Raw genomic sequence first — 72,089 nt, 5'->3', positions numbered from 1 at the left:
ATGATCTCTAAAAATGAAGCCATTACATGAGCACAACAGATAACAATAGTCTCCAAAGTCAGGGGATGAAATATGCCCAGTTTGATGGCAATGAATATCTGGGAAATCCACTGCTGTGAAATAATCTACTTAGTCTGCAGGAAGCAGCCAATCAAAAGAGAAAAATGGAGACCTGCGTTTGCATTCAAAATGCAGTCCGTGGCCTCACGATGAACTTGCTGACCATGTGACACGTGATTTACACACAAAAGGCTGCATATTCAGAGACATATGTCTTAAAGTGAAATATGTCTGCTTTGGTCCGGTCTGAACGGGGGCCTGACATATAAGCCTTCTCTTTAAATGCTGATATAAAGAGGAATAATAAAATGTTACAGTGATTCCCTTGCCATTAAATCTCTCCTTTTGAATATAATGACTCCATAGCATGCATTACTTCAGAGAAAGGATGTTAGAGGGATGCATTTATAAGTTAATTTTGAAATTCATTTAATTAAAAATTGTACAAGAATATATACTTTTGACAATGATAAATTCTATATTATAATTATAATATTATATATATATATATATATATATATATATATATATATATATATATATATATATATATATATATATATATATATATATATATTTATATTACACTTGTTATTGTCATTATTTGTCTTCTTTTTACGAATATTCTCTTCATATTATTATTATTATTATTATCATCATCATCATCATCAAAAGAACTTCTGCAAATTTGTCTGTCAAACAAGTGTCAAGTATATTTTTCTGGAGGTTCATGTTTATTCATTTCAGCTGCTTTCATATTAATAAAGTTAATCTAATATCTAACATGTCCTCCTTAATTACAGCCTTTCTTCCTCGTAACCTTCATCTGTAGCAATCTGTGCACTGAGCATGAGACAAAACAGGAGCGTTTTTTTCATTCACTTGCACAGAATATTTTTAAAATTTAGAGGCTTGTAGGCAACAAAATCTGCTATACAAATACAAACATATACACTATATGAATATAACTATTGGGACACCTCCCACACTTGACATAATGCAAATCTCAATCTTCATAATCACACATTTTTAAATTCCAAAAATGCTTTTTGACTGATTGAAGCTGGTGTTTCTATCATTTGCTCATCTTTCTACTGCTACTCTTGGGCCCTTGAGCAAGGCCCTTAACACCTCTATGTTCCAGTGGTGCTGTAGCATTGCTTACCCAAGCTTCCTAACATTTAGGATATCCAAAAAAGAATTTTACTGTGCTGTAATGTACATGTGACAATAAATACATCTTTCTTTCTTTCTTTCTTTCTTTCTTTCTTTCTTTCTTTCTTTCTTTCTTTCTTTCTTTCTTTCTTTCTTTCTTTCAGACAGTGTATACAATTTCAAGAAGCAATCCTATTGTAAGATATTATGGTAACGATTAGAAAAAGGAAACAGGGATTATCGAGAGGAAAGTCTCCATGCATGTGAAATGCGTGCGCACAACATTGACCATGTTTTCTTTACAACAAAAAAAAAAGATGATGAAAAGAAGAAATAACTGAGTCTGTTTTTTTGGGGGGTCTGGATTTTTGTTCTAGTCTAGGTCTAGCTCTATTGTGCATGGTTTTATTTTTAAATGTTGTCCAGCTGGAGATTTTTCTCAAATTTAGCAACCCTGGATACCATTGATAAGTTCCTGTAAGAGCTCCTCAATAATAATGGAATACAAACCAACCGTAATGAACATAGCTGAACAAAGGAACAGTATAAAAACTCTCAATCTGAGTTCCTAGACTGTATCCTAGATGGTATATAATTAAAATGTCAATTAAAGCCTATTTGACTTAACCTGTTGACACTTGACTGCCTTAACATTATGCTTTTCATTCCATTGGCTTTGAAGTTTGGTAAACTTTGTTCCATCTGATTTGGTATCATATGAGGACCTGTGACTGCTAGAACTTTAATCCGAAATGGATTAAAGCTTTGATTGCTTTGGGGTGGAACCATCTATTTTTCATACAAAACTGCTTCTAAAGAATATAAAATCAACATAATTATTTGTATATATAACAACATTATTCGCCTTGCTTGCTTTGTTGCTCCATCGAGGGTCAGAGGACATATTTTTTAACATTGGGATGTGGCATCATATCTGCTTGCTGCTTATATTCACAGCAGGTCTCTAAAGAAAAAAATAGTGAAGCGTGATAGCCTCTCACCTCAAATTTGTTTAAGGCTATGTCAGTATTAACGTCTTCCTGGCTTATCAAAATCTATATTCATGTGCTGCTGCTGCAAATTATTGCACTTAGATTGCATAAACAGACAAAAAGGAACCCTCTAGGTTTTTCTTTATTTTTTATTTTTGGTAAATTACACATAATGGTATGTTGAGACTGTTAGAATTTCCTATAAACTTATTTGCTTGTAGCTGTGAAAGCAATCATGGTATTTTTTTTCTGGAAGTTTTTCCCCTCAATGTGCCCTTACTTTAAAAATAGCAAGTTTATTCAGTAATATTTTGATCATTAATGTGGAAAGAAACGCCATGATGCTTCAATTAATTATTTCAGTTTCCCCCATCACTAGAAAGCCAAGTAGACAACTTTCCCATTACCCCAAATGTTATCATTGGGCTGATGATCATTTGCTTTGTGTGGAACTCTGGCTAATGTTAAACAAGGAATAGTATCTTATAGCTTTCAGAATCTAATAGGCTGCTTGATTATGGTTTCCGACATGCTGTTATTTATAAAATTGACAAATTTTTTTAAATAAAAAAATAATAAACATCAATAAATAAACAAAATTTCAGCATTTTAAACCTATGATTATTTTCTTGCCTTCAGAAATTAATAACAACACAATGACTATTACTATGGTGACTTTGTGAGGGCAAATGACTGACTATAGCTATAGCCCAATGTACCGCTATGTACAATATCTCATCTCCCAATAAAATTGGTCTATAAATCCACAATATAAGCATTCAAATATTTAATTCACTTTTATTTATATAGCACTTTTAACAATTGTCATTGTCACACAGCAGCTTTACAGAAATAAATAGATGAAGAATATTAATTTCTTCTTCTTCTTTTGGCTGCTCCCATTAGGGGTCACCACAGCGGATCATCCGTCTCCACACCCCCCTGTCCTCTACATCTGCCTCGGTCACACCAACTACCTGCATGTCTTCCTTCACCACATCCATAAACCTCCTCCTTGGTCTTCCTCTTTTCCTCCTTCCTGGTGGCTCCATCTTTAGCATTCTCCTACCGATATACCCCATGTCCTTCCTCTGCACATGTCCAAACCATCTCAATCTCGCCTCCCTCACCTTGTCTCCAAAACATCCTACATGCTCTGTCCCTTTAATAAACTCATTTCTAAACCTGTCAATCGTCGTCACTCCCAACGAAAACCTCAACATCTTCAACTCTGCTACCTCCAGCTCCACCTCCTGTTTTTTACTCAATGCCACTGTCTCTAATCCATACAACATCGCAGGTCTCACCACAGTCCTATAAACTTTCCCTTTCACTCACACAGATACTCTTTTTATCACAAATCACTCCTGCTATCACTCTTCTCCACCCACTCCACCCTGCCTGCTCTTTTTTCTCCACTTCTCAAACACACTATCCATTACTTGAATATTCATTTAAATTCATAAATTAGTCGCTACCATTTATTTCCCTAATGAGCAAGCCAGTGGTGATGCTAAAAAGGAAAAGCTCCTTGAGCAGGAATGAGGGAGAATCTTTCAGAGGAACCAGGTTTATAAGGGTAACCCATTCTCATCTGTTGACACTGTATTTCCATTTCAGATTCATCATTGTTGAGGTTATCAACTGTTCACTGATAACTGAGACTTGAGTCTTCATATTCTTGGGTGGAACCATCCACAGTAATCTTATGTACACTTTATGGACAAGTAAGTACATTTTACAATTAGCAGACACTCTTATCCAGAATGACTTACATTTATCTTATCCATAGAACTAAGCAGATATGGGGTTGAGGCCTTGCACAGGGGCCCAGACGTTGCAGCTTGGTGTAGCTGGGATTTGAACTTGATCATGAACTTTGGATCCAAAATCCAATGGCTTAACCACTAAGCCACTAAGTATTAGGACACCTGACTTTTCCAGCCTTTTGTGTTTTTTCTCTTCAATTTGATACCACAATGTATAGGCACACAATTGGATAGGATGTCTTTGGATGTTGTATTTGAACTAGGAGACCCAGACTTGTTTCAGCATGCCAATGCCTCTGTGCACAAAACAATTTCCATAAAGATTTGGTTTACAAGTTTGAAGTGGAAGATCTTGCAAAGCCTGCTATAGAGCTCTGACCTCACCCTATTGAACACCTTTGAGATGAACTGGAACGCTGACTGCACCCCAGGTGGACACCTACATCACCTTACATCAGTACTTGACTTTACTAACACCTTTTTGGTTGAATGTGCACAAATCTCTACAAGTGCACTCCAAAATCTACAGACTTTTTTCAGAAGAGTAGAAGTTATTAAGTAAGGGACTAAATAGGAACTAAATGTGGAATGGGATCGTATGGTCAGTCCATGTAGTGTATCTATAGATTGTTCATGTGGAGCCATCTTCAGCTGCAGCAGCACAGAGTGGTTTCCAGTACTGTATTGAGGAACTTCATCCAATAGAAGGGCACCAGGAAGTAACAGGTAAGTCAGAAGAGCACAAGGGGGCAGTGAGTTCATTGTAAAAGGACATATATTGCAAAATACATTGATTTTTGTGTAGGTTTTGGCCAAAAAAAGTAGCCCAATGTTCCACACAACAAATTGAAGTGCATTGATGGAAAGGCGAAATTGTACAAAAAACACTGTATAAGGTTTTATATGTGACAACTCAGATTATGAATTGGACCCAATCATTTTTGGAAAATCAAAAACAAAATCCTCCACCTTTGTCGCATGGTTTTTGTTCAACAGCACAATCGTTATTTAAAATCATGTGAAGTCATGTTCAGTGCCATGATGCACAATGCCTTCCAAGCACTGGCATGACTTGAGCCCTAAAATGTATTTTTAAATCATACAAAGTCATATTGGTGAAAATCTAATTATAGACATGAGCGTGCTCACTTCACAGAGGACCCGAATTAGCACCGTTCATGCCAGATCCTATTTGCAAATTCTGTCAATCTTTTGTTAAAAACGTGTTACGAAATATGGACAAATCCGATGTCTCGCTTCTGTCTCTGATGCTGATGTGTTTTAATGGGACAAATAGGCATCAAATCTTTCCTGGTCGAATACACGTGAAACTTCCCGTCTGCCCCACTGTGGTGCTTTTTTACTGAGATGACAGTGTGCTTTCCTAAGTTATCATGGCTTATACAGTCCTCTCAGGATTTAGGTTTGAAAGTCAAGGGTTTAAAGAATATCAAACTGTACACACATCTTAGTGAAATCAAATACAATTTAAGCTGCACATTTTTGTTTGGTGCATTAGAAAAGAATTAAACCACATTAGATGATGACTATTTATATATACACACGTTATTTTTCTGTAACCTGCATGATCCCATCGTGTTTTATTTCTCAATCCATTTTTGTTAAAGTTCATTTCCTCTCTTAATCTGCGAAATCTTGCGCAAGGAGCACAACTGCCATCGTGCAGCTATCAATCTAAAACCCACCCGAAATCCCTTAATAAAATGTTTCAAATTCAGGAAGTCTCATAATGGCAGTGCTGAGCTTCAGGTTCTTCCTCACAGCTCTTCATCATTACTATTTTAAACTGTCAGGGTCATAATTTTCAGACCAGTTGCTATTTTCCTCTTTTGCAGCTTCCTCTTTTTATGTCTCCATTGCGGCGAGCTTGACATTGTAATGGCGAGCTTTAAATATTCATCGCGTTTCATTTCGACGCTCGTCACCGGGCAAAAAGACACGCTTGATATCGTCGACCTGCGAGAATGTGTTTGAAAGGCTTAGGCAGGGCATCACTCAATCCGAGTAATCTTTCAAACGTGAGACTCGGAAAGTATGTTGCACAGTCAGCAACAGAACGCAATGCCAAGGAGCAGAGACAGCAACACAAAGCAGACAGGAAATATGTGTGTGGACTTTAAAGATCTCAGCGTATGCTTAGCACTTAAGCACCCTGGTTGTTATGAGGAATTCTTATGAGAATTTAGTTTAACAATAGTTCTCGAGAGAACATGCTGTTTGGGGCATTCCCATGTAAGAATTTTTAGAAACACACACTCAACAGCACTGATGCAGTCCCTGATAGCAACCATTGTACAGTGTGATGTCACACAGTAATAACCCTTTGAAAGAAACAGTTATAACAGGAAATATAGTTGAATCAGCCAAGCCTAAAAAAAGACACAGAATCCCAAAAAAATATGAGCTTATTTTGTGTTTAGCCAAATCTCCTGGTTGCATTTCTTAGAATTCAACTCACTGTTTGTTTGCAGTTCATTATGCAAAGTCTTTCACTAACAGGAACTATACTAATTGAAATTATATCAAATAGAAAAATATATTTTTTCATATACATTTTGTGGATGAACATATATTTTTTTATTTTTGCTCAAAATGGCTGACATTCTAGTTAGAGCACTTCCTGTGTATAAAACTTCTTGTAATTTTTTTTCTGTTAAACAATACTATAAGCATATTTAACTGCCTTTATGTGCCTTGTGTTCTTTTCTATAATGTACTACAGTATACTCAGATATATACAGCTATAATAGAAACTTGAGATTCTACAGCATTCAGTGATCTAGCATACAGTCTAGCGGCAGTGTGGTACACATATTTCTGATGAATGGATATTATCCATTCCATAATCCCCCTTACCTTCTTCCAATTGCTGAAACATATCTTCCAATAGAAATGCTTCTGTGCATCATAGACACACTTTTTGCATTTTGCTTTTCTTTGCAGAAACATGTTAGATTAATGAATTCACATGATTGCTATAAGAGCAAGCTAATAACAAAGCATCACTTTGAGTGCAATTCTGGTAAGACCCTCGGTCACCCTGTCATTACTTGTCTGTTCTCTACTCCTGCTCAAATGGCCTGTATTAGCTTGTTGTAGTTACTATTATTGACCACTAGGACATGGCAATAATAACTTTAGGAAAGGTGATTTTATTCATCACATACTGGTGGTCTAGTGGTTAGGATGCGGCGCTCTCACCGCTGCCACCCGGGTTCGATCCACGGTCAGGGAACCAGCCCCAGCCGTTCTTAGTGCTGGTCCCAAGCCCGGATAAATGGGGAGGGTTGCGTTAGGAAGAGCATCAAGCGTAAAAACATGTGCCAAATCAAACATGCGGATAATCCGCTGTGGCGACCCCTAATGGGAGAAGCCGAAAGAAAGATACTGTATACACAACAGCACATTGAAATGCTTTCTTTACATTTCTGAGCTTGTTAGGATTTTGGGGTCAGTGCACAGCCATGATATAGTGCTCATGGAACAGAGAGCGTTAGGGGCCTTGCTCAAGAGCCCAACTGTGGCAACATGGCATGGTGGAGCTTGAAACCTGGACCTTCCAATCAGTAACCCAATGTATTAACCAAATTTGCCAATGGCTCGCTCATCAGAGACAAACTTACACTTATAAAGAACATCTTATTCCTTTTTATCACCACATTATCTGTGTAAAGCTGCTTTGAGACAATGTTAATTGTTAAAAGTGCTATACAAATAAAAATAAATTGAATTGAATTAAGCACTGCGCTAACAACCCCCTCAACTAAGTCCCTTAATAGTGCTGAATCTTAGCTGCCCCTATAGGTGCCCACCATTACTGTCTATCACAAGGAATTTCAAAAGAATGCTCAAAACATAGTATACATTCGATTATGTTCAGATCGTTCTGACCTGACCGGTAGAAAGGCCTCCATGCTTCTGTATGTAGAGATACATTTTTTTTTTTAAGAAAGGTTGTGTTGTCCTGGAGATTTTTTTTAATGATTAGTAATTACTTTAGTCACTGATTTATTAATGAACCAAAATTCTTGGTTAGTTATTAGCTATTACTAAAACTATACACTATATGGACAAAAATCTGTGAACACCTGACCATAAAATAGTATGTGCCTTTTGAAAATCTCATTGCACAAAGACAGGAGGTGGAGCTGGAGGTAGCAGAGCTGAAGATGTTGAGGTTTTCGTTGGGAGTGACGAGGATGGACAAGATTAGAAATGAGTTTATTAGAGGGACAGCGCATGTAGGATGTTTTGGTGACAAGGTAAAGGAGGCGAGATTGAGATGGTTGGACATGTGCAGAGGAGGAACATGAGTTATATTGGTAGAAGAATGCTGAGGATGGAGCCACCAGGAAGGAGGAAAAGAGGAAGACCAAGGAGGAGGTTTATGGATGTGGTGAGGGAAGACATGCAGGTAGTTGGTGTGAAAGATGCAGATGTATAGGAGAGGGTGGTATGGAGATGGATGATCCACTGTGGTGAACCCTAATGGGAGCAGCCGAAAGAAGAAGAAGAAGAAAAAGAAGAAGATTGCACATTTAGTTTCCAGTTTCTGTTATAATAACCTTTATTCCTCTCCATATACTCTATGCCTCATATACTCCATGAATGCAATATTCCAAATATTCAGACCTGTTGCGGATTTAAACAGAGGCACCCTAGGCCTCATCACCCTACATCAGTACCTGACTTTGCTAACACTCTTGTGTCTGAATGAGCCCAAATCTCCAAAAACACACTCCAAAATCTAGTGGAACATCTACCCAGACGAGTGGAGGTTAATATAATGGCAAATGAGTACTAAATTTGGAATGGGGTGTTCAAAAAACACATATGGTGGTTTCGGTGTTATTAATACGAACATTTCATTAAGCTCGTTTCTGATGTAGCTGATCTCATATGCAGAACATTAACATGGGGATAAAATCTAGAGCAACAGAATCAGTGTTGCATGCTCTATACAAGCTAAATATCTTTACAATTACATTTAATCTCATTGCCGCTGCAAAAAGATGTAGTCGGGAATTGCTGCACCCTGCAGACTAGTGTTGGTACTGCAACAACCAGTGGATTCCTTTAATCATTTCAACTCCGGGTTTTCTACTTTTACAGTGTTCTTTCCTTTTAATCTGAGGTGCTGAAACATTATTACATCAGTTTGTAGGACTTTTAATACTCCATCTGGAAAGCAGCAGAGGCATGCTGACTCTTCAGTCAGAGTTTGTAGTAGTAGTGAGAGAGAGAGAAAGAGAGAGAGAGAGAGAGAGAGAGAGAGAGAGAGTATGTGTGTGTGTGTGTGTGTGTGTGTGTGTGTGTGTGAGAGAGAGAGAGAGAGAGAGAGAGTGTGTGTGTGTGTGTGTTTGTGTGTGTGTTTGTGTGTGGTAGTGTACTCAGTCTGGATAGAGCAGAACTTACACTTGATTGCCGGCACTTCATCAGTGCGTCTCTCAGATGTGTCAGTGTGCCTAGCCCAGGGCACAGCACTGCCTCCGATTGAAGCTGACATCGCCCAAAATATGAAAGCAACAAATCATACTCCTTGGTCGGGCCCTAATCTCCCGGCCGGGCCCCTGTGCTGTCGTCAGCACAATCACGACTGCCACAATGAGCTCTGCTGCCAGCCTGCAGCTCTCCAGATGCTTCTATCTAGCAGAGCACAGCGCCAGAACGCGGCCTGTTGCCACACACAGCAGTGCTTCAAAACATTCCCAATACAATACTCACGATTTAGCACAAAATCTAGGACAAGTCAATTATTCACACTCACTTGGATTGATTTAGAAAATATGTAGGGTTTTTAAGTGCTCTGTCTAACCTAATGAGTTCAAATCATAAATTAGTGTACGTTTTGGTTAGATTAATGCAAACACAGATGCAGATAAAGCTTATGGCCTGAAACCTTACATGTAGGTTTTAAGTAAACTCGGTCACTTTATACCTTCCTTTATTAAAGTGCAACATTTAAATTCAATTCAATTCTATTCCATTTGTATACCAGTATTTACAATATACAATTCCTGAAGCTGCTTCACAGAAATATGTTGATTACAAATATAAATGTAACATTTATAAATGACTCCCTATAACATTATCTCTAAGAAAAACTCCCTAAGATGATATGAAGAAAGGAATCAGACTCAAATAGGGAACTCATCCTCATCTCGGTAAACCAATATGTCCATTCATTATAGTTTTATCATCATCTGTTCACTGACGGACGCTTTAATGCAAAATTGTTAATTGCGATTGCAGCTCCAAATCATTGAAGCAGATGTTTATATTAATTACAGTCCAACTCTATCATCATAGCTTTTGAGTTTCACCCTCCACAGTAACTTTAAGGATCAATACTCTATTGTATGACTGCACATGTCATGTATTTCTATCTTGTAACATTTGTTTATATCCTTCCACACAGTGGATTTTTATTTTATTTACCTTAATCTAGTATCTAAATTACTCAACCTAGCCCATCAAGAACATCAATGTCGGGTGAAAGATCTTGATATCAATGATGTGAACATTAACCAAAGCTCTTGACCTGTATCTGCATGATTTTATGCATTGTGTTGCTGCCAGATGATTGGCCAATTGGCTAGTTGCATGAATAAGCAGGCTCCTTGTGCGTGACCCCGTATAGTAAATGTGACGCCGGATCCTCCTGGCATATGCTGCTTCTGTTAGGGCACACCGGCCACTAGGCAGCCAGGCAGAAATGGAGGGAGGTGTCGGGGTGCACCAGAGGGATGTTGGTTTTCTGTAGGGCTGTAATAGCTTCGGCTATCAGGCTCCGGTCGCCTTCAGGTTATCTGCCACTCACTGTGACATGAATCAGCAGTGACTGTAACAGATTTCAGCCATTCCCATTCGTCCTGTAAACACAGCCAGAGTTCAGTGACCTAAAGCTCAAACATGGCCCGTGTGCCAAGATTGCAGCTGCAATCCCCGCATATCCCACCTTCAACCATTTCCTAAAGACTCATGGCGCCGTTCTGTACGTCTGAAGTGCTTTCAACAGACCAGATTTTTTTTTTCCTGGGAGTTTTGAGTTCAAGAAACTGAAAATGATTTATAACAGGAAGAGCTGTAATCTTAGCCATAATGTGGGAGAAAATCTTCAGCAGCTAGCGAGACTGTGATGGGTGCATACTCAGATGAGGGGGGAAAAAAATGATTCACAATAATTGACAGCCAAGGTTAAACAATATGACCAATTTTGCATCTGTCTTGGGGAATATGTAAAAACCAGCGAAATGTCCTAATAAAATCATTTGGTTCAACATCCCTCTTTGGGTTCTTCCTATTATTTTGCTGCTTATTTGACATGTGACACTTAACTGCTCCATGACATTTTCCCCAATAATAATAATAATAAAAAAAAATCGAGTGTATTTTCAGTCCAGTTAGTGCAGTTAAAATGTTTTATTTCTGTGTGGTTTTAAATCAGTGTCGGGATGCACACAGCCCTTTTCCAGCACGGTGACTTAATTAGGTGGAGGACTGACACTTTTCAAGTGGCAGCCTGACAAGCTGATACACACAGGTCTGGAGAGGGAAAAAAAAAGAAAAAAAGAAGTGGAGCCCATTTGCTGGATTAAGCATTCGAATATAATCTGTCTGTGTTGATCTATTTGCAAGAAAATGAGACAAATGCATGGGTGTATATGCTCAAACTGTTTACATATGCAACAATTAGTTTCTTGAACTGCACCATTAATAAAATTGCAGGATTTTTTTTTTAGGCATGATTGTGCTTTTAGTATCATAATCAGCACTTTTATTTATTTGTTTAGTCCATTTTTCCTCCTCTCTCTTCTTTTTGTGTAAAAAAAAATACAAGGCACAATTAATTGTTGGGTTGTTTTAGCTCATGATTGTGCATCCGATTCGAGCTCGCCTTTAATGTGGCAATAAATCTCCAATGACTTTGAATTATTGGCCTGAATTAATATTAGAAACAGCTAATTTCCTAGCCCTGAGTACATTGATGAAAGGATATTCTTTCTATGGCTTGATGCAAATCGCTGACATTGAGCTGCTACCTCAAAAAAGCCATTTCAAATGCCCTCATGCCACAAATGCCTATCCACTAGCACGGTCATTTAAAATTTCCCCATTAAGCAAAAAAAAAAAAAAAAAAAAAAAACGCTAAATGACTCGGCTGTGACTTACTGCAGTCACGGCACACTTTCATCTGACGAGCCACTTCAGAGACTCTCGGTTTTAATTAAGGAACACAAATGGCCAGAATATCGCATTTATTTTGTCATATTATTCAACCATATCTTAAATCATCCTCTGGCTTCCATTTGAAAAGTTGCTAAGCTGAAGGATAATGCCTCGACAGAGGGGAATTGTGGATCCGTTGGCGAAGCAAGGCGCTAAATAATTTATGGCTTTAATCTGTGCACTGAGGTGTGGGATCTATGCCTGCAATTATAAATGCAAGGTGGAATTATTGCTGAACACTAGAACTGCATTAGGAGTCGTCTGATGAACGGCGTGATTGCCTCCTCGTTTTCAGCAACCGAGGGCGAGTCGGTGTCAGAATGCTCAAATCACCAGCGCACAGATGCTTCCTCCCATTCGCCATCAAATGTCAGTTGCCAGTTATAAAACAGATATGATAGGGAGTAGTAATTGAGGACTTGACTGCTGGGAGGGGGTTGGTAGGGAGGCAGAGAAAGAAAGGAAAAAGCATAAAGTGTTTATGTACTTAGACGGTAATTATTCTTTAATAGCTCTGGAATGAGAAAGGCTGAAGGAGATCTTTTTAATTGTTATGATATAGGCACGGTTCACAGCATATGCAGTAATGAAATGAAGGTTCATTAGCATTTCTAAGATATTAGTTCGGTGAAAAAGAAATAACTACCGTGGTCTTCTAGCCTGCTTTTTCCTCAAATTCCAAGCATGTATTTAACCTTGTATGAGTACATTTTTATATGGCGAAAGATTTTTTTTCATAGCTGTAACAGGCTGTGACCAATGCATTAATAAATAGCCACATGGCAAGCCAATATTACCATACCACATTACTTAAAATGTGCAAAACCAAATGCCGGAGCAAAGAAATGTCCCTTTGCAATTGCCTAACTTATTTTCCTCACTTTTTAAAAAAAAAACATCTCATATGATGGTTGCCAGACGTAAAATAAATGCAGGAAGGCAGGTAGAAAAATGTTAATGATTTATTTGTACTGGTATAAAAAGGTGCAGTATGTTCTGTCTTCCTATCCTCCTTTTGATGAGACACGTTTCTCTGCAGTGCTATATATACATGGATGTGAGACATCTTTATGTCAAAGTTGTCTAAATCTGTTAACTCACATACCGAATCTGAGCCTAAACTGGTGATTAAACATTTATTAAAGTGCTTTTCTGTTCTATCATTGCAACACAAATATTTTACAGAATAAAGTACTGTACATATTGTTTTTCTTTCTTTTTACTTTTTTTCATTTATTATTATTCTTTTTTATTTAGGTTTTTTATTTTATTTTTTTTGGGAAACGTAAGGGTTTGGCTACCCGACTGAACGTGCGTCCATTCAGGTGCATTATCAGAGCTTACAGTTAAAGTATCAATCAATTTGCTGTTAAAAGTATTACAATTAAAACTTGCCATATCATACAAATAAATAGTCATAGCCAGAGCGACCGCATGCAAACATCTGCAATTATGTTTCAAGCAATAATACAGTTCATTACTGGTGATGCAGTTGAGCAGAGTGCAAAGACTTATGTCAATGGATTCATTTCCGAATCTTTTTGCAATGCATTCACTTACACTTCCTTCAAATTCAGCCAGTGTCCATCTTTTCTTCCTCATGATGAAATGTTTCATTTTAAATTTATGAGCATACTACTTAATGCTACATGTAACATGAAAAAAATAATTTCACCCGTTATTATATATATATATATATATATATATATATATATATATATATATATATATATATATATATATATATATATATATATAAATAAAAGCAGAGCAATTACAGTTATTAACATCAAAACTTCATATAGAAAAGACCATCCAAGCTACTCTTTGTCCATTTCAACAAATTGTGAATGATTTTCTGGAGATTTGCTGTGAGTTTTACTCAAGTGAAGTTTGACTGCATGGTTGCTGGCAAATGTCCGACTACAAAGCTTGCATTTGAATTTTGAGTCAATGTCTTCCTCCGTCACCAGTGCTTCTGTCACTCGAACACTGAAGGCTTTCGCCAGTTCAGGCTCTGCTACCTTTGTCTGATGCTCGACTGGCAGTTTGCTCATGTCTTTAATCTGAAAACCAAGATGGGATTCAAGATGAGAAATGAAAGCCGACGGCATTCTAAACTGGGACGCGCAGTCGTTGCAGTAGAAGACTGGATGACCCGTGTCCATGTTCTTTAAAAATTTGGTCCCACCTGTTTTTCTAAGTTGGTATTTCACGTTGGCTAGCCAGTGGCTGATGGTTGTCATGGAAAGTCCAGTAAACTTGGAGATGTGCATGCGTTCCTGAGGACCAAGGTCAGAGAGAAGATACTTGCCCTCGGAGGTTAGAAAAAGACTGGAAGCAAACTGGGCTTGAAGAATCAACAAGTGCTGAGGGTTCCAGTTTGATTGCCTGCCTTTACGTTTGTGGACGGAATACACCTCACTGGATACATCTTCAAACCGCCGTACGTCTGACTCCAGTTTCATCGCAGGCACTCTAGATGGTATTGAGGGCTTTGGTGTCGTGGCTTTGGGAAGAACCTTTACCATGTCAGCAATATCAGACAGTGCATGTTTCTGAGGCATAGGAGTGGAGGACTGCGAAGAAAACGAGGAAGTCAGTTTGTTATGTTTGTTTTTTGTTAAGTCCATTGGCTGGTCATTATTTGTAAAGATGAAGTTGCTGTTGGCCCTGATGACTGCAGAGGATGTGAGGTTTGAGGCTGGTTTCTCAAGACCACGGCTTAGTTCTGAGAATATGGGTTGGATGCGTTGTGACAGAACCCCCTCTTGCCTTGGCTTATTTGCCTTCCCCAAATGATTGTTCAGAACAGACTGTAGTGCACTTAAAGGGTTTATAGTAGGGACTTCCTGAGAGTCGCTGACAAGGTCTGAGGAACTGCTGTGCCCATTGCTGGCAGGAGGGCTTGGTGAAGGGTTGGCTGTGTCAGAGAAAGCTGGGCTCAACTTCCCTTTGATCGTGTCATTCCCTTCACTTACACAGTCTGCATCCAGCTTTGAAGAGGAAGAGGAATCATCTTGACAATCACTGTCATCATTCTCTGCCAGATCAAACTTGCTATTCTGGCTCTCTTTGTCATCAGATACACTGCTCCTCTCCTTTTTGATGTCCAGATTGTTATGTCCCAGGAAACTCTCGTGTCCTCGAAGTCCCTGGTAAAACTTTCCTTTGGGGGCAATGAGCCTTAATCTGTGGCTATGACTCTGTTTAACCTGTATGGGGGGCGAGGCAGAAAGAGGGGCGTTCTTTATTATGCCTGATAGCTGGTAAGCCGCATGTATGCTGGGGTAAGCACTCCAGCTTGGTGTCCCCGTCTGAGCCTTATTAATTGCTGTGGCCACTGTGTTGGCTAAAGATTTCAGTATATCACCCCCTTCACTGGCTCCTTGCTCAAGGTCCTCTTCTCGCAGGTATGGATATTTGAAACTAGCATCAATTCCCTTTTGATCTGCCCCATCTTGCTGGTCATTTTTATTTCGCTCTTCTTCTTGGTCAGGTTTCTTTTCCTTTGGAGAAGATTTCTGCGAATCCCCAGAGGGAGTACTTTTTGGAGAGGCCTTCTGCCCCTCAGATTCATTAACAGTGGGTTCTGCTAGTGTCTGCATCTTCTCTAGCGCTAATGGATCAAGAGTTAATTGTTTACCCTTCTTGGATGCTGAATTTGTCACTTTGATGAAATGACCAGTTACCATCATATGAGTGGTCAGCTGCTGAAGAGTATCATGTGAGCTTCCACATTCCATGCACTTCAGGATCTGGGATTTGCATGTTTCAAACTGCCACGTGTAGCTAGCACCATTCTGATAGCCATATCGGTTGTTTGGGGCGTTTGTAAGAGCAGATAACTTTTGGGCTTCACTGTAGCCCATAGTACCAGTGGTGGAGTCAGGGGAACAAGGCCTTGTAGATTCAAAGGCACGCTTCTTTGCTGGTGGAACTAATTTAGGAGTGATTACTGGAATAGGTTCTTTCAAAGGCACTTTCTGGTAATGTTTTGTTTTAATCATGTGGACACTTAGGTCCTGGAGAGAGTCAAAAGAATGGCCACAAAACATGCATTTCAGCACTTTCTGTGCATCCTCCTTGCCTTCCATATCTTGAAGATTCCTCTTCCGACTTTTGGAAGATGAAGTGGAGGCAATTCCTTGTCTGCTATGGTTGTCATCTTGGTAGTGTCCACTCTTGTTCATATGCACTGTCAATTCCACCAATGTGTCATATGCTGCACTGCAGTCTTTGCAGCGGAAGCGACTGGCCCCTGTAAAGACTGTACCACACGCTTTGCTGCTTTGCCTGTACAGGTGCACTGAGCTGAACAGATTGGGCTTTGATACAGGTTTTGGGGACAATGTTTGCTGTAAGGTTTTGGACAGTGCATCCTGATGCCAGTCAAACTCACGCTTAGCGCTTGCATTGGAGCTGTCGCAGTTTGGCTTGTTGCCGGTGTTTCCAACTTTTAGGTCTAGTCCAATATTTGTCCAGTAGGAGTCGGAGAGGAAGTTGACATAAGTTGCTCTCATTTTCTCAAGGCTACTGTACATTTCGTCTTTCGGCTTTGAAACATGATTCTCATTGTCCCTCACTCTTTCTGGTGGGGAAGAAGCCTTGAAGTCAGAGAGTCTGTCACTGCCGTCACTCAGACGGGACTCCAGATCAACCTCCTGGTTGGACAAGACACTGACAGGAGAATTCTGGAAGCTGTAGCTACTCTTGTTGTCAGTTTCCTTGTCATCAAGAATCTTAGAGCTAATCTTTTCAGAGCCCTCATCTTCGTTCTGCATGTCATTTCCTTCCTCCTCTTCTGCCACTGGTTCAGTGGCACCAACATCGTCATCTGGCTCATACACTGAAAAAGAAAAGAATAAACACTTGTCAGAATACAGCTGTGACTTCTGACCGTAACGAGAGATATAAGGAAGCGGTAAGATAGTATCAGTGTTTGAAAAAAAATCTTGTCTATTGTCTAGTGTACATGCTACGATAGGTCAAGTAATACATTTACTATTAAATCAATTCCTAACTGAATCAATTGTGGGTGCATAGCAATATAATAGAGAATTATTTCCAATGGAAATCTCTTCTACAATTCAATTATAGATGAACAGCAGTGATAAAGCTATATGATCCAAAATGCAAATGAAATCATTTATAATTAATGAAGTAAATTTAATATTTTAATGTAAAGACTATAAAACATACATGAATATTCAAAGACTACAAAAGGAAAAAATGGAAATAGTAAATTGTGAGTGTAATTTTCTTTAATATTAAGATCTTTTTTTATATATATTTCCACACCTTTTGTTGCCTGTTCAAAATTCTAAAGTGGTTACAGGCATAAGAGCTTTTAATAAAATATATATGTATAGGACAGGACACTTGCATTTCATCTGGTTAATATTCCATTTTGAGTTACACTCAACACAGAGAACTGCCGATTGTAAGCTTTAAAAGTACTACCCTGTGCAGCCCCCTCTAGGCCTTCAGCATTTGGACTCTGGAAAAAAATACTTTTTTTTTTTATCAATATTTTAAAGGTGCCTCAAGAGGAAGCCTGGAGGTGAACTGCTGCCAGCTAATGGATGAAGATGGAAACGGGATTCAGACTCTAAAAACAAACATGGAGAAAGCACAGAGAATGGCCTTGCACACGGGCAAACGGACTCCCAGCGTGTGGTGACCTCGATCCAACACTATCAAGATTTTACATCCAGCAGACCAAGATAAGTGAATGCTTTATAGAATACTCTGACCATCTCCTGGTGCTGAAGGAGAAAATCATGTATTATGTATTGAAATAGATGTACATTCTATATATATGGATTTCATATAACTGAATATCTCAAGACTAGGACTGTTTGATGTCTCTTTCTTTATGTAACAGACAAATTCTCTGTGAATTTACACATGAAATCATAACATTTTTTAGCCAATTGTATGGCTATAAATGGATACACAATGCCAAATATCAACTAATGATTCCACAATTTGTATTTTCATATAGGCTTTCAGGTCTTACAAACAGAATGGGATATTTCTGCACGTGACATCATTAAATAGCAGTGGTAATGATGGGAACAAAACTTTTTTTTACAGATATTCTCTCTATAGGCCCCTGGATTGCTCTGATGAACTTTTAACTGTATGAGGAAAACAATTAAGTTTATATGAGCTAGGCTGTAAGAACACACAGGGGACAATACAGTATAGAACTGCTACATGTAGTTGAACTGAGATCAGAGACTCAGAGTGCTCAGAGGGCGAATTCTCTCTACTAAAGTAATTAAGCTTTAATAAATGATGCTTTCTGACACTACGGATATGCCAATGCAGCTACTAATTACCCTGAACTCTAAGTAAATCTACAGCAATTTACATTTTAATTTAGCCTTGACCTTTCCAATTAATTGCGATTGTTTTATCTAAAACCAAACATGTTCACGATTAATTCCAATGCAATTTCTTTGCCACAACTACGATTAAACCTTATAATCATCATTTTATACAAAATATAAAAGAGCCACTCTTTTCAACACTGATGCACTGTTTTGAAGCTGAATACGCCACTGTTTTTTAATGCCATCAAAAGCCTATATTAACCTCAAGCCCCCCAGATGTCTTGGAAAAAAAAAATCCCATTGCCATTTCCTCCCTAAGCCATTTGTAAGAGTAAGCTTCTTTTTGCCAGCCTCTGATCTCTGCCAAGCAGCAGGGATCCAGAATACAAGATCAAATGCAAGGGCACAGGCCCTCAAGACATTAAGAGTTAGGCCGGTCTGCTGTGCTAAACTGCAACGGCGACATCAGGACACAATACCGCAGCCAGGGTAATTACAATGAAATCCCATGCTTCCACCATCAATCATTGATGTTTAAGTCAATAAAACAAGCAAAGCATAACTTGAACTAAGACAGGGACCATTTGTATTGGTTTTTATCAATGCTCACTAGCCCGTATTTTATTTTAACTTAGCCTAAGTGGTGCAAAAATGCGAGGAGCACCCTTGTGTTTTTAACCCTCTCGGAATTTAGGAATTGTTATCAGGTGAAGCGATGATACAAGGCTGTTTTGGTGCTCTGCGCTCTTTCAAACTCGTGAAAAAAAGCGCTGCCTTCGACTTAAATAGGCTCGCAAAACAGGGGCATAGCTGGCATGCTGATGCTGAGATTTAGCATGTCATAAACTCCTGTAAAGCCTCCAATCTGTGTCAAAACAAATTTATATCTTCAGGCAGAGATATGCAAAGGTCAAGAAACCTAAGGTGTCTGTCATAAATCAGCCCCTTGAAGTGTTTATAACATTAATCCATTGGAACGGACTCTTGGCATAACAAGACCTCGATTTCAAGAGCTCGCTGGTCGTCGGCCAAATAGCTGTGCAGGATGAGACAGCCGAGCGTACGCTGGGTAGATCACGTATGATTCACACACACAAGCTGTACATGAAGACTCTTTGCTTTAATTGTTATAAACTAGCAACCATAAACACATTTTCTTTTCCTCAGAAGAGGGAGCTAATCTTAACTACCCAACCTAAGTTCTCCTGTTTTAAAGGTATGGCTAATAGAGGAAATGCCAACAAACCCACAGTATACAGTCTGATAATATCAACTTCAATAATGCTAAAAATAAAAACACAACACAGAAGGACTATTAGGCCAACCAAAATATTACTCTTTATTGGCCAAGAGAAGCGACCACAGTCTTCTGGTGACTTGTGTATTTGTTTTTATTGGTAAACTCACATTTGATTACTTTCAGAATAAGATCTTAAGAATTAAGATGTATTAGAGGCTTTGGCAATAATTCAGGAAGAATATTTGACTTTATAATGACTTTATTGTGTATATTGAACTGTTGCTCTGTTTAACACCAAGACAAATTTCTTGGACACTTATGAAAAGATTTGTGTTTGATTGATCACGTTCTTAATGCAAAACAACCATAACAAAATACATCAACTGGGATTGGAAATGGGATTTAAAAATATTATTCAACTCTGTCAGACATTTTGACACAGCGTTAAGCCAAGGGTGGTCAATATCTGAATTCTCAATGGAGCTGGCGTTTAGGAATTACACAAGTTAATCGCCTTCGGTGCGAAAGACCTAGTTGTGTTTGGTGTAAAGCTGTCAATCAAGAGCCTGCAAGTGTATAAACCATGGAGAAACTACAGCGTTGTGTGGTGTTGCCTAATTACAAGTGCTCTTTAACTGCGCTTCTAGTGATACGGCTAGAATTTCATGCTGGGAGTGTGTTTTAGAAGGAAATCTGTCATGGGCTCTGATCTGCTTCCATTTAGAGAGTATTGTATAATCGCAGGCCCTCTGAAACAATGTAGTTACTTCCGTCACCCTGAAGGCTCGGCTATCTCTGTGTCAAGTCAAAGCCGACCTTCCTACATGCCCTTCTGGTAGTGTTACTAGCGTTCGGCACATCGACGTACAGTATATCCCCGTAGCTGTAACATTTTCATCAGGAGCACGTTTGTGTCCAGGAGACAGCGGCAGCATTCAGGGCCCAAGAGGTAACACTATCTTCATGCGAGACGCTCATTTCGAGGTGCCGCTGACAGCTCTGCGCGTCTAGGGCACTTTCGCCGTGGCTCGCTTGCCCATCTCAGGCTACAGGGTTTTTTTTTTCCTTTTCCTTTTTTTCTTCGCCCCACGCCAATCGATAGCTCTTTTTACTTCTCATTGATTGCCTAGCAGTGGGAGCGACCTAAGCAGAGGCTGTTATGACATTTCTAGATTTCCCCCTGTCCTTGGGACAATCAATTACACGCGCATGGCAATCAAAACCTCTTTGCAAAATGAACCTGCTCCATGACATTTTCATCTCCTGGATTTATGCCATGCTTTAAAAAAAAAAATAGAGAGAGAGAGAGAGAGAGAAAGAGAGAGAAAGACAGAGAGAAGGGGAACAGACAGACAGGGCTGTCGTGTCTCACATAAGAATGCAGTGTGCACGTACACACGTACACGTAGCATACTCAGACAAATGCTAACGACCCGGGTCAGGAGATTGTTGAAATCTCGTGCTCGGCTTGAACGAACAGAGGCGCACCTTTCTTTGTCGGATCTATTGGTTTGGTTATTGATTTTTGTCATCAGCTATGACAGCCAAGTCCGCTGTGGATTTACCTGATGGTGCCCTATATAGAGTTCAAGAGTCTTACAACCAGCAGAGTTGCAGCACAAGGAGACTTTGATAAATCGCAGTAGCACCAAAAAGCTCTCATTTATTCTGGCCTGCTTCCTTTCCTGCTATATAGCACAATAAAAAAAATGTTGGACGCAAACGTTCTTTGTTAGATGTGGGCAAAGTTCTGAGTGGGCTTGAAAAGTCCCTGTGCACCCGGGGGTGGGCGATATGAGAAAAATATCACATCACCATTCTCAGAAGGCATCTCTATGCGATACAGCACGCGTATCATGATACATAGATACTGTTTGACGATATATTAATTTTATGTCTAACAAAAATAGGAGAAAAAATTCAATATGATAGTATTCAGCATTTGGAATATTTTCACATATATATTACATATCGTAAAAATGTTATATTAGATTGTATTTATTAAAAAATATATATATTTTACAATAACAAAGACCTCTCAGAAAGGTCTACACGGAAGGCATTAGTTCCAACAATCTGCTGAAATTGTTTTGTTTGCTTATTTAGCATTCAATTGATAAATATATTTATTGACTTATACATGGGTACAAGACTTTGATATGGTCTGATAAAATTTCCATAATTAACAAGCCAAGCTCATTTACAGCATTTTTTTTAAAGAAGAAAAAAACGCTTCCTCGGTTAATCCGTAACAGGCTCAATTAAACCATTTACCACTATTGAGCAGCCGGCAAAGACAGAGCTGTGCAAACATTTGCCAGCTCTGTTATGTGTCAAGATGAGGTGAGAATAGCCAGAGCTGCTGGTTTAAAAAGCTCATAATCACTTTATGGCTGCCAAAAAACATACACAAAGCATTATAACATGGCTGGAAATCCAATCTAATACAAAGTGGATGATTATATTTGTGTTTTTTTTTTTTTCTCCACAGACATGTGCGATCCGAAGCCAGACGCTCATGCACACTTGCGGACATTACAGTTGATTACAGAGCTATTGTAGTCGGTAGGAAGCCTCTTTCCACTGTGTATTTGTGTGTGTGTGTGTCTTCCAGGTTTCAGACTGGAAAGTGGATAGGCACTAGATTCGAGTTAATTTTTGTATGCATGAAGGAGATGTAACTTAAAGTGCATTACGTCCTTCGCTAAACACAAGCCGTTCATGCGGATAAATGCCTGGCTTTCATACAAGCGCGCGTTAAATATTTAATGCTCTAATATAATCAACTTCTGGGTTCCCAAGTCGATGCGAGGTGCAGAGGCGTGCACGCCGGTGGAATTGCTGCGACGCTCGCGGACGAAAGGCGACTCCAGCTGCGCATTTTTCCTGCATCAAAGGAATCAAGGATGCTTCTTATCACTTTCCACCCAGTACAGGTAGAGATGGCGAGAGCAGACGACCAATTCGTGCCACTCGAGCTCTGAGAAGACACTTCTATGTTCTTGTTATGAGGAGACGACAGGCCCATTTTCTTTTCCTCAAACCTAGTAAAAAATCTAAAAGGGGGTTGGGAGGAGGGGGTGAGAAAAATGTCCAATTCTGACATGTGAAGCAAATTCACAGCTAAGTCAAGCACAAGTTATAAATAATAAATGCAAAATTAAGTAATGTCTGAGAAGCTTTACTTGTTATTTCCTGACTTTTCAGCATTTGTAAAAGAAATCGCAGGCTTCCACAAACTATGCTACGAATGATATCAATGAATCACCTAAGATATTATCGTAGCCTCAAATCAATAAAGTGACCAATAGTTTTGATAACTCTGATCAGGCCATAATTATTTCATAACGAACGACTATTTTTAAAAGTATCAGTTAATGGCCTGTTTTTTTCTAATCATGATTGCTTCATCGGTTAATTTCATTCCTTGCCTTTTAAAAGAATCCACACATCGATCCTGACTGCCGAGGCTTAACAACGCTACCAAAATAAATGTGTCAAATCCTGACTGACTGAGTGACTTGTTCTATTTTTTAACCTCCTGCTGAATCTACCATTTACTTCCCCAGAATCGGTTTCAGTTTTACTGTTGAACCGAGGGCCTGTGCTGAGACATGTCCTTCTCAGCATAAGCTCAATGTGTAACTGAAACTGTAAATGATGACCCATCTGTTTCCGACTACACATTAATGAACTACGTTTTCTGTAATCTGACGGCGAATCAGACTGAAAGGCTGGACGTGGAGAACATTTATTACTCATCATGAATAATGCACTGTTCGGGTCACACTTCTCCATGTCCGCTAGCCTTCCCGGGGTCTGAAGTCCGTTTCAATCCAAAATCAACTTTTTACAGTGAAAGACAAATTGCTGAAGTGTCTTTTTTGAGGTCTTATCAAGCTTAAAACTCCCAACTGTACACTGTACACATTTCTTTCTCTTTCTCACACATATACACCTGACCAGTCAAGCAAACCTGGGCAGCGCTAATAAAACCCATCTTGCATCGCTACCAATTTCCCTGATCGAATGTCGCTCAGGAATGTTTGCATGGCTGAGACAGAAAGCACTTTTTTTCTTTTAAGGCAGTCGTCTCCTCCTCTGAGCCTGATTAGCCTTGCTTTTGTTTAGCAGTGCTTTTTTTTTTTTACAAGCTGAAACGAGAGCAGGATATAGCCTGTGTAGCCTGGCTGAGGTTTACAATGCATCTCACGACACCTGCAGAGAGGATTAGCCAAACACGAGCACCTCAGCGTAGGCTAACACACAGTCTGCTGTTCCGCTTGATATTTACCTATGGATTTTCTCACAACACTCCACGAATTGTGGGAAAGTTTGGGTATATGGAACACGAATGTTTCACAAAAGCATTTAAACATCTAGTGAGCTAAGACATCCAGAACAGATCGTGCTAGTAGTAGATCATGACATTATCAAATGTCACACCATGAGAGGGAAGAAAACCTGTGCATTGTTTTCCGCCCCCCCAACCAGGCTCCATTCGCTGGCATTGTATGCACTTGGCAGTGTCCTCGACGAGCTCCGAGTGGAAGTAGGCAAAAACTGCTAGCGGAAACAGATCCGCTGGGACTCCCCGAGCCTGTCCTCTGCTTGATATGAAACAAAGCTCTTGTGTGGCCTTTTTAGTCTCAGTCACCTTCGCTGACACATATAGAAGCATGGACGTAAAGATGACTTTCAAAAGGCAAAGAAGTAGGCTCACAGAATATGTCGTAAAACTTGCCTTTGTCTCTGCCGCTTCATTTTCACAGATTGGGTCTAGAGGTGTTAAATGATTTCAAACTGACTCTGTGGATAGACAACATGTTTGGGCTGATGGTCGACACTTTTCAAAAGCCTATACGACAGCTGAAGGAAATTGCTTTGACAATGTATGAGTGACAGTGATGACTTCTGGCTGATTTTTTCCAGATTTGTCTTGAGGACACTGACTCTAAAATCTCTCATTAAGGTTGGTGGTTCTTGCACTCGTAAAGAAAAGAGAGATTAGAACAATTTGTATTTTTTTCCTGACTCCATTTTTTTCTTCCGAACCCTCCCTCTAGCCCATGGTGGATCTTTCATTAGATTCTGGCCAGGCTCCAGACACCACTTTGCCTTATACAAGCATTTTTTGTTTGTTTTCAGCAAAGGAGGCATTTTTATATATATATATATATATATATATATATATATATATATATATATATATATATTATATATATATATATATATATATATATATATATATATATATATATATATATATACCAAGTTCATTAATAGGAGATTGCCACTTTCTCCGGCTTTCATTAAATGCAATGAGGCTCGCAGGTAAATCTGTGCCAGGAGCGTCGTGCTGTCAGTTTCTGGAGAGACCAAAGGCTGTTTGGTGGCACGTGTGAAAAGAAACCGAAGGAAGCCTGTCCCGCCAAAAAAAAAAAAGCTAGTGGGAAGATGCACTGAATGGGAGAGAAAATGCCTCCAAAACATAGTCCTCTCCATTGGCATTCATTTTAATGGCAAATTTGTCGCGAGCTGTTGTCAGGCACCCTCGGCGTAATGATTAGGCCCGCTAGTCCCTGCGAAGCACTGACTTCAAGATTCGCCTGGTGAGCATTGTCAATCCGTGACAGTACACACTGCCGGCCTGGATTGTGAGATGGGTTGGCAAACTCATCCCTGGGAAAATAAATAAATACAAAAATCTAAACCCCCCCACCCCCATCTCTTAAAGCTGCACTTCTGCAGTAAGGGGATATTTTGTCGCGTTGATATCGAGTTGATTAGAATGAAAAAGGAAGCCAAACAACTGAAAGGCCACAAAGCTCCCCTTATAGTGAAGTGTGAGAGACTGACAGACCTTCCTTGAGTTAAACTATTCACTGCTTCATGAAAGACTACGCCTCTATGCACTCCATACAGAGCGCTTTTACAGAACCTTCTAGAACCCTGAATGCTTGGCAGGTTAGTAAGAAATGTCACTTCCATCCTTGTCCATTTTCGCCTGATTCTTCAACACCCAATGAAATACCATGAGTCATTTCCTTAACTCTCGTTCTGACATAGTGGATAAATCAGCTCCTGCGACATGAATGACTAATCCACTTCTGCGCTGTTTTGGCAGCAGAAAAACACATTATTTGTTCTGTGGCTTTCGATCTGCATGGTGATGAAGAAGGTAAGTAGTCACATTTGTAAAGGACATGTGCTTAATCAGAGGTAAATTATGCTACAGTGAATAATCCATCAGGCTGGAACGCTCCCTCTGAGTGAAATCAGATGCTTAGCCATTAGTAAAATTAGACAGATGTCTAATTTTGTAACGGTGTTTTTTGTTTAAGGGGAACTTTGTGTTTGTTGAACATGCACCATACGCATGCCTAGCCTCATTATGTCATGCGGATGAACCGTTTTCTTTCCTTCCAACGCTTCCTCCTGATCCTGTCATGTCTTGTCCGTTCTAGTGTTCACAGCTGATCTCCATAAGTTCCGCCACGTGGTTCCATCTCACCTTCTCTTCAGTAACCGTGACGTTGCCGTTTCACGCCCTACCTGAGATCTCTTCTCTTCCGTTTACACTTGTCCTGTTATTGAGTTGCATGGTTGTCCATTAGCCATAATGGAGTGGGAGGTGGGACGAAATGTCTCTCATTAGATGAGTGCGGTGCAGCCCGTTCTCAGGCTGAAAACGGTTAATTTATGGAAAATAGGGAGGGCAGACGAGGCGCTGAGATGGAACAGATATCCTGCAACGGCTCAAGGTGGGGGTAGGGGGGTGGGGGAAAGGAAGAGGAAAAAGGGGTAAGAGAGAACCCGAGCGAAAGAAGCAGAGAGGAAGGGAGGGAGGGTGGGAGGGAGGGACAGAGGAACGGCTAATGGAAATGAGTGACAGGCTTTCAGAATGATTTACAACGGGCGGCTGGGCGGCGGAGCTGCGGTGCTTTTGATGGATGATCCTGAAAGACGGCGCGCGACCATAAATCATGTCTTTGAATCATTGACAGAGATAAAGGAGGGGGAGAAAAAGCAATGGCATTGATGCTCATTCTTCCAATAATGTACATTGACGAGTTACACTAGCGAGCCTTAATTAAAAAGTGAACATGTGGTCCTCTCTCCCCCCCTCTCTCAGTCACTCTCTCTCTCTTTCTCTCCAAGCTTTGGGTGGTGATATCAGTCATGTTTAAAAATGCAGCGTGGCACCATCCTCGGCTCTTATCGCACTTCTTAGTGGACAAAAAAAAAAATAAAGGATCGAGTTCAAGTTCAATTTCCGATTGTGAAATACCTACACTCTTTTTTGTCCTCTTCAGATGTGTCTAATTTCCTGAATTACCTTTGTGACTTCCACCAAGAATGCCCACATTTCACATTTTCTTTTCTTTAATGCCCCTGGTTGCACACACACACACATTCTAACCCACATACACTCCCAATGTTTGACTCAAATATGGCCATTTGTCAGTCCATTGTTACAGTGACAAGTGCAAACAGCAAACACGACGGGTCAAACTTTGGGAGGACAGTTTCCCGAGCATCTCCTCTTCTGCCAGGTCCTGATGGATGTCAGAAAAGGGGAAGGAGGGAACAAGGAGAGGGAACGACAGAGAGAGAAAGAGAGAGATGAGCGCAGTGGGAGCGGTGGCAGCCTGAAAGCTTGGCATTCTGCATCAGCTGGGCTTCTCCAAACTGCACACAATGGAGCAGCGAGGTGAAAGTAATCCAGAACATCTGTCCTGGAGTTGAACGCGCTTGGCCTGTTTGTTCTGGTAGAGGAAAAGATAGCAATCCGTGCACTTAACATACAAGCAAAGGACAAATCTACAGGCAAATCTGGTAACAGCGTAATCTTTTACTCATTCACTTACTGATATTCTTGCTTGTATAGCTGGAAGGAAACCTGAGAACCCAAAGGAAACCCATATGGTCCCTGGATCAAACCGGGGGGGAACCCTGGAGCTGTGAGAGATGGCTGCTCCACTGATATCAATGATAAATCAAATTTGAGGTTTTTCTTTACTGCCAAAGCGACCACAGGGTGAGAGAGAGCAAATGTGTATAGCAGTGTTTTGTTGGCACCAGGACAGAGTTTTGCTTCACTCCTTTCACATTTCTCCTCAAAAACCCAGTGATGATCACTGAAAGTCAACAATGAGGCATTGACTGTTCAGATGGCTCTTTCACGCTGGCTGCAGTGTTTCTTATGTCACAGCTTGTCGCGCTCTCGAAAGAAAATGACATGAGCTTTGCGTCAGAGGCCAGACCTCCTCTTGACTTGGCCTTGAGTCGCTGTGTTTTAGATTGTAACCTTGTACCATGGTCTTGCAGGCATCCCTGTGTGGGTGTGTGTGTGTGGGTGTGCGTGTATCTGGCCACTTGCTGGAACACATAAAATCCACCTCCAGCTGGACGATGACATTTTGGCCGTTCGAAATGAAACCCAGGCAACAATAGTGCTCCTGCTGCGCAATGCTGTGGCACATACACAAGGCCTAGCGTGAGGTATCAATGCCACACATACATACAAACACCCCCATCACATCTTACACACACACACACACGTACACACACTTTTTCTGCACCGTTGGGATGAGTAATTATTTTCTGCATATTGTGAAGTTGTACATCTATCATGTCTGATCCCATACTGACATTTTCAAACACGGCTTGATGGACACCTGAAGTAATTACTTGTCATTCTTCCGTTTGAGGATTTTCATGTCTTGCTGCTGCGTTCCCTGCAACACTCTGCTGCCTGCTCTCCTCCGGCGCAGCCGTGCGGTATTTTAAGAAACTTTTTTTTTTTTTTTTCCGAAGATGATGGTGTCTTAAAAAAGAGAAAGCATGCACAAAAATCAACGGCACACGGAAAAAAAAAGGGTGCTCGAGACAAGAAAGATTTTTGAGTCGAATAATGATTCGTGTGTCCGCTTCAGTCTTTCCAGCCAAATGAACCGAGGAGCTCGATAGACTTCAGAGTCGCTTTGTCTGGGAGTGCTCATTATTTACTCGACTCGTGACCCTATGATCTTAAACGGTCTTAAAAGATGATCCATATAGTAATGAAGTCGGCTTTCCCGCTGGCCATGTGCCCAAATACACAACATAATCAAAACGAAAGGCGCCGTGGATTCTATAGAGCCGCTTGGGGTTTGACTGACAAACGTTACTTTTTTTATTCGTTTGTCGTATCCCTCTTCTGGCAAACGGACTAATGGTTATTGAATACTAATTGACGTATATACTCTGCAAATGGGGTTCGGGATGGTCGAGTGTTGTCGCAGATCATCAATGTCTTCCTTTTCATTCTTTCTTTCCAGCTCACCATTATAGGACAACTCCAGCTTCTTTGACTCCGTGTTTGAAGTATTTGTAATGTTTTAGCAATTCTGGTGCTAATTTGCTGCAAGGCTTTGCGTTCTGAGAAGTCTGTCGCAAGTGGGTGGCGTTCATGCGCAGTTTTAAAAGAGGGTGAAACGAATTTAACGATCTTAAATAAAAGAGCAAGAGTTTTGTGGATCACTCAACATTGTACTTAGTGTCTACACATAAAAACTTCTAATAAAGAAGGTCGGAAATAGCAAAAAAAAGTATTCTGCAATACAGCTCGGCTAGTTAGAGCTCTATGAGAGTGGTGTTAGCATGAAACCGGGAACTTTTGAAGTTGAATCTTCTTTGCGGTGAAACTTAAGTGGAACTAGCCAACAGGCATGTGAGTTGAACAGGATGGATTTTCTCTTTATTGCTGAGCTAAAGCATTTGTGATGTTAACATAACCTTTCCTGTCTAGCTACACTTTCTACAGTAAAAGCCTATCGGTTTGGACCACCCTGCTTGCGGGATGTGAGGAAGCCATGCTTCGGACCTACGGACCCCACTGTCTTGTTGTTCTTGGAGGGACGTGAAAGCAAATAGCCACTTAAAAAGAGCTCTCCCTCCGTTCTCGGTCAAAACCAAAAAGCCGTCTAGCCATTTATCAAAGGGCCAGACAACCTGCTCCTCTGCGTATACCCCCCTTCCCCCCCTCCAGCCGCTGGCACTGGCCATCTCCCTCATCTCTGGGTTTTAACTAGGGCTCCGCAACATTCCAGAAATGACAAATGATACTTATACCTCTGGCCTGTACCGAATCAATAGGCATGCAGAATGGCTATCCATCTTGCTAGCTATCGACAGCTGCTGCTCGACATCACAAGGGAGAGAGAAACGCCTGGTGGCTTTATTCAACAGCAAGACACGGCTAATGGCAGCGCATATTTCTAAAACGACTTTCTTAACCTGACAGTCCCCATCCTCAGGACCCCTGTGGGCTGATACTACAGAGTAAACAACTTTCAAATAATGTAAATTAATTGAAAAGATGTGGTGCATTTGATAACTTAGTTCCGGTACACCCATCGAACATTACCTTCAACTAGAGGAACAGGAACGGAAACCCATTCCCAATTTGCGGCTAAACCTATTGGGTTTTTGCCGATCACTTCCAGCTATCAATCATCATCGCACGAGTGTCACGGTCTCTAAGAAAATGAATCAACCGAAAACATTGCATCTCTCGCAGCTTTGCGCCGAAGCATTATCCCAGTGACCTCGTCAGCAGGGAGAAGCTGGCTGAGCTCTAAGCTAAGCTCACACCTGCGTATGTTTACACGGCCGTGGGTGCCGCTGGAAGCCGATGGAGGAGCGATACGGCTGCGTCTGTATCTCAGCAGCTGACAGATAGCACTTCAGTCCAGCTTTAGCTGCACCTCCCCTCGAGGGGACGTGATTGATGACTACCGCTGCCACCTAGATCCATTCTCTCTCACTGCTTCTTTCGCGTTGCCTCTCTCTCTCTTTCTCCATAGTCCTACTGCACTTAGACTGAGGGTGACACTCATCCCTCACACCACTTTTAAGATGCTGTTTACAAATACGAGAGGCTTTTACAAATACCCACGTTGGCGCTGGAAAACCTTCGGAGACGAATGATAGCAAAATTTCATAATCTGTTGTGAGATAAAGGGAGAATTTGGAACATAGAAGGGTTTACGAATAAATCTTTTCTACACAACCATACACTGCCATGATGTCCAGTGATGTCTATTCAAATCACTTTATTATCATACTTGTGCAAGCTTTCCATTTAAAAAAGGCATGCAATATCCTTTTATTTTTACTATTGCATTTCTGATTAAATAGCTAGCTAGCTAGCCCATCCTAATCACTTTTCTACTAACAGCACCAAACCATATGTAAAACTTAATTTTAGCAGTAGCAGAAGTAGAATTACAGGAAGTAGTAGTAGTAGCAGTTGTAGTAAAAGCAGTATTAGTAGTAGCAGTATTAGTGGTAGTAGTAAAGGCAGTAATAGTAGTAGCAGTAGTAGTAGAGGCAGTAATAATAATAGCAGGAGTAGTAGTAACAGCAGTTATAGCCGTAGAAGTAGTAGTATAGGCAGTAATAGTAGCATCAGTAAAGAAGTACTAGAACTAGTAGCAGTAATAGTGGTAGTAGCAGAGGCAGTAAAAGTAGCAGTAGTAGTAGTAGTAGTAGAGGTAGTAGTAATATCAGTAAAAGAAGTACTAGAACTAGTAGCAGTAATAGTGGTAGTAGCAGAGGCAGTAAAAGTAGCAGTAGTAGTAGTAGTAGAGGTTGTAGTAATATCAGTAAAAGAAGTACTAGAACTAGTAGCAGTAGTAGTGGTAGTAGCAGAAGCAGTAGTAGTAACAGAAATAGAGGTACTAGAAACTAGTAGCAGTAGTAGCATTATAAGAAGTAGTAGTAGTAGTAGTAATAGTAGTAGTAGTAATAGTAGTAGTAGTAGTAGTAGTAGTTATAGAAGTACTAAAAGTAGTAGTAGTAGAAGTAGCAGCAGTAGTAATAGTAGAAGTACATTTACATTTATGTCATTTGGCACCATGACCATTATCCAAAGCGACTTACAACTAAGCAGCTAATGGTTAAGGGCCTTGCTCAAGGTCCAGTGCAGCTTTGTTTATGCTGGGATCTGAACTTATTTTCTTTTAATTCAAAGTCCAGTGTCTTAACGACTGAGCACTACCAGTAGTAGCAGTAGCAGTAGCAGTGGTAGTAGTAGTAGAAGTAATAGAATAGTAGTAGTCATAGTAGAAACACTAAAAGTAGTAGTAGAAGCAGTAGTTGTAGATGTACTAAAATTATAATTATTAGTAGTAGTAGTACAACAGTAGCATTTGTAGTAGTAGTGGCAGTAATAGTAGTAGTGCCAGTAGTATTAGCAGTAGTAGTAGTGGTGGTCTTTGAACTCCATGTGGATTAATTGAAGCACAAATTCAGGAACAAATCATCAAAAACACCACACATTTCTATGTAAATTAATGACTATTGTCAGAACCACTCGAGGGCTTTAGTTCTTTTAATTCAAAATCATTAGGCCTAGCATGGAATAAAACAACACTGACATCGTTCTGTTTTTGGTTTGCTTTTTAAAAAAAAAAAGTTAAGAGTCTGACGGCCTGTGCCTTTTAAGAAACTGGTGCCCGAGCCATCCGTTTTAACAACGTGACCGTAAGTGTGTTAATGAACACTTAGCCCAGCCATCTGGAAGACAATTACATGGCAACAAACACACCAGCTCAGCAAGTAAAGGTTGGGTCATCAATCACAGACAATTGTCACAAATGAGATGACTGTTTTTTTTCCTGCTGAAGGCTGTGGCCCTATAACCCCCACTGACTGCTGTGCTGTGTCCGGTAGAAAAGGTGAACTTTTTCCTTTCATTTCACGGCTTGAAATAACGAACAGAATGAACAAAGGCTGTCTTTTTCGCCCACTTAGCCATTGTGTTAAAGACAATCGGCTGCTTTAGCGGCTTAGACTGCCAAAAATGGGTGCTATCTAAAAGTGCGGTACATCGTCTGAAAATAAACATCTCGCAATCTGTCCACATTAGGTGACGACTTAAAAAAGAAAAGTGAGAAATAATTGTGCATCATAGAAAATGCAAATGAGATGCCTCTGTTATTTTTTCAAATCCTATTTTTAGAAAAGGACGTCTGGAAAAAAAAAGGGAAAAAAAGCATACTTAATAAAGTGCCAGTCCTCAGAGGTGTCCTACACTCAGGTTTAAGCCTCTCCTCTATGAGTAGTCTAATTAATTAACATTTCCTCCCTTTTTCTAATTGTAATCATATGCCCCTTGGGGAGCCATCACGGACTGTAATTGCAATTAAACATTTGGATGAGTTGATAAAACATTGTCAACACATGCAGTTCATTCAAGGAGCTGCGCATTGAGGGTATAGGGTTGGTTGAGCATCAAAAAAACAAACCTGGATATTCCTTGATGGTGCAAAAGTCTGATTTAGACATTAACTGTTATTATATTGCCAGGTAAGCTTGTATTTCGTGACAAGAAAAAAAAAAACAGATTCAATGACAAAAAATAAATTATTTAGAAAAATGCTTAGAGATGTTTTTCTCCTCTCTTTCAGTATGGAGATGAGCAGACTTCACTGGCACTTGTTTTCTCCTCGCTTCTTCGCTGTCTTGCGGCCTCCCCATGAGATATGGATGAAATCCGAACTATTCTGGCAACGTCCTAATATTTTATTTTACCCCCGGAGCCGCTACCGAGTCGCAGCGAGCCTTGAAATATGAAAATCTTGCAATCCTGTGGTTAGGTTGTGTATATTTTCCTTGTCCCCCCCTTTGGCTGAATGAATTCAATTTCAGATTTGAACCGAGATCAATCCGACTTGTACATACTAATAAATACACACGTATGAAAAAAAACGGCGTAATAAACACTGCGTGTGCCCTACACGTGCTTGTGCGCCACGGTTGGGGGTGAGAATGGTGTTTTTACTTGCAGGGAAAATCAAACCTCAACATATTTTGGTGGCAAGTCGAGGACGAGCTGCTGACAGTGCATCAGAAATCATTTTATGTGATCAACATGTATGGTATGTGAGAAATCGTATGTTGATGACAGGGAGTGTCAGCGACAGAGCCGTGTTTGATAGCGTCTGCTGTTTCTCATTAGGCAGATGCTACTTCACGGAGAGAGCTGTGCAAACTGTTGGATTCGCAGTATGATCTTCGAAACGCTGATTTAATCTTAAGGCGCTAGGATCCTAAACGAACGCTTCAATCACGGCTTATTCATTGACGGGACAAATATGGCGATAAGATTGCCATCGTCTGGAAGCCTGAAATTAAAAATAGTTCTCTATGCAATAATTAGCCTTTTTATCCTTATGATTGTAAAAAAAAAAAATAGACCATGCTGGATTACTTGACCATTAAGTATTTGCACGGCTGATCCACTTGAAAACACACACAGATGCCAGAGCAGTGTCTCTCGCTGAACCCCCCCCCCACCCTTTCATTTAATGATCCCCCACTAAGGAGGATTCAGCGTACGCACACACCTCAGAAAGAATTCAAATCCCTTTTCCCACAACCTCTTTCAGACCGTGTGATAAATGACACCCGTCATTCCACCGTTGCCAAACAGCTCAGTGGGGAATTGTACTGATATATGATTCACAAGAACAGGAAATAAACTCTCCCTTTCTCGACGGCACACTCACTCACCAACCAGGGCGGACCTGGACAGCGTCAGCGCTCCACCGTCTCAGAAAGGAGACAGCCGAAAAAGGCAAAAAAAAAAAAGACACCGCTTTTCAAAAGAGGCGTCCACCCTGCACTGAAAAAAAAATGACACAGAGCAGCTCTGAAATACGCTGATGACGACTTTTCTGTTTTTTTTCTTTTTTTTTTTTTTTTTAAGAGGAAATCAGCAGGCCCACTTGGCCAAGGTAAAAGTATGCAATTATCGAAAGGGGGTAAAAATCTCAGCGAATGAGCAACCTTCCCCTGCCCCCAATTATAATAAAGCAAGCGAGGCTAATTACTAGCCCTTGATTATCTGAGATTTCTGTCTGGGCCTCTGAAAAAAAGACATCGAAATGAAGGAGGGAGCAAAAACAGAAACAAAGAGAAGCTGGGATTTGGCTCACCGTACTAGAATTTGCCCTTTACTTTCTCACTCAGATTTTTTTTTTTTCTCTTCCTGTATAGACTGTACAGCTTGTCTCACTTAATCTTTCTACATTTATCACTGCAACACTTCCAGGGTTTTTTAAATAGGAGTCCCGATATGATATGTTCCTTTAAAATAATACATTTCATTCTAAACAAATATCACTAACAAACCACATGAATTGTTGAAAATGCTTCAAAATTGATTGCTAACCCAATGATAGATGGTCATATATCCCACTAGGATCCACTGGATGTTTTTTGCACAGGGAAGGGAGTAAAATGTCTATAATACACCAAAAACTATACTACATATTCATATTTTGCTTATATTATATGCTATTATTTGTTTTTCACACATTCCCACTGCTAATGTGAGTACAAGTATGTGGCCTCCCACTCCGCGATATGCCCAGGGCCAGGACGAGGGTCTTTCAATCACTCCGACAGTGACATCCTTTCGCCATTGCCGTCACAGAGGCCTCTGTAAAAGGAAGGCAGGGAAGGAGGGGTGTGATGGGGATGGAGATATTTATGAGCTGCGCGTTCGCACTGGCGTGATATACGGCCTTGTAGTGCATCTCCTGCTCGTTTTTTTCGGCCCCTCAAAGTGCTCCTGTGAGCTTTTGCTAGACGGGGCTAATGCACGCACCAGACGCGAGGCGCTGCTCCTAGAGGCACCTGGTCTTGTATTTTATCATCGACATTTAAGTAACAGGACAGGAGTGTTGGTCAGCATGGAAACAAAAACATGGAATTCTTTCTAGATGCATGCGGACTTGGACTTCTACATTAATAAAGATGGGATGGAAAATTACAAGCTATTTTTTTCTACTGATCAAGCCAGCCAAGCAGAGGCAGGAACAATCCAAAGAATAAAAGCAATTACTCTATTAATCACTGCTAATTTGGTTTAGCAATATGGCTTCCAGCATGTTATTTAGCAGCTTTGAAAATAGTACTTGATCCAGCATAGAATTTTTTGTCTGAACAAAGCATGATAAATATATTTGGAGATATGGGAAAATCTGTATCACATTACACTTGCCAAACAGGCAAAACAAACAAAAAAAAAACATTTATTTTTTATTTCCTTGGAACAAATCTACCTCAATCAAGGGTTACATTGCTATCACATTTAGACTATGTGACAATCTTTGCTAATTATTCCATTTTAGTTTACCATTAAAACAGTTTATATCCTGCTTTTCTACTATTACACGTATTTACAGCCATTATCTCTGAAACTCTGAAGTGAATGTTAACAGATACGATGATACAGCAAAAGCCAGGATACTGTGCTTTTTTTTTCCCCATACACATCCACCATATTTGTGCCTTTTGAAAATAAACAAAATGCACATACATGCCTGTGATGCATTTACCTGAGTAAAGTAACTTTTTTTCCCTTTCTCCTTAGAAATAATAATTGCAAAGGAAAGCTTGCAAAGCCTTATGGCAGATTAGGAAATGAATTGGAAATGGCTTCAAATTGTCGCTCGAAAGCAAAGAGGCTGCTTTTTGCACCACAAGGGGTTCCTTACCTCAGGCAGGAAGAGGATTAAAAGGAGCCATAAAAGAGCTTAGTAATGGCATCGGTAATGTTTCATCACCATTAAAATGGCTCAAAAAACATCTGCTTTGCATTTTTCACTCCCCTGCTTCTCATTTGTCTGTGAAACTTTTCTCTTTTTTTCCCTCTAGTGTGCCCCAAACTTCTCGAGTCCTTTCACCTTCTTTGCCTTAAAAGTGAGGTGCGTAAAAAAACTTCGCCGCTGTCCCCCCCGTGCTGAAATACGCCTCCGAATCATCTCTTGTTGCTCCCCGACCCAGTGATTTAATGACTGTTTTTATGCAGAGTCTGAAAAATCGGGCCGATCAGGTCGCTGTTTTCAAAAGACGCCTGTTCAAAGTGGCTCCTTGGCTATTTTTTTTCTGTGGGTGAGCTGTGTTTTGACTTTCCGGGGTTTGCTGCAAATTCTTTTTAGGACTTGTGGAGAGAGCAAAAATTAAACAGGCTTTTAACGCACACGTCGACACTGCTAGGTCCTTCTACCTGCTGAAGGAATAGCGGGAAATTCAGCCAAACGTCATATCATGGTTGATCTGATGAACAAAATGTAATGCGAATCGACAAAGTAGATGAGAAATGATCTATCTACACTCTCCCTCCCCTTTCCCTCTCTCTCTCATTAAAATCTATATTAAAAAAAAAAAAAACCTCTAACATTCCTTTCCACCAGACAAGCTTAATAAAAAGGGTGTATGTTATAAAAAGAATCCCGTTTATAGACAACACGTACAGAACGGCAAAGTTGAGTAAACAGGGCGACTGAAATCTTGCTCTCCTTTTCTGAGAAAATGATCCCTACAGTGTAATCTAGGCCTCAGCGTCATTAGGTTACTCCAGCGCACATGACTGATCGCTGCCAGTCAACACGGCCCATTCACGGTCGGCGGTCAACACCCATAACGCCTGCTCAAGGGGAACATTCACTGGGAGCCAAAAAGGGAGTGGTGCAGGACTTTTTTTTTGTGGTATGAGAGCTAGATGACATTGCAACAGTGATCCTTTTGTTCACACCTATTTAAAGACGCAGATTATAGAGACTTTGGAGATCTGCCTTGTGGGAATCGGTATGTGACAATGAATCGTTCATTAAAGTAAAATAAGCGAATGAAAGGAAAAGGAGGCGAAAGGTGAAGGATAAAATCCACCCCAATCTTTATCCTGTACTATTTGTATATAATATACCTACAAACTGCTCTTATCAATCTCTTGTAAAAGTACAAATTATAACAATAGTATATCGTACTAATGTCTAAATAGTCTAAAAGCTGGACAAACAATATTGTCAGGTAATATTCATATGAGCTTTTTTAACAAACCCAATGTTTTGGTAAACACCACTTTTCTGGGAAGATGTTCCATTAGAGTGTGATTGTGAAGATTTATCCCAAAGGTGTTCAGGAGGGTTGAGGTCAGGGTTAAAATTTAATTTCTAGCACATCCAAAGACGTCCTATACAATTGTGTGCCTCCAACCATGTAGAAACAGTGTGAAGAAGGAGAACATATAGCTTGAAAAGTCAGGCGTCTTAGAGTTAGGGGTCCACAAACTTTTGTATATATGGTGTATATGTTAAAATTTACAACCTGTATACTGGGAAACTTTTTTTAAATATTGATTTCGATCTATTCTTTTACAGCTGTGTTGTATATAACGATATCCTGCGACAACACTATAATCAGTGTTTCTTCATCTTGTGTTTTCTGAAAAGGTCACACTGTGACGTATCGATCTTCTATCGGTCGCGCGTCTTCACGTGATACAAATTCGCCAGCTCAGTGTTCACCAAACTCGAATGACACATTAAACTTGCACATTAAACCGAGCTTCCGTTTCTGGGCTCCGCCATTTGCATGCGTTGAATGGAATTCAGTAGAAAAGTGAAATCTGCCTGTATAACAGAGCACATTGTGTGTGCAAAATATTGCCAAAAAAGTGACTTATACAGTCAGTCTCACAACACACAAGTCACCTTGTCACTACTTATAATGAACCTGATGTAAAAAGCTAATATTAATGAATAAACACTTGCTAAAACTTCTTGCTAATGTTCACCCTTGATTATTTCGGTCTAATTTTATTTTCGTACCTGGTGTAATAAATGTGAATTCCCCCCCCCCAAACACACACACACACACACACACACACACACACACACACACACACACACACACACACACACACACACACACACCTACCTAATCACAAACAACAATATGCTGAACTCACACGAAGTCCAACATTCCAGCAAATCAACATCTCAACTTCGAAGACACTGTCAAGCTGTCAGCCCTGATGCAAAAAATAGTCTAGGACTAAAGGCCTACTAGGTAACAAATTGAGCTCATTTCATTCTTCCTGAATATTTACACACACAGGCAGACGCTCGATGAAAATAGTCTAATCTTCAACACCCTTTACGACTATCAGGAATGTTTACTGTAACCTATTCGGTAATATCTCCGGCTTATAGGCTTGGCTGCGATTGTACGGCACTACCTGGTATGATAAAAGTGGAAGTAGAAGAGGTGTGTGTGTGTGTGTGTGTGTGTGTGTGTGTTATATATATATATATATATATATATATATATATATATATATATATATATATATATATATATATATATATATATATATAAAGGAATGAGAGACAGAGATACAGGGAGGGCAAGGGGCCGAGATGATGTTCGGCTGCAGTAATAAAGTCGGTAATATCACTATCTCACCCTCTTCTCCCAAGGATCGCCATAAACCTATTTCGAAAATTGCGCCCATATATTTGTGCGAGACAGTTCGCTCGTCCCGGTGACAGTGCAAACTTTTAGGGTGAATTATACCTGTGTCATTCAGAGGCGTTTATCAAAACGGGTCAATTACTTGAGGGGCACAAAAAAAATTTTCAGAGCGCACATCCTCGAGCTGACTTACATAAAAAAGGCTAGAGCGCAGAGGTAGACCACGAGTACTCAGTCGCTTTAAAAAAAACGTGTTTAAAAATAAATGTGGGATTTTTTTGTTTTGTTTTGCTGATACATGCAAAATCCTTTTGTTATAATCTTGCAACTCTGGTCAACAGAGGTCAAACACGGTTATACTGTACACATGTACACATTTTGCACAGTATATTTGAAATATACTGTGCAAAATGTGTACATGGATGAAACATAAGATAGGAAATTAATTGATTGTACAGCTTTTAAACTTAATATAAAACTTAATGTATATTGTATATATAACTGGATATGTATATTTTTTTTTATTCCTTATATTAAATTTTACTGTAATATTTACTTTCATTTTACTGTAACTGCAACACATCATTTTCCTTGTGGGATCAATGAAGTATTCTAATTAGGTAAAACATTGTATAAGAGTAATAAAGCACACACACACACACACACACATATATATAAAATCATCACTATTTTGGTAATGGATGATTTTTATAGCTAATTGCACAATGTTTGAGGGGGTCATGTGCATGTTGTGTATCTGACTAATGCATTTTGTTCTACTCATTAATACTAACACTTTGTGTGGGAAATAAGGTTGAGCTTTCATATGACTTGCCTTTTATGAATAATGATCAGTGTGGGCTGTTTGCAAAAACCACACACCCTTTTTTTTTTTTATTGTGCCGGTAGGCAGCTGCACATTCCAACCACTCATGATCTAAGCCTGAGGTTCCTCGATCTCTCTGTCTGCGTGTGTGTGTGTGTGTGTGTGTGTGTGTGTGTGTGTGTGTGTGTGTATGTGTGGCTTTGAAACAACAGAAGAAACACATCTAAAATAGGCCGACGTGTATATACAGTTAATACACCGCACACTTCCCCGGTTCTTTGTGGAAGCTTCTGGAGAGGCTTAACTAATCTCAACCCTCTTTAAAGAGCGCGCGCTAAAACCGTACACGGCGTCATCAAAGCGTTCTGGTAATTACAGAGTTAAGTCATCTGACTTCTTCTTCTTCTTTTTTTTTTTTATTACTGTCAATTTTGCTCGTGTGGAAGAGCAAAGAAAAAAAAGAAAAAAAAAAGATACACCCACCACTTTAATCACGGGTTTGATTCACTTTGGTTCGGCTAATGCAGCGATATCATCCGGCTCTACAATGCCTCGCCATGGCTCCCCTTTGTTCGAGATGACAGACACTCAGAACGGTGCGCATCAAAAGACAACCCAGGGACAAAACTGTTTCAGAAAAAGGCACGGCAGGATAATAAGCCCGGAGTACATACACGACTCATATTAACTTAGCTCAAAGTGTTAAAAGTGTAAATGACTGTATATCCGATCTGACGATCTTTCTCTCTGGTATCGCAGACACAGCAAATCGTCGTGTTGTTTTACGGTCAAAATAATAAACCGCAATTATTATAGTCCTAGTTCAACATTTTTAACATTCCTACAAAACATTACAGAACCATGATGTCCATGCTACTGTGACAGTCACTCTGATTATGTTCTTAGACCAGCTAACTTTTATGCAAAGGCAAACAATTTTGTATGTAACTAATAAACACCTCATTACTTTTCAGCCTTTGCATTAGACACAGTTGGTAACTATGAGTAGCAACTTTTTGTGTTCACTGCACATTGCCTGTGTTTCCACAATTGCCATTGCCAGCAAGCAGTTCCTGACTGCACAAGTGGTGTTACTTTTTATTCGCCTTAAGAATGAAATAGCAGGCACGTGTTTGATTCACTCTTTTCTAGGCCATCAGTTCTGTATGACTAAAGGTCAATGCAAAGCTTTGACACATAATAACGTATAAATATGACACTGGTAAACGGTTGATGTTACATGGATAAAGATCAACTTGTGGCTTTTGGGGGCTATTGTGATTCTAAACTGAAATGCAAAGGAGATTCAGAAAGCAAAAACAGCTGAATAAATAAACAAACAAATAAACAAACAAACATAAAAATTGCATCTGATATTCAGAATTTGTGGAGGGTTTTTTGAGAACTTATTATTAATTTCTTAATATATATATATATATATATATATAATTTATTATTTCTAATTTATTGCCATTGTAGTTTGCGTTTTTCTGATATTCTGGAAGTTTTTTTAATTGAAATTTTTTTTTTCTTTTATTATTATTATTTTTTTTACATATTTTTTTGTTGCTGTTTTGTTAATTGATAAATTTTTAATCAAGGTTTTACCTCCCTGTGTAAAATCACACGTTGGTTATATGAAAAACAAAAAAATATTGTCCATTTGTTACAAAGATCATTTTACATAATTCATATAACCCTGGCATTATCATTATACAGGTATACCAGTATTATTAAAGCATGTATGAGGTCTTAAATCCAAAACATGCGGTTGGTGTAACAGTCACTGAGTGGCAGCAGGAAGCTCAGAGCCCGTAAGGCTGCTCTTGTTTGACGTGGGTCTAGTGAACTATCGCATTAATCCGACACAATTACTATGTTGTCATGTGAGATAGCAGAAAAAAGGGAACGGCAGGCGTAAGGAAAGGAGCAAGAGAAGAAAAGCCAGCCTTCTCTCTTCATCTTGACTAAATCAGTGCAGGAAATGAATATGGATGGCCCGAGGCACGAGGGGAAGGGAACAAGAAACCTGATGAGCTCCCTGAAGAAGGCGTCTGGACAGTGACTGCTACCACACACACACACACACACACACACACACACACACACACACACACATGCACTCTGCACACACTGCAGAGCTATTCTTCTCACTTCTAACACACACACTGTAGATGAGCATGTACGTATGACTTAAACTAAATACGTGCCACACAACCGCACGCCTACACAAGTGATTCTGCTGCACACACACAATCTGTAGAAATGAAAAAAACAGGCACAAGGTAATATAAAAAAAACCTTTTTCTTAAAAATGTGCCCGAATTGTGACAACAAACACATCTGCAAAAAAACATCATTTACACTTGACTGAACGCTTGAATGCACACGCATGCACGAACCCTTAGTACACAGTGCAGCAGTCAAAATAGGCAGATTAGTCAAAAGCGGGCAAAGTGACAGCGCCTCAGTAGAGGGGCATCAAGCAGGTGCTTTTTGCGGAGGCCACATGTGTGCGATGACACACACACATATACATCTGTGTGATTGATTGGCGTTAACAGAGCAGACAGGAAGCAATGAGTCATGTATTTGGGTGGTGTGTGTAAGTGTGTGTGTGTGTGTGTGTGTGTGTGTGTGTGTGTGTGTGTGTGTGTGTGTGTGTGTGTGTGTGGAGGGGGGTATTTGGGGTCACTGGGGTCCCAGCAAAACAGGAGCAAAGGGGCCAAAGCTGGGTCAAATACAACGCACACAAACACACACGCAAAGACGTCCACAATACATTAAGAATAAACACAGCAGGTGTGTGATGTTGTAGAAAAATAATTATACATGGTGGCATGTGAAGCAGCCTGCAAACAGAGACGTGTTTTAATCAATGTTTCTACGATACGTTCGATGGCGAGCTCACTGCCCGATCTTACACTATGACTGAACATGAAACTGTGACACTGTAACAATGTACCCGGTTGAAAACAGACCATCAAACACGTGGATACTGGTGGTCATATGATGAAATAATTTCCAGTCACAGGGGAAATAAAGGGGGCACGGAAAAGTTATATTATATTTAAAGATAGTATAGTACACTACCATCAAAAATCCTCATTCAAATCAGATTTTAACTCTCACACTTCAGTTCCAAAGTCCAATACTTGAGCCACTAATATACCACCTGCTAATATAGTGCAAAGTATGTACAGTATATTACAGCATAATACTGTAATAAAACAGTGCATATAGAACAATATAGTAAGTATTCATTCATTCATCCATCATTTTCTCCCGCTTATCCGTAATTCGGGTCGCGGGGGCAGCAGTCTAAGCAGGCCCCCTTCGACTGTTGCCCAATCCTCACAGCACCATCCCTTACGGTCCCTCCTGCAGGTGGTGAGTCCACGGGAAGGCGGCCCCACGTCACTCCGACGTCACGGACCTTGATATTTCCCTCGTAAGGGACCCCCGGAGCATAGAGGGTTAAGGGCCTTGCTCAAGGGCCCAAGAGTGGCAGCTTGGCGATACCGGGGCTTGAACCCCAGACCTTCCGATCGGCAACCCAGCGCCTTAACCGCTGGAGCCACCACTCCCCCTATAGTAAGTATAATATAGTATAATATAGCACAGTTTAGTATAATACAGTAAGTATAGTATAATATAGTATGTATAGTATAGCATAATGCAATAAGTATAATATAGTAGTACATATATAATAGTACAATATAGTAAATATAGTATAACAGCATAGTTTAGTATAATATATTATTATACTATATATACATATAATATATAGTAATTATACTATAATAGAGTACGTATTATGCTCAAGAACATAGTACAATACTATTTTAGATCTAATATAATATAGTATTATACTATATTTTCAAACAGCCAAAAAAAAGTCAGGTTTCAATTCTGTCTGTAATTCAAAACCACACGTTTTCTATTAACACCCTTATTCTAATAGGGTATGGTTTCTATAGTAACAAGGGATTGCAACCCGGAAATACATGAATACTGAACATAATCTGAACATATCGAACAAAACAGATTTTTGAAAACAATCATCTAGTCACCTATACAGGGACATTTTCTGGTTGAATTTTACTTATAAGGAAGGAGTCTCCAGTGCCAATGCTTCGTAACAAATCTGTATCTTTAAAAAAAAAAAATACATCCAAGTCTAATTGTATGAATAGCATCAATAGAAATGGAAGTAGTTACTGTTATGACATAAGAAAGAAATGTTCATGGAGGTTTGGTGCAATTATATGTAATTATTAACGGATAAAACGTGTAAAAATAATTGCACTTCAGGGTGGTGCCAGGAACTTGGATTATTGATTATTTTCCTAGTACAGCTAACCCCTATCCTGTTTTCGACTTAATATTTATTAATAAATATTGTTTCAATATTATGTGCCTTGCAAGCATCCAAATAAAAAAAACCCAATTCAATCTTCTGTGTCATAACATGCATTCCAGATGTTGGGGCAAGTGTGGTAGTGGGGATTTTAGAAAGAGAACATCATTGAACTGTACTAATAAGCTCGCATCATCCTCAGGCCATCTGCTATCAGGTTGGCACATGGCTGTGTGTATCAGAGTGATCACCAGGAAGTCCCTCTCTAAACTAGAACAAGCCTCAGCCGCTTCTCCCTCCCCTGGCATCTCATGCTAGCTTTGTGCCGATGCAGATATTTGCATGCGTTTTCCCTGATGCGGGAGAATAAAAAAAAAAAATCTGCGATAAAGCTCGCTTTAGTGTTGCGGCTAATCTTGATGGAGCTGCAAAATGCTGAAAGCGATTGATATTGGCCTGCAGTTTTAAACGGTGCCAATAACTCTTGGTGTACAGATTATAAACACGTTCTAGTCTGTTCAAGTGTTGGTTTTCACTATGTTATCCCTTGAAATTGAGCAGTTTTTGCGACCTGGTGCCCTCCGAAGCTTTAGGTTCTTCCTTGACAGAGGAGTGGACCCTGATGAGGTTGGTAGCTCATCTACCACAAAGTTCAGCATGTTGTGCGTTCTGCTAACCACAATTGTAAAGAGAGGTTACTCCAGCATTCTTGGCCATCGCTTCTAATCCTCTCTGATTCATACTAAGAACAGCTCACTGGATCACAAAGCTTTTTGTACCATTCTGTGTAAGCCAGTCTACAAAATACTAGTTACTCTGGCACCCAAGCATGCGATCACATTTTATTTGCCATTTTAATGTTTGATGTGAACATTAACTGGAGCACATGACCCTAGTGGGTGTTCCTGATAGAGTGGCCAAATATACTGACTATTTTTAACCTAAAAATTCAACACGAAGTGTTTACATAAATACAAAACATTAGTAAGCAGATGAAATATATATCCTCACTAGACTAACACACTAGTGCCTGAAGACAGTTTTTTTGTGAAGCACACATTTTTTACCGTTTGTATCAGAGGGTGCTGGGAGGAAGTGGCCTGCGCTCAGGGCACTCACATGGTCTCATTGCCACTCTTAAGGGAGTTGTCCGGAACCGGATGAGCGGCTGCATTCATTTGCCTGTGATCTGCAACGAATTCGGCCGAACCCTAATGACTCCCTCTGGGTGCGTAATGGCAGGTATTAGAGTGCTTATCCCAGAAAGCCCTTCAGCTTTCCCAGGACAGGCACACATGGCTCCACTCAAGCAAGCCGGCATCCACGGTGGCCATTCCAGCTCTGCTAGGAGCAGCTGGTAAAGGCAACTGAGTGAAGGGTCAAGAGACGAGTGTGAGCAAGTTTTGTGGAGAGTGAGGGCAGGAAAAAAAAGATGATGCTGGGCATACATTCAGATGTTGAAAAGGGAAAGCTGGGGGTGAATTGGGGGCGATAGTAGATGCGAAGGTCGAACCTACATTATAGCCTCAGCCATGGCATACAATAATACAATTATCATTATACTGACAGTTTTTTTATTATTATTATTATTATTATTATTATTATTATGGGTGCTATTTATTTAAATGAATTGTACATTATTTACATTATTTACAGCATTTCACCTAATTGTACTGTAATGTTTATTAATATTATAATGTTTTTATTAAGTACTACTACTACTAATAATAATAATATGTAATTTTTAAATGTAAGAAATAAATGAGCAAATTTCTCAAAGCAAAATGTAATCCAGCAAAGAATCACCAACATCAAACCAGAACACAGAACTTAAATACTGAACTATTGAACTACGTTTGGATTTCATAATGAACTTTCTACAGTTTACACAGATGTTTTGAGTTTTTTCTTTCCAGTGTAATTAGAGAATAAACAGGAATATGGGTTTCCAAATATAGAATTGTTATCCAGAATGTTTTAGTAATGGGAAGGGGAAAAAAAATCTGTTCTGTCACCACAGATTGATGGTTTGGAAGCTGAATCTTTATTTGATATAAGACTACTTATGAGAGGTCACCTCTTGTCCACTCTGTAAGTGGCAAAATTGATACTACACAAAGCAGGGACAATGTGTTATTTTGGGAAAAACTCAATTCATTGCTAAAAAAAAACAAAAAAAACTTCACTCTGAGTCATGCTGAAGTTGAATTCCCTACCTACTCCCTGGCTAGCTTTGGAGCGCTACACGCTAATGTGTAGTTTCTCAACACTGTTTTACCCTTTCATATCCACAAAGTCCACCCACACAGAGGTTACAAGAACCCTCCTCTGGCTGAGTCAAATCGAGAGCGCACTGAAAGGCCTGGCATCGTGTTTTGTTTCAGACAGATACAGTTGGCCCACATCGAGGCATGCATCATCCTGTACAAAGGCTCCACTGTGCGCTATCAATCATGTGAAGCCAGCTCGGAGCCATAAATCCCTCCTTTGAGGAAATTCCCCCTTTCAAATTTACAAAATGGTGGTGGTGGGGAAGAGAGACGTGCTCGTTGAAATGTCAGAGGAATGATGATATTGAGGGATGAGGCCAGATGTGTGGGGGATTTTGATTTGGTTCGCAAGCAGTTCTTGATTTTGTGCCATGTGAAGTTTCACAGAGCGACTTTAATATATTTTTTTTTTAAGCTGATATTAAGCAAAATGGGGATAATTAGAGTTTGGAAGACTGCCAATATTGCGTATGTATGTTGTGTACTGACTGTATAAATAACAAGAGCGTCTGTTTTTCTCATCACATAGATGTTTTTTTTTTTGGTGAAGCATTTATAGCTTTTGCGAGCCTGGCTGCCATAGCATACACAACATCTCAAATGTAGAATCACCTAAAAGCTTTCATGCTAGACATTGTAGACTTTTTAATATTCACTCCGTGGACTGTATGAAACGTGTTCGTTTTCAGTTGGCTGTTGGAAAATCTGTCCAACTAATAACCGATTGCTAAATGGATCTTTTTTCTAAGCTGGAGAACGGTTTCCAGAAACTCAATTAATTGGAGAAATGACATTGTTTTAGATCTTTAGTGAGCTCATTTTATCAGCTCAGTGTAACTCTGCATAATTTCTCGTTTGCCCACATCCTAAATTACAATATTAGTCATATACTCATTATAAGGGCCATCAGTTTGTGGCAATTTCCCATTAGCCAGATAAAAATATCAGTTAAGCCTATTCGTCAAAATACTATTTGGTCTATTGTATACAAATGACGGCAAGATGGACGACCGAATACGTACTAATGAGACGTTCTAAGGAACTGTTTCTGATACTGACGCAGTCTTTTATATCAAGTTTAGAAGATTTATATATAAAAGAAAAGCTTTACATGAATACCGAATGCAAAAAATTTTTTACTCCCTTCAAGCACACTATACTGACAAAAGTTTGCGGGTTGGAGTTGAAGATCTTGAATGGCCTGCTATAGAGCTCTGACCTCGTCCCTATTGAACACCTTTGGGATAACTTGGAACTACACCCCAGGTCTCCTTACTCTACATCAGTACCTGGTTTTACTAATGTCCTTGTGGCTGAATGAGCACAAAGCTTTACAATCACACCCCAAAATCTAGTAAAACATAAACCTTCTGAGAACAATGGAGGTTATTATAACAGCATATAGGGACTAATTGTGGAATGGGACATTCAAAAAGCACGTGCAAATCTTATGTGTACATACATATGTGTAAGTATGTGCTAACAATAGTTGAATTAACAGAAACTAGTAATTGAATAGATGATATAGAGTACAATGTGATTTGAATTCAGCAAGAACTGCCAAGGAACTGAAACTGAAAGAGGTGGAGCATGGTTTTATAGGTCGATCTGAGAGAGATGAATTCATGTCGAGTATCTTACACATCCGGAAATAGATAACACACATGAAAAGTCAAACTGACTGTACCACGACATTTCTTTGTGCTTCACAGTGAAACAGTCCAGACACAATAAGTCCACATAACCCTGCTTTCCCTGCTGTATGATGCGTGATGGAGAAACACTCAGCCAGGACTGCTCAGGATCGTGAATGCAAATGCACCTCAATGTGTAAGACATTTTACTCTGCTCAGACAAGTCAGTAAATATATCCCATTTCCTGCTATTGCATGCAATGAAATTATTAACGTCTGTGCCAAACTGTTTATTCTCGTACCTGGATTATTACGACTGCAAACGTGCTGTTCTCTAGAGGGTTCTGGAACAAATCTGAGGTATCTGCACGCACCGGCGTGTCTATCACGGAGTCCTTAGAGAGTAGAGAAGCCCACAGAGTTTGTTCTGAAGACCTGCTGATATTTGTTGAGCAGTTTTTTTTGATGGCGACATGGGGTAGAAGCCGTACAACGTATCTGCTACAAATAAGATTGTCCGAATCATTCGTAAAAAAATTAATGAGTCAAAACTCAGCCCAGTCTTTCGCAATTTTTAATGCTACAATTATATGATATTTTGACGATACCTACTGTTTTATTTGAATCTATATTTAAAAATTGACACACCAACTTGCTTTGCAAAAAATCATGTTACGGTTACTGATGAGGTGGGTGTGTTTAATGTACATACTTCACTGTTAATATGTGTTTGTGTGGTGATATCTTTAGAAAGGAACAAATTAAAAGTGTTGTGTAGTTGCTAAAAAAATACAACAAATAAACGTGATAATCATTTAAGCTGGCAACGTCGTGAATTTTCCGACAAATCTGAAATTGATTAGATAATGTCTTAATATTTAATTACATGAAATTGTTGTACACATGTACACTGGCGAGCAAATTTATGTATCTGATTTGTACAAACTGATGGTTTGTCGTGAGCTATTAACCTTCGTCTTTAAGACTTTGTGGAGTTTTTACGAAAAACATTGTTATGCATTGTCTAGCAGACAAATGTGGTTCTTCCCCAAACTGTTACCACAAAGTTGGAGACATACAATTGTGTAACATGTCTTTGGACGAGGTAAAATGTGTGCACAAAGAGAGCTCCATAAATATATGCTTAACATGGGCTGGGGTGGAAGATTTCAAGTGACCTGCTCTAGAACTCTAATGAACACTGTGTACCTGAGACCTCCTCAAACTTGAATAGTGGTTGAATGAGCAAAGATGTCCAAAAGCTCACTCCAAAATCTACTGAAACCTTTTCCCCAGAAGAATGAAGGTTATTATAACTGATGTTGGGATGGGATGTTCAAAAAGCACAAACATCTGAAATAACAACTTTTCCTTGTCTCAATTCAATATTAGTGATTTGCAGTTCAATATTGGAAATCGACAATAATTATAGAACATACAAGAAAAATATAATAGAATGTAAGTAATAATTGAAATATCAATCAAACTTGTTATAGTTAATGCGTTTTTTTGTGTTCAAATACAGTTTATAACTGTGAAAATGCAAAGCACAAACGTGGATGTTGATCTTTGCCACCTTATTTAATCTTTCCATTAAACAACAGATATATTTCCGTACAAGATGCAACACGAACCGCTGACCCGGATATAATCTGAAGCGAAGACACTACACAATTCAAGCTTAAAACAAGCCAGGTGTTACTTTAATCGTTTTGGTATGTTTTCCCCCTCTGTTTTTGCCTAAATATCTTTTGCATTTTGTTCCTATCAGTGAAACCCTGTTGCTTTTCTCAGGATGGAAACATGGCTGTCCTGTATTGTAGATGAAACTTAAATTACATTTAGATGGGGAAAAAAACGCTGAACTATTTTAAGTGCTAAAATGATTACAAGCCTAGCTATATATAGAGTTCTGTATAAGTAGAAAAAGATTGGATCACTACCTGCAGGTGCGATTGAAAATGAATTCAATCTGCCTAGTTTTAACCTTAAACAGCTTCCTGCATTTCCTACAGTATATTTTTTAAGTTATTTTATTTAATAAAAAAATTAAATTTTTACTTTCAGATCCCTCAAACACAAGCAGTGTTGGACAGCAAGGAAGTGTTACATCATTATTTTAATTAGGTCTATTTTTCATGTTGGGGAATCTTTCACATCACTACATTTTTAATGTGTAATATCTCACATTTCTGTGATCATTCATTCACAAGTAAAGTAAAATCAGGTACTGATGTAAGTGAAGTGAGGAGGCCTGGGGTACAGTCAGCATTCCAATTCATCCCAAAGGTGTTCAGTAGGAAAAGGAGCATGGCTCTATAGAAGACCATTCAAGATCTTGCATTCCAATCCATGTGAAGCATATCTTCATGAATTAAAGTGAAAATAATGCTACTACATCCAAAGACATCATATAATTGTGGGCCTCCAGAATTTGGGGAAGAACCACATATGACCAGAAAGGTCAGGTGCCATTACTTTTTCCTATCTAGTATATGATGTGCAGGAGAATAGTTCACTGACTTGCGTCAATGATTTAAATATAGTTCTCATAAATCAATACTTTTACCATTGATTCATAAGTCAATTCAAATGCAAAAGTAGAATTTTTAATGGAGTCATATATAAACAGGGGATTTGTATTTTTACTTAAATACCAAGATAGTGTACATCAACTACCAATGGACACCAGCACCTTGAACGGAAATGTATATTTTTCTTATACCGCTTGGTGTACTTCTTTCCGCGGCTCTCAGACAACCTGAACTCTCAACGTCTTGCTTTTCCTGGCTCCGTATAACAACGCTGGGACAAAACCCGAGAATGTTTAAGGGAAAAGAGCTTTACATGACATTGTATATAGTAGAAGGTTAATTAGAGTCTGTTGGCCTACACTGGACAGAAATTCGTTCGTATGTCATTCTGTATATTCAATTCAACTGAAATGGTGAATCGCAGTGAATTGAGTGTAAACGTACTTTAAATACAATCTAAAGAAAAAATATACTGCTCCATAATCCAGTCGTGACCTTTGCGATACAATGCGACGCCTACTGTTTCTATAACCGGGGCTCTGCATGTTAATTCGCTGTTGTTAGTGTACAAAGCCGTCAAACCGTTAATATGTTCATCAGGCACTCTTAATCAACCTGTAAGTACAACTGAATTATTCTATATCCTACAAGGACACCTAAGCTGTCACTGCTTTTTAATGAGTTTCAATTAAGCTGTTATTTGCAGAAGAATGGCGTGGCGCATGCAGGCGACGCTCGCGGCCCGGCAAGGACACGCACACACACACACACACACACACACACACACACACACACACACACTGGACGTTTTATTTGGAGCTTTAGAATTATTACAGTGAAATATATAATAATATTAGTAAAAATAAAGTGAAAAAAAAAAAAAAAAAAATACCAGGTTTTGTAGGTACAGTATCCTTGAAAATAATTGAACGAGCATCTACAGAAAAGTGTTTCTTTTGATTTATATGAGCTTTATCACACACGTGAGCTACACTGACATTTCAGGTGTATAAGGGATTGAGTATGCTGACATTTCTTCACGATTTGGGCCGCACTTGTACGCAGAGAAAATATCATTTGAGGGGGGTTGTGGAAATGTTACCTAGTTCACGAAAAGGTGAAACAAACTTAGTGTTAAACATGTACATACGAGCATCTAAATACTTTCAAGCTCCATAGAAGGTCAGACGGCCATTATAAGTGAACGTGCGATGTAAAAACGTCAGATCCGCGGTCTCTGTGACTTCCTGCAGACGGTGTGGAAAGGCGACGAGGTCGGACGGAACTGCCGAATACCAAGTCGATTCATCAAATTAGTCCTTGTGTAATTGCGTGGCACAACTCGTCCTGAAACATGTCGGCAATAAAGCTGTCGAGAAGCCATCAGTGGCCATGTTAAATGAAGACGTAAAAAGCACTTGGGTTGGGGTGGGATGGAGTGGAGGGAGGTGGGGTTATAGAGCTGTCTGGACGGCAGCCAGCGAGGTGGTCGGAACCCTTGCTGGGCAAAGATTGAGCTGGAGCGCTCGTCTTATTCCATTTCACTCGGTGCAATTAAACATCTTTGCCTCTTTGTCAAGCCCGAACCCTAATCAAATGATCATATCAGGTTGAAATATGACAGATGATCTTGCTCTCATATCATCAATCGAGCATCATATTCTCAAATCTACTCAGATAAATAAAAAATAATAAGCCACAAACACACGCTCAAATCCACAACACGTCCAAAATTAAAGAATCAATTGATTCAAACTGAAAAAATAAAGTGCAGGATGCTGAAAGACGATGATAAATATACCGGCTTTACCTTTGTACCTTCTTCTTCTTTATTCGAAAGTTTTCCTGTCTAATTGTTACAGATTGCGCCATTAGCAAAATATTGTCATAGCTCCTGCACCCGTAGATAGTAGCAGGCGAGGGTTAATTTGCATAATAAATCTTAATTGAGACTCATTAAGCACTTGATTGGAAGCAAACCAGGTACACTGCGGATCATTTTCAGATTAATGGCGTTTATGTTTTGTTTTTTTCCCCCCCAAGTAACTCTGTTTCTCAGCACTGGATTGTGTGGCGGGTCATCGAGGGAAAGAAGGGACCTTTTATAGAAGAAACAGGTCAAGTGTTGTGGCAAAATGGTGGATTGTACAATCAAATAATGTTTGGTTTAGAGCTTTACGCATCCGAGAGTGAAAAAACAAAAGAGTGATTAAGTGTGGGAACCATTAGACGGTTTGTCTAAGCAGGAAGTGACATTTTTGTTTCATAGCCGAAATGACATTCAGATTATGTTATGGAAGAAAATCGTCGTGGGGATTAGGTAATGGGTACAACGTGTTCCTCTTGTCCTCTTGCAACCGTGACACATTTTAGAGCGAATAAAGCTTTTGTGTTTTGTATGAACAGGATCCTAGCGCCGAGGTAAATATGACAGAAGTCGGAAATTTGATCCTAGCCCCCCAGCACTTGTCCCGATACAGCCACTCCATCTGAGATCCATCTGGAGGTGGAAACATGACCCGACACTGATTGTTTTGAACAACTCCGGAGCCATATGGCCTCCTGAGGTGGGCAGACTATTAGCCTAGTGCAATATCGAATGTCTCTAGTTTCACACCAAATCTTTGTTCCTCTCTATTTTCTCACTGAGGATGGGAGGGTATAAAGGGGAAAAAAAGAGTCCCTCAAACAGCTGTTAAGAACTTGGATGCTTTTTCTCTTGCACACAGCACAGGTGCTTTCGCGGCACGTCGTTCTGAGCGCTGTCGCACAACTCGGAAAACGCCCCGGATTCCTGCGAGTAATCACATAACGGGAGCACAAAAAGTGTTTTGTGTCATTGTTAGGCCCCTTTCACCCTCGCCTCATTCTAGCTCGAGGAATGGACTTCTTCTCCTGACTGCTGATCCTCCGACCTCAATCTCCCAAGCCGGCAATCTGAGCAGACGAGGACAAAAACGTCGTTTTGTAATTTCTTTTATACTCGGGATGTCTGGCGGGAGTAATGAGTTTTAGTCCGGCCGCAATAAAGTCTTCCCCATCACCTCACCATTGTCGCACTTAATGAGGAACGAAAAAAGAAAAGAAAAGAAAAGAAAGCGCACCAAGAAATAGCCTTTTCGACTTCTTTTTTTTTTTTTTCAGGGATGATCGTGCGGAAACATTAGCTGGCCCAATTGCCCCCGCCGGCGTATCAAATCATGTCATTTGCCTGAAAACTGGTGCAGGTCTCTGAGGGAAGGCGAGGTGGCACGGGTGCGAGGCAGCGCTATGCCTGCCTCGGGACCAATCATGGAAGACTGGAGTGGAGAGAACGGCGCCTCCAGGGCACGCGACTGCTCTTTTTCTCCCCCCTCACCTACATGCAGCACCGTGCTGTTTCAGATGTAGCTCTTCGAATCGTTCCAAAATCGTCAAACCGGAGGAAATACTATGACATCATAGCTACATGACCGGATGACAGCCTTTGTAGTTTAAAATAAATAGTGACATCAACAAATAAGCAGGAATTAGAACAGTGGGTCGTGAAGCGCACGGCTGTAACTGATCAATGCTGCAGACTTTGGTATGAAAATAAGATCAAGATTAGTTCAAACAAACTACGCGTTTACTAAGTAACCACAACAGACATTCACACTCAATGATTATTACTAAAGCACACAACAAAGAACAGGTAAATACGGCAGATGTGTTCATGCCTGAGTATTGAACGGCTTTTTTTTTTTTTCTTTGAGCTTAAATGGCTCTTAGGCAAATGACTGCACTGGACTACTTTTTCTACCTAGACTAGACAAACAACATCTGCCTTGATCCTCAGATGTTTCCAGAACAGACCATTTAGGAGGACTCACAGTTAGCCAATTCCCAGAAGCTGCTGTCACTCACTTACTGGCACAGCAACACTTAATGCCTTTGTCTGTTCTCCAATTTATCTTGTTAACAGCAAATTGGGCTAACCTTTCAAAGTAGGAGCTATTGTAAAAGCGATAAGAGGAGGTTGGAAAACAATGCACAGGCGCCGCCAGCATTAATGTAATAACCTGCTGCTACGTTGAAATGAAACCTGTTCCATGAGATTATCGTCGCCAGCAATGTTCAGTTCCCTAATTCGTACCAAGTTTAGCGAATTCTCGCAGTTGAGAAAAAAGCCGGAAATGTCTCCACACCATTTAACGTTTCTCAAGCAAGTTCACACCTACGAACTAATCCAAAACTCTGAGCGCAGATGCAGTTGATATACAGGCCGAGGTGAACATAAATATATACCCGACCTTCACACACAACGCAGACTGTCTCAAAGTCACACCACAAATATTAATTGCGCAGTTCAACGGCGAGGGCGCTTTAGTCTTTACCGAGTGACTGTATTTTTTTACAATGTGGAATGATAAGCTGCAGATTGCACTCATAACACAATAACAGCCATTTCACCCTCTCCGAGTACCGCTATCTCTTTACGACCTGCTCAAAAGAATTGAAAATGAAAAAAAAAGAAAAAAGAAAAAGAAAAGGCTCATTGCTCTTGCATCTTCTCTGGTCTTATTTTAATACCTCCCTCTCTTTCTCCCCTTGTTCGCCCCTCCACACATCATTAAGCATATTATTATAACATGAGTGTCAGCCTGCATCTCTCCCTGCTCCATTCTTGCTCTGCCAGGTAATCAATTTGTCGTCACTCTCTATAACCCCAGTAAAGTCATCAAGCAAAATGAGTTACAGCTGCAAAAAGCCTTCAAGAATAAAAGAAAGGGGAGAAGGGTGGGAGGGTGGTGGAGGAGAAGAGGGGAAAGAGCCAGGGCAGGAGAGAAATGACAACACGGGTGCGGAATATTCGCCGCTGATAGCACATCGCAGGTCTCGAAGATGAAATATTAATGCACAATTTGTTTATCTGCGGGCCCACATCTCTCCTGCGCTGAGCTGTTAATTTTCTATCGGCACCGACAACGGATCAGTCAGTCATGAACTCTTCACGGTCATTACCGGGAGACGTTTTGATTAAGTATTCCTAATGTAGTGGATAGGAAAGAATGAAAACACTCTGCCTGCCAACTTTTGATTGACCATTAAGCCACTGATGAATGTGCCTGTCAGAGAGGAGACAATTACCTCAACAATGAAGAAACTCTTCTGGAAGGCTTATTTCTCCATAGGGCTGACACATTTACCAGATTACGGGGCGAGTAGGCCCGCAGCGCGTAAAAGGATCGCTTAGGAATCTTCGTAAAAAAGTTCACCCAATAATTGCTGTGCCTTTGTTAGAAGGAAAGGGGCTTTTAAGGGAGGGAGGGATACGTGTGTGTGTGTGTGTGTGTGTGTGTGTGTGTGTGTGTGTGTGTGTGTGTGTGTGTGTGTGTGTGTGTGTGTGAGAAAGAGAGCGAGAGAATTGGTGGGAGGAAATGAAGGACGGTTAGAGAGTCTCAGCGTCACGAGGTGGGTTGAAGATTGTTGGCAACTCTCGGATCACCGTGTACCAGCTGTGTTCACTGCCATTATAAACACATAAAAAAAAAATCCCCGAACTGTTATAAACACAACCAAATATTTTGAGGTCGCCACGAATGAAAGGTTGACATATCTGACGTCCTTTTCTTTTAAATTAACAACTTGACTGTTTCATCTTTAAAAGATTTAAAACTATATATACAAAAAAACAAAAAAAACAAAAAAAACAAAACAAAAAAAAAAAATATATATATATATATATATATATATATATATATATATATTTTTTTTTTTTGTTTTTTTGTTTTTTTGTTTTTTTCAACAAACAGACAGCTGTCCTAAATGACTCAGTTTTATCAACACAGCGGAGCGAGCACTTCTCGAGAATATTTTGCATTCGCATGCTTACCTTGCAAAATATTTTTATAAGCATGCAGAAAGAGAAGTTAGGATATGCATCAGCTTCTTTTGCATAAATTCTCTTTTTCCCCACTCTCTTTCTCACTCTCTCTCTCTCTCGTTCTCTTCATAACTGTTGACTGACACCTTGGGAAGGCTTAAACATAAAGGTGAAGCTGAAACTAAACAGGACACAGCTACAAATCAGACCTGGCTTTAAAACACCTATTTCTATAGGAGTAAAATAGAAAGAAATGTATACTCAGATCCTTATAAGCGCTTAAAAGAAACCCTTGATTGACCTGATCTTCGTGTAGTTAATATGTCAACTTTAATGTACAGTACAGTTGTGCAGAGCAACACACACACACACACACACACACACACACACACACACACACACACACACACACACACATATACAAATCAGAAGAGAACTACAGATTACAATATCTCAAAGCAAAACTTCTGCCTGGTTCAAATGAGTAACATATATATTTTGTGTATGTATTAAATTATATTAACATATTGCGCGTATCAATTAAGTCAGTGGAGGTCACGTGACAAGCAGACCAATCAGATGCATGATTGAAAGAAAACAGGAAATAAAACCTGTTAACGCTGTCAATGAATGAACTGATGAATGAAAGAATGAACGAATGCATGCACTCATGCAACAAGGTAATGAAGTAAAATGAATATTGATTATTTAAGAAAGAAACGAGCTTTCAGAAGACCAACGCTTTGAATATGAAACGGCAGAAGTGCATTCAAGCTACGCATAACTGCTTATCAGCTATGGAATCAGAGCACATTGCTCTTTAAGCGCTAACGGTGTGTGTGTGTGTGTGTGTGTGTGTGTGTATGTGTGTGTGTGTGTGTGTGTGTCCGTTTCTCTTGGAGATATTAAGGGTTCACGGGAAGTTCAGCTGATATTTGGAGCCAAGCTGCACATCCATCTAAAAAAACGAAAGGAAGAAAGTAAAGGAGGCAATAACGAAAGAAATACACTCCCTTTCTTTCTTTCACAAGCGGATCACAAGTTTTCAACTTCAAACTTTTTTTTATTATAAAGTCGGATCGCCGTGTAAAAGATTTTCCTAAAAAAAAAAAACAAATAAAAAAAAAAAAAAACAAATAAAGAAAGATCAAGGAAAGGACGCATTGTGCGTGAAGATCCTTTCAGCCTGGAATCCCATCCGAACTCCACCGCGCTCCAGCCTTTCATTCGCTTCCCAAGTACAAACAAAAGGGCTGATTTCAACCAGCTTCTCCTAAACACAATCTATTTCTACCGTGCTGTTTAACTTCCTTATACTCTGTATACACTTTACAGAGACGCGTAAGCGGCGAGCAAAATGAAAAAAAAAAAAACCCCGAAGCGCCGTTTGGTGAAAATGAAAGCGGAGCTTTGAAGAAGAAGGAGAAGAAGAATGATAGGTGTCAGTCTGCTCCTTACCCGCAGCCCGCCGGGGCGCCTGCTGCTTCCTCCTCGGCATTTTCTCAACTCGGGAGTTCGAACGTGTATAGGTGTCGACTTCAGCTTTTTTTTTTTTTTTTTCAGAATAGTCCGTGAACGAAGAAGAGAAAGAGGAGGCAAATGGAGGAAGAAACCAACAAACAAACAAACAAACCAGAAGAAGGAGAAGAGGAAGAGCCACGCTTGTGATCTAAGCGCATGGACCGCACTCCTGTGCTCCTCTAGTAGAATCCCAGTATCTGAGACCGCTTCTGTCTTGTCAAATCAGGTGTCAGGACGGGGGGGGGGTCTCTTCTTCCTCTTCTTCTTTTTCCTTTTGCCTTCTCCGATCTGTTCTTTTTTCCTTTTTATATATAGATCCACCTTTCTTTTTTCTTTCTTTCCGTTTTTCTCTTTTTTTTTTTCAAAAGGACGAGCGCCTGTCAAAAACGCCGGATTCGGTTAGAGAGGGAAACGTGTGAGGACAGAAAGAAGGTTTGCTTGGTTGAGACACGGGGAGGCGATGCTGGCGGACCATCGATCCCGAGAACAAACTGAACATTATAAAAAAAAAAAAAAAAAAAAAAAAAACAGAAAGAAAGAGAGGAAAAAAAAAAACTCCTCCCTCCCTCCCGCCTCGGCTGGACTTGATGATGGCAGCTAGACATTTGTTATACTAGATAACGTGTGAGCTTATTAAAGAGACAGAGGCCAGAAAAAAAAATCCCCGACTTCCCTTCTAAAAAAGTCTGTTTTGTTTTTGTTTGGTTTGTTTATTTGTAATCCCAACATCCAGCCAGACTAAAAAGACCCAGTTGTTAAATGTAAAATAATGTAAATATAACATAAGTGTGTCTCTGTCATGTCTAAAAAAAAAAAAAAACCCACTCTAGAAATGTAAACAAAAAGCAAAATTAAATAAAAAAAAAATGAATACGTTTTAGTGCAAAACGTGCTGATTCGGAGCTTTCGTGTTCTATAGTTATGGAGATATTTTGTTGTTGTTTTTTTTTTACCCTTTTTTATCATATTTTTGTGACCCTTGAGCGAATCACGATATTCGAGAGCCAGTAATGATCAGCATATTTAAAGCCTAAATGCGACTGATTTTGTACAGGTTTTGAAAGGTGATTAATTTGCCAAAAGTAATAAAGGTGTCTGAAGAATGGCCGGGATCGGTTGGAGGGTCAAGAACCAAGACGTGAATCCTGAATAGGTCACATGCTACAAATGGGTTGCCATAACAATATTAGAGTTTGTTACTTATAGGAAAACTATTAAACCTTTGTTACACAAACACTTTTAACACGGCTTCTGTTCATAATTGTGAAAATAGTGAGTAAAAAACACTTGTCCGTAAATAATAAATATGTGACTATAAAACAAACACCAAGCATCTATTACATATATTATCTTCTAGACATGTATATTTAACAATTATTTTAGATTTGACTTTTTTTTTTGTTGTTGCTATATTTCTCTCACTATAACCTATATTTTATGACCGTAGCATTGCTTTAACACATGTTAACCATGTGATCAACATGTATAAGTATGCATTTAAGAAGGCAAAGTCCAGTGCTTTGCTTTCCCACACTCTGGGTGTTTAAATTCAGTAGCTGTCCATTAATAGAGCAACGAAACTTGTTTGTGGTATTCTCGGACCATTGGAGATTTCGGTTCAGCCAGGTGATCTAATGTGAAATATCTGCTATAGGCCTTCATGTGGGTGGACATAGTGAGATATTTGTGACACAGGTTTACCTCATATCATTTCCTGAGGTAAAAAAGTACTAGAGAGACATGAGAACTGTGTTTTTTTAACACAGAAATACATCCTACCCCTCAGATGTAGCCATTCAATTCTCACTAGAATTGCTCCTGCTTTATAGTATTGACTTGTTGTGAGCAAATGTTTGAGCAAAACTGCGTCTTCCCACAAACTATTCTTTTTTTTTTTCAAATTCACTCAGTTGACAAAAAAATGGTTGCCATTTATTTATTTTAAAGACGGTGGAATTTGTGCAAGTTGTTGTGTGAAATGTGCCGGTTGTGTGACATCATCAGCGTTTAACGAATTTAAGGTAGTTCAATGCCAGTTTCTTGTAAACGCAGACTGCTTGAGAGTACAATACCGTTCTAATAAATCATCAGGGCTTTAGACCGTCGATAGGAATAACCGCTATACTGTCATTTTACTATTCAGATGTGCCATTGATGACCTTGAGGTTGAGCTGCGGCATAACTCCAAAACACGTGCCATCTCAACATCAAGGATCTCATTCTCTTGAAAAGCTCGTCAAAATTTGTTGAAGGTGCGATGAAAAATTTTACATTGGAAAATAAAAGAACCTTTGTTAAACATTCTCCTTATTGTAGGGATTTAGTTACTGTTAAATTTATTTAGATTGTGGTGTGTCTTGATTGCTATCAGCTGTTGTGTAAAAATCAGTCAAGCACTTTAAAACATGCCATTCATTTTGTACAGGAGCTCTGCGTTTTAACACAGGAGTATGCAAATATATGGGGGAAAAAAAAGTCTTGGCCCCACCCCTATCTCTCAAAACAAACAAACAAAAATGGCAGATGAGCAAATCCACTTATGGATCTGAATGTTGAATAGAAGATATAAATAATTTGAATAACTCAATGTTTGAATAACAGAACAGCAGTAGGTCATGAGGAGAATGTTCTGCTGCGTTGTACCATTTGAAGGTTTCTATGAGGGACAAACAATTTGTGCAAGGACTATATGGGTAATGTTTATTGCATTTTTTAATGCTTTTACCCTGGGTCTGTTCAGCAAGACTACACATTATTCATCGATGGTGTTGTCAGGTGTACAAATTTAACACGAACTACCAAAAAAAATTAGGTTTCTCACCGTCGAGAGAAAGAATGGAAAAATATAGGCAACTGTCATGTTTTGTGTTATTTTATTCTGGCCTAAAAAGTTTTAGGATGTTTACCAGGGTTGTGGCCATGAGAGTGACAGCTACTATTCGAAAAAATCAGCAGTTTCCATGCCAAATATAACGAATTATAACAAAGTAATACATAACTGTGGCAGCAAGGTGAGGCAGCGAGGTTAGCACTGTAACCACACAACTCCAAGGTTCTTGGTTCGATCCAGAGCTTGTGTTACAGTTACTGTTGAGTTTTGCATGTTCTTCCTATGTTGGTGTAGGTTTCGTCCGGGTTCACTGTTTCCTCCTAGCTACCCAAAACTTTCTATTGTAAAAATTGTCCCTAGGTGTGACTAAATAGTATTACTTTTTTGAATATATAAAAAGTATTTGAGTAAGAGTTGTATCTGTATGGCACTCTGTGATACACCGGCTTCCAGTTGACGTGTCCCTGCGTTGGGCTTAGATTTCCCTGGATAGACTCTGGATAAACTACCCTGGGTGGATTCAAACAAATGCTGTGACACCCCATCTGCACCACTGAACTGAATTCTGGAGGAAATCTTTCATTTATTTTAAACACAAGGCAGGTCAAACTCCATGCCGCTCTCTAGATCCACTAATGATGTATTGTTTTTGAGAAATGTGGAAATTTGTGGTGGGCAAATTGAGTTCAAGGTCAAACTTTCAAGAAGATATCAAGAATACAGAATATCAAGAACCAGCTCCAGAGACTCAAACAAGGTTCTAGGAGAAAAGTTACATTTGAATGCAATGCACAGAGACTGATTCTTTCACTGCAGTAAAATGCTGAGCTGACAGAAAGCCGCACGTTGCCCTTCTCACAGCACTAGTCGCCGTCCCGTGGTTTGGTGTGTCCCAGCCTCTGTTCATTGAGAGCACCGAGTAACAAATGGCCCGACCGTTACTCACAGGTTAGCATGACCTCAACATTCACCATCCCTCATCTATAACTGTGTGTTAAACGATACTGCCATTGAGAGAAAACACTGCTATTGTAAAACCGTTTCACGAAGGCATAATTATAAATATCGGCCCTTTCTCTTTCGCCAGTCTTTTTCCTGGGCTCATGTCAGACATGTGGATGCCAGTCAGTATGGCATGATGGTAGAGACCTCCCATGAACTTGAAGTGAACTCGGTCCATCAATCAGTATCGTGCTCCCACTTTGGCCTTACCTGTCTGACAGCTTTTAACAGCCCATGTGTACAAAAGCTCTGTGTAGTGACAGCTATCAGACACACTCATACACACACTCACAGCACGTTTTTTTTTTTTCCACTTGCATATTCGGCACCACCACCACTTGTTCCCCTTATAGCCCATGTAAGCAATAACCAGAAAGCCTAATGGCCGCCTACATTCAAACTTCTGTTACATTTTCAATTGTATTCACAGGTGTGTGAGTTTTAGACTGATTGCTTTTCATCTGGAATAATATAGGGCTATGCTGTCTTTGTGTAGCAAGCACACACGTCAATAAGCGAAGTATTTTGTCAGGCACACCGAGACTTTTTCTTTTAGGCTCATTCTTTTTCATCTCGTTATTTTATTTTTTTGTGTGAACCAGGTCTGTCACGGAATAAACTGATAAACGATTTTTTATTATTATTATTTTTTTTTGGAAAAGGAAACCGGTGCAGAATACATAATGTGCTCATCTCTGTGCTTGCTGTGAGTAAATACGGTATTTGATTCACAACCATGATTGCGAAACATCCAGAAAATACATTCTCACATGAAAACGTTTCTAATCACAGCCGAAACCAATGAATGATTTCGAAGCTGTTTGCAACTTGCCACTGGATAATGCATGTGTATAGCACTAATGAATTTTACGGTTGGTCATGATATTGAATGAAATAGCATTACTATTATGAGACTATTGTGCCATATAGCAATGGGTCTCATGATATTCACACGCACACCTGGAAACACACAATAACTGAAAAACAGCCAGGCAACACCATTAGTGATGGCTTTTTTTATTATTATTATTATCATGCTGGGCCTTTTCTGTATGGCAAGAAGAGCTTGCTTTTAAACTCTAAACTTACACTTCTGTCCTTTGTTGCTTTGTGTAATTGGACAGCTTGTCCTTAGTCTGACATTTGGAAACATCAGTGATTGAGAAAATGATCCATGTTGCTCATATTTATTACACACACCCCCGTAGGGCTACACGTAGGTCTTATCAATTTCTGACATATCAGTGACCTGGGCTGAAAATAATGTAGCACTATGGAGGGCACTCAGCTATATGTCTGTCAATGACAGACTGCATGAAGCTACAATCTGGACTTGGACAAAATCAGCCTCATTCTGTGTATTTCTATTAAAAAAAAAAAATTCTGTTTATGGTTACACCAAAGTAAAAAAAAAGCTCCACTTTGTTAACATAAAAAAAAACAACCAAAAGTTATTTTTCACGTTTCTTTTTTATAGGGATATGGATAAGGAGGGCTCAGCCCTGCTAGCTCATTTATCCCAAACTCTGTTTGCAACTGTTTCCAATAAAAGTGACACAGGCCTCATTTACATGGTTCTTTTTTTTCTTGACTGTTTGGTTCTACAGCAAATCAGCAGCGCAAGCCCAAACTCTGGTGTGCTAATTAAAATGTGCTCTCCATGATGAAAGAGCCGAGGCCTGGGGAATCTGAACCTGCTTCTGATTCAAAGGCGGAAATTTGACGGACAGGCGGTGATTGAAGTTTTCGAGACTCGCAGTTTTCAAAGTAGAACAACAACATATGCAGATTGTTAACAGCAGATGCTTAATTTGAAAAGCTAATACATATAACCTAATTAAAAGTGTGGGGGGAAAAAAAGTGAACTATGAGAGGAATTAAATAGCCAGCCATGGTTGCTTTAATGGCGGAAATATTCAGTGCGAGCCTTGTTTGTGGTAATTCAAATGAATGCAATTCGGTGTAATAACAAACTAGCAAACTAGTCACACTTTTGAATGCTATACAGCTTGGCTAGGATGCATCTCATTTCATTTTCATGGTGCAGATTTTGTTCTTTTTTTTTGAATGTCATTCAGAGATTGATATTCAGTAACATAATGTTTGCTACGGAGACTTTGCCAAAAGACAAAAAAGTAATTTGACTATGTGCAAAAGCACAAATATACCAAATATAAATGCACAAGTCCTCGCTTCCTGATTCATCTTTCTAATTCACTATATTAACCTGGCTGGCAAGCATGACTCAGCATAATTTCCTGACCTTTTCTTTAACGTCTATATCTTTCTTTAGATTTATATCTGTGTGTTTTACGCAAAACTGTTATGAAATTACTAGATAAGTTAGTGGTCAAAACCTGCGTGTACTATCCATGAAGTGACACGTGCCACTATATGGCAAAAAAAAATAAAAATTCAATAAAAAGAAGAAAATACTTTTTCAACAAGATGTAATTTTGTGTATCTGCTGAAATGGCTTTAGGCTCTTTTTTTCCTTTTGTTTTTTGCTTTTTTTTTTTTTCAATGCAATTAGGCTGACAACAGGATTTAAGTACAAATCTCCAAGAAACTCTGTCAAGCAAATATGCTTTGGAACATATCGAAATGAAATGTTTCTATACATTAAAGATTGACTATGAAGCTCAGTACACAGTAGTAAACTAAATCAAATATTTGGCATTGTTACTCTGTGCCTGTAAAACCGCATTGGTTCTCTTAGGTACACTGCTGTAGAGTTTTATATGGAAAAAAGAGTTTTTTACAAGCGTCTTGGACACATTTCCACAGTTTGTACTAGATATGTTTTTTTTGTTGTTTTTTTGCAGGTAATACCAAACGTTCTGCATTGACAATTAGGACCATATGTAGTTCTTTTCCCAAACCGTTTAGACAACGTTTGAAACAAACAGTTGTATAGCATGTCTCTGTATCCTATAGCATCCAAACCAATTCAATCCTGTTCTAGCATGACAATACCCCATGCACAAAGTGATGTCCATGAAGATGTCCATGGTTAGCCAAAGATGAAGTGGAAGAACTTTGGAGTCACACTTCAGAGTGTCCTGACCTTTTCACCTTTTTCTTCTCATCCCCACATCAGTGCATGACATTCACTAATGAATAGACAGATCCCCAAAGCTCCAAACATGCCTTTATTTTTGCACATTATTGTTTAAAATCACAACTTACAGATTTTTTTGCAGAATATTGTGTTAAGTGTATTTCTTTTTCCTCCCTTGAAGCAGCTTGTCTTGTTTTCAAGTCCTCCATCCTGAACACTTTTTCATGTTGGATAAACAGCTTACAGCTTCACATCTTTTATCAAGCGATGACACTGGAGACTCCTTCCAAATAAATGCTGAATAAGCTTTTTTTCCTTACAAAAACTACAATATTATCAATTAAACATATTTTAAATAATGTATGCGATGTGTAATACACTAGGGAAAACTTTCTAAATAGAACTACTATATAAAACACATTCTGACCAAAGAGAATGGAAGAATCTTACTTTGCAAATGATTCCTCGAGGACTACGATATGAGAGAAATGCTGATTTGAAACCTAAATATAATCGGAGCTGTGTTGTTGTTGTTTTTTTTTTTTAATTCAGCGAGGATCCATGCTGGCAGGGCTTGACCCATTTCCTCTCACGTAATCTATCGTTAAAGCTGCCTGCTGAAACGGCTTAATTATTCATGTTTGATGTGGAAACACAACACTTTAAGAACACGGCTCCACAGGAGGACTGACACACACGGCGGCGAGTGTACAAGCACACACACTGCTCAGGGCCTCTGCTGGGCTCAGTCTGTAGGCCACATTAACCCATTAGCCAGCGCTGAAGATAAATGCCCCTGTCACTTGGTCCTGTGATTGATTTTATACACCCACACATACACACCCACACACTTACACACACATATGTGTAACTAAAGATTATATCATGCAGTGTTAAAACATGCCCAAAAACCGGATACTTGAAGCACATTAAATATAAGAAATATTAATGCTATATAAGAAACTATTTCACACATAAGAATTTATATATGTACAAACTACAATGTATATGCAAAAGCATTGGTACATCTGCCTTTATGTGGTTCTTCCCCAAACAGTTACCATAAGGTTAAAGGGGCACAATTTTATAGGATGTCTTTGAATGTAGTAGCAATAATCCCCCCAAAACAAGCTTCAGGAATATATAGTTTGCATGGGTCAGACTTAAAGATCTTGGCCTTCTTCTGAGCTCTGACCGCAACTGTATTAAACACTTTTCATCTGAAATAGAAAGCTGACTACAGCCCAGGTTTTCTCACCCTACATTGAAAATTCACTATAAGGAAAAAAATAATTGTGGAATCCTGAATATGAGGTGATACCAAAAAGATATCAAGAACAGACTGGCTCTATATACAAAGAAAGAACTTTATTTATCTATGTTTACATGCTATCACCTTTAAAATAGTGCCCTTGCACAGCAGCACAACGCTTCCAGCGTTTCTGCCACTTCTGAAATATGTCCTGGAAATCTTCTTTTTGAAGCCTGTTAAGCACCTTCTTCAATTCGCGCCGGATCTTCACAATGGTGTCAAAACGACGCCCTTTGAGCTGGATCTTCATTTTTGGGAAGATTGCGAAGTCCGCAGGAGCCAAATCTGGCGAGTAGTGTGAGTGCGGAAGTGATGTCATGCGGCGATCATCATGCACAGGTTGCCGAATGGTTTTGACATTTTCAGGTGTTGGGCTCGTTGAAGGTCTTTCTGATCTCTCGTCTGATCTTTCTGCTCGCGCCACTTCAAACACCTTGAACGACTTATTGCAGCATCGCAGTATGTCAGACGTATGTCATGTCAAACATCTCTGTGGCAGATTTGCCCAGTTTCATGCAGGATTTCATATTTACTTGCTGTCCAGGATGAAATTGCAGATGTGGTAACACACATGGTCAGAAAAGCAAAAACCATTAGTCTTGAAAGTTTTTGATGCCACCTCATATAAGATTTATATGTGCTTTTTAAACAACATCATTCCACGTTAATTCCCATTTGCTGTTTTAATATCTTACATAACTTATAATTCCCTCCACTATTCTGGGAAGAAGAAATTTTGGAGTGTGGTTGTGGAGATTTGTATTTCCCTTAGTGTATTTCCTCACCTAGTTGTTCCTGTGACAGAACACAACAGCACATTGAGAACAGCATGAACTGACAACTCAAATTTGATCTGGGCTGAGATAGTAAAGTGCCAAGCATCCATCAAGTGCACAACATCTGATTGAGAACAGAAGACTAAGCTGTGCAGAGTCTGGTTTGTAATGAGCGAATAAGACGCTGTCTTTGATAACATTGTGCATCATCTTGAATGTCTATGTGCATAAATACACTTTTCCTTTCCCCTCCTCTCTCACATGCTGCACTAAGGTGAGGCCTTGACCCGTCACTCATTGCTTTGGCACAGGCATGTTTCATGGCGACAGTGTGTCCAACCTCAGGTTCGTCAGTGTCTGTCCAAAGCTGACCTGTCTGCTTGTGTGTGTGGACGCGAATGCTGATAGATGTTTCCGGAAACCGCTCCTACGTGTCCGTCAAGCTGGCAGGCTCGCCTGCCATGTCCGGCTTGGACTTTTTAAAAATTTGTTGACAGTTGCAGAGGGTAGTGTGCAGTTCTGCTAGAGTTCATCAAGAATGTGTGGATCTGACAGCATCTTGCTATGCAGAAATGGTCCACTGCATCGTTCTCATTGGACTGCTTGTATAACACAAAAAAAAAACAGGGCGCTTATTATGCCGCAGCGGTGATTAGTCCGAAATGACCATTTTCATTTTCCTTTTGTAACTAGCTTCGATAGCTTCAAGGCAAATCGCAGCATTATATACGTGTGCTCATTTTTTTTAGGGTATATATAATAATAAATAAGTCATGGGTTATGTTACTATGGTGGACATTCAAAGAGAAATTAGGAAACGTAATTATACAAAAAACTGTGAATAATCTTTTAGGCAAGAAAACATCTATATAACATTTATGGAAGGAGTCTCCAGTACCAGAGCTTTGTAACAAAGGTAGGCTGTTTATTTATTTTACTCCAACACTAAACCATTGTTTTATTACTTACATACAGTCTAAATATGAGCAATACTGACATACATGCTCTTATATTAGTCTGTAAAAATTGTTTACTTAATCAGCATTATAAATAATTTATCAAAATGTTATACACTTTTGGCAGTAAGAGAGGAATATATGTTTTGTATAACAACAAGAAGGTAATGTAATATAAAAGTAATAAAACATGACAAGTCATGCTGTAATAGGAAAATAATCAACAAAGGGAGGATCGGATGCAGTGACTTTCCCTGCATTTCTTTTTTATTTTAATATTATGCAAAGCAATTTGGCAACAATTTTGTTTTTACCATTAAAAATGATTTCATTTTATAAAATATAAAAGTTTTTATTATTATTTTTATTCATTCATTCATTCATTTTCTCCCGCTTATCCGTAATTCGAGTCGCGGGGGCAGCAGTCTAAGCAGGCCCCGCCTTCGACTGCTGCCCAATCCTCAAAGCACCGTCCCTTACGGTCCCTCCTGCAGGTGGTGAGCCCACGGGAATTATTATTTTTAAGTGTATATAATATGAATCATGTTAATTAAAGATATTAATGGCATCTGTATTTTATCCATTAGCAGCTTCATTTGTTTTTTGTGAAACGATACATATTCTTTCTTTGTTTCTTCACAAATTTTTTGGGCATCCTGTTATACAGCGATTACAAGAACTATAATGTATTCTGAGGGATGCATGACTAGAACCCTGTCACATGTCTTGCAGAGCTGATTTTAAACATAATTAATCAACAGAGTATCTCAATACATTTTCATCCAATTCCTCTTCATATTTCCAAATTTACCTAACTCAATAAACAAATAAATGATAAACAATGGCGTCACACTGATTTGATTAGCAGGCGGTTGAACAAAAAAGACTCAAGTACCACTTCCTTTTAACATGAAGGAGGTGACTGGTGCATGCATCCCTCCATGTTTGTGCATTTCCTTCTCTCTCTTTTTTTTTTTTTTTTTTTTACAGGGGACAACTCTCCAGCTTTTAATAAACATGTAATAAGAAAGAAAACAGCTGGTCGCTGTGTCCCAGATGGTGCTGTACTTGGCATCTCAGAGGAGGGGACCACACATGCAGATGGCTCATTATTCCAGCATTTGGTTATGCATATTGCACAAAATCTTACTCCAGTGCTTAACAACCAGTATAAGCAATGCAGGTGTTGGCTGCTTTTTTTTCCCTGCACATGCCTTCGCTTTGCATTGGGCTCGTCCACGTCAGCCAGGGCACGTGTAATCCGCACACGTAATTTTTGAAACGTGAATTTAATCACACAGTCATTTTCCTCTCTTGCATCTGGCAATGCTCATTTCCTGCTACAGGATATTTCCTTTTTTTTAACTGACCCTCTGACTCGCTGTAATACTTCTGTCTGTTTTTCTTACCGTAATTTACTGTAACTTAGCTTCAGACAAATGCTTCAGTATGAATATCTGCTTGAAAATGTTTCCTATTTTCGTTGAACTGCAGCAAAATACCAGCTTTTTGATTTATTTATTTTTTTTACAATTCCACAAGCACAAATGTGTACAGACACACACTTCACAAAGTTTGCACACAGTATAAATAAATATACAATGAATGCACTACTCGGCACATGCTACAGTACAAAAACTTTTCCTGTTTATTTTGATTTATGGCCTTTACACTCCATTCTGGGTAAGCTGCCATATGATTATCTGATAACACCAGCTTCCTTCTTTTAGGTTTATGATTAGCATGTGTGTTCATGTGTGTGTGTGTGTGTGTGTGTGTGTGTGTGTGTGTGTGTGTGTGTGTGTGTGTGTGTGTGTGTGTGTTCTGTGTGACCTGAAAGATCACTGGGATTTTCCTTCACTTCCTCTCACACTTGACACTGCCCGTCTGCTCGGGCTGTCCTTTCCGATTTGTACAGCACGGCAATGTGACCTTTATTCTAGCTATAACCATAATACACTTTAGCACATGCCACTCACATCAACGCTGCCGTTAGACTTAGGAAAACGGGCGCATGGACGTTTTTCCTTCACGCCTGCATACTTCAAATACGGCCCTACTTATGTTCTGAAGGTGACATTGATTTTTTTCTGGAGCTGTGTGAGGTTTCGATGTTCTGACTTCAAACCGACAATGATGAGGAGAAGGAGGAGGAGGAGGAGGAGGAGGAGGAGGAGGAGGAGGATGATGATGATGATGATGATGATGATGATGGTGATGAGTTATTTCATACCTCCAAACTTTAAATAAATGCCCTACTCTGAAGTAGCAGTATTTCACACAAAAAAAAATCCTAGTGTACAGTATGGTGGTCACATTGTGATACTAATGTGTGCCTTCTGTCATAATTCTGCAAATGTAAAAAAAAAAAAATAAAAAAAAAAAAAAGAGCCAGATGTTCTTCTGTTATTGTACACTAGATTTTATCCACTTCTTTCTACTGCATTGTTATCACTAATAAACAATCTTATCAAAGGTAAACAATATTGTAATCATGCAAAAATATTTTATCATTAATAAACAATCTTAATATCATTAGTAATCATGAATAAATAAATGCATACTCTTGATATCATAAATAACAATATTGTTATCAATAAACAATTGTGTTACCATCTTCATACTATCAAACGATATTGTTCACATATATAAATAATCCTAAAATTTTTGTTAACAATCTTGTTAACATTAGGAAACAATCAAATCATGATTTGGTATCAAACTGTTTGTGTGCTTTCTTATGCGCCAGCTTCAGAAAAAGTGCATCGGCCATGCAAACCGACTTGTTCAATTCAATTTAATTCATTTTTATTTGTATAGCGCTTTTAACAATGAACATCATCTCAAAGCAGCTTTACACAGATAATGTGGTGATTAAAAATGAATATGTTCTTTATGAGTAAGTTTGTCCCTGATGAGTGAGCCGGTGGCAAATGTGGCAAGGAAAAACTCCCCGAGATGGCATAAGGAAGAAACCTTGAGTGGAACCAGACTCAAGAGGGAACTCATCCTCATCTGGGTTGCACCGAGTGTCCATTTATAGCAGATATACGATGTTGCGTGGTACAGTGATGATGTACTTGTTGTTGCAGGGTGCGGCGTATGATCTGAGCATGGACAAGCGGACCTTCCTCTTCTGCAACCTCTAAAGCAATGCTGCAGCACTCATCCATCTGTTTTTTGAAGCAGCTTCTGTACCTGACAAGGACTCGACTTCTTTGATGGACCCTGATGGCCTGTTCCGAGTGGAACCCAGCATAGAAATCCTCTGTATGACCCTGGTCACTGCACTGTAACTCAGTTTCTCAGTTTCTCCATCTTGTGGAGAGAAACAATTCTAATTCTCAAATCCTTTATGCCATTAAGTGCCATGCTGAACATCCAGTGGTCCGTATTAATTAATTGTACTCGAAGCACCACATTTTAACTGCTCTCATACAAGATGCACAAATTTGTATGGTCCTGTCAAGCAGACAAATACATGAACATGATGAATAGGACATGTGGTTCTGCATGGCTTAATGACATACAGCTGTTATCACTTAGGGTGTACTCACATTTGTTGCCAGTTATTTTGACAATAACGGCTGCATGTTGAGTTATTTTCAGAGGACAGTAAATCTGTACTGCTCTACAAGCTGCACACTGACTACTCTAAAATATGTCCATATTTCATTTCTATAGTACTGTCCCTTTAGAAGAAATACTTTTGGGAGATACTCTACATATACATTCTATACATATATCACAAACATTCAGCTTACTTTTCAGGCTATTCAGTTTTAATTAAAGTAACAAGTAACAACTACACTATATGGACAAATGTATTGGTACACCTGACTTTTCCAGCCTTTTCCCAGTGCTTCTTCTGCAAACAATTGTATAGGGTGTCTTTGGATGTCGTATCATTACATTTTCCTTTCACTTGAGGAGACTCAAACCAGTTCCAGCATGACAATGACACTGTGAACAAAGCAAGCTCCATATAAGGATTTTATATACAGAGTTGCCTGTAGAGTTTTATATATAGAGTTGCCTGAT

At 39.5% G+C, this 72,089-nt stretch overlaps 1 protein-coding gene across 1 annotated transcript; it reads right to left on the bottom strand.

Moving 5' to 3' along the window:
* Positions 1–13,172: 13,172 nt before the first annotated feature.
* tshz2 (teashirt zinc finger homeobox 2) lies at positions 13,173–58,923 on the bottom strand. The gene is made up of 2 exons (XM_083570495.1): positions 58,049–58,923; positions 13,173–17,075 (listed from the first exon to the last, which is right to left on the bottom strand). The coding sequence occupies exons 1-2, from the start codon at positions 58,086–58,088 to the stop codon at positions 14,047–14,049; spliced, it is 3,069 nt and encodes a 1,022-aa protein (XP_083426621.1). The 5' UTR covers positions 58,089–58,923; the 3' UTR covers positions 13,173–14,046.
* Positions 58,924–72,089: the final 13,166 nt, after the last annotated feature.

This window comes from Silurus aristotelis (genome assembly GCF_946808225.1).
Source record: "Silurus aristotelis genome assembly, chromosome: 19".
Classification (NCBI taxonomy): domain Eukaryota; kingdom Metazoa; phylum Chordata; class Actinopteri; order Siluriformes; family Siluridae; genus Silurus; species Silurus aristotelis.
The sequence above is the reverse complement of the archived record's forward strand: the minus strand, read 5'-3'. Positions and strand labels throughout refer to the sequence as shown.

Excerpts from the sequence above, each read along its gene's own strand:
- tshz2 (XM_083570495.1), bottom strand. The coding sequence starts at position 58,088 with ATGCCGAGGAGGAAGCAGCAGGCGCCCCGGCGGGCTGCGG. Across the intron at positions 17,076-58,048 it reads GGCGCCCCGGCGGGCTGCGG|TGTATGAGCCAGATGACGAT; the intron begins GTAAGGAGCAGA and ends TTTCTTTTTCAG.